Below are 66,285 nucleotides of genomic sequence, written 5' to 3'. Positions count from 1 at the left end.
GGGCAAGGCCTGCCCCCCCTCCCCCCAAGACAGGGTTTCTCTGTGTATCAGCCCAGACTGTCCTGGAACTCACTCTGTAGACCAGGCTGGCCTCAAACTCACAGAGATCTGCCTGCCTATACCTCCCGAGTGCTGGGATTAAAGGCCTGTGCTACTACTGCCTAAGGCCCACCTTCTAAAAGGGAACGTAGTCAATGTGCACAGAAGGTGCTCTTAGTGGCTGCAGCTGAGGACCTATCCTATCAGGACCTCAAGGGCAGCCAGTACAGATGCCTGAATACTAACAGAAATGATTACTTATATTGTTCTATTATTAAAGATAATTCAGGAGTCAGATATTGGAGTAAAAAACCTCCAATTTTGATAGATCAAAAGAGAAATGGAGGAACAATCACCTGACCCTGACTCTCCACCCACTTCCAGATGGAAAAGGCCCTGGAGTCTTTCTCAGCCCCTCCCTATTCCTTCCTGTGTCTCTCTATCCTAATCTGGGTTGGCCAAAAACTCTATGGTTAATTCTGGCCGGCTGAATGTTAAGGTTTAACTTTATTGTCAGTGTGTGACAAAATACCCCACAGCAGTCCGGCTTCTATTTGGCTGTTTTCATCTCCTGGTCTATTGACCGCCACTAGCACCTCGGGACTCCTGTCCAGAACAAAACAAAATTTGACTGTTTTTGTCTATGTTGTGTGTGCCCTCCCCCTCTATGTCAGGTGTCTTCCCAGACGGCTCTCTACCTTGTGCACTGAGGCAGGTGAGGCAGGGTCTCTCACTTGCTCTGTTCACTGCTTCAGTTAATCCAGTTACTGCTGGGATACACTGTCCCAGGGGTTATAAACTGACTGCCTTGCCAACTCAGCTCTTACGGGGTTACTGAGGATCTGAATGCTGGTCCTCACACCCCCCATGGCAAGCTCTTTACTCACTAGGCTGTCTCTCCAGCTGCTCTGTAGCTTAGGAAGACTCAGGCTGATAGATGTATCCTCCAATTCTGTTCTTCCTTTTCAAAGCCGTTTTTAGTTATTTTAGTTCCTTTATTCTAGGGTCACAAAAACCTCTGAAAAGCACCCAAACTCTACAAAAATTCCTTTTATATTTGAGCTTGGCCCATTTGGAAAGAAAGGAATATCTTTACAGTGTTAAGTTGCTGAAATCATGGGCGTAGTATGACTGTCTACCTAGGCCATCTTTAACTGCTTTTATTGACATTTTATAATTTACAATGTACAATCCTTATAAAATTTTTAATGTATATAATGCTGGGTATGGCGACACACGTCTTTAATCCCAGCACTCAGGAGGCAAAACATTTTTTTTATATGTGTGGGTATTTTCCTGGCATATACTTATGTGCACCATGTGTGTACCTGATCCCTCAGGAGTCCAGAAGAGAGTGTGAGCTGCCATGTGGGTGCTTGGAATCAAACCCGTGTCCTTTGGAAGAACAGCCAGCATTCATAACAACAGAACCATCTCTCCAGACCCTGCACATTAAAAACAAAACAAACCCAAAAAACCCAATGGATTATTCCTCAGCTGTTTTTGTGTCTGGTGATGGATGCTATTGAGAAGGGTATTTGGGTTTACACATTTAAACTTCAAATTCTTTGCTGCTAATGTGAAGAAATGGTTGTATTTTATCACTAAATTCACTTGCTTTTTGTGGTAGCTTTTGTAGATTGCATATGACCTTCTAAAAACACGGTAAGTCATTGACAAAGACGGACAGTTTTATCTCTTCCTTTTCAAGCTATGTGTCATTTATTCCCCTTTACTATCTTTTCGTATCTCTAGTGTAACGAGAGAAGCAAGAGAAAGGACAGTGCAGGGTGTTTCCCTTCTGATTTTAGAAGGAATCTATTTTTCACCAGTAAGTATGTTATTATCTGTAGTTTTTGCTGGTAGCATTTATAGGGCTGAGAAACTTCTATTGCTAGTTTTCTGTAAAGCTTTATCAGGAATAGAAGCTGGTTTGTGACAAATGATTTTTCTACCTCTTTAGAAATGAACTCTTTTTGGTGTTGGGCACTGGGGCAGGAACTGTGGCTGGGGAGGTCATTGGTCCTAGCGGGGATCCCACTGCTATTGTTTTGATAAATGGACATGTTGCCAAGCTGCCTTCTAAGTAGTCATGGTTATACCCATAGATTAATGCTGCTCTCAGCCTTCACCAGAGCAACTTCTTATTGCAGTGGGCAGTATTGATGCAAAGACTCATAACTTGCCATGCACTGAGAATAATTGATGCTGCCATGCTCAGGCTTAAGCACAACCTCTCCATCACCCTCCAAGGCTCAGGGAACACAGCAGAAGAGTGAGGGGAAAGGATGTTAAAACTCAGAGGATGGGGAGACATGCAACAAAAAGATGTGTGACAATGGGCATGATGTCACCATTGTGCTCGAGAACTCACTGCAGGCCTGGTTACCTGGACAAGATGAGGTCAGTCAATACTTTCTCATGGATAGCAGATAGGTCCACGAGGCTCCACTACTCTCTGAGGCACTATTGGCCATTAACAGAGAGTTAATGGTTTCTGGGGGAGGGTGTCTCATTTTCTTTAGTGGTACAGACACTGGTATGTTTCCCATAGTCCAGTAAATAACCTTCCACCCATTCTTTAATGAGATGTGGGGGTTGAACATGACAAAAAGACGTGGAAGCTGGAGGGGGCCTTTCTGGGAAGGGAGAGAAAGGGTAAGTGATGTGGGAGTGTCATATATCAATCTGTTGATTTCATTGGCTGAGTAATAAAGAAACTGCTGGCCCTGATAGGTTAAAAGATAGGTGGGCGGAATAAACAGGATAGGATGCTGGGCGGAAGAGGAAGTGAGGTCAGACTCTGCTCTGCTCCCGGAGAGACTCGACAGCTCTGCTATGGAGCAGAGACGCCATGCTCAGCTCTCCCAGGCAACTTCAACCCAGGATGGACATAGGCTAGAATCTTCCCGGTAAGCGCACCTTGGGGTGCTTACACACATCATTAGAAATGGGCTAGTCCAGGTGCGAGAATTAGCCTGTAAGGGCTAGAGTTCATGGGCCAAGCAATTCTTAAATGAATACAGTTTGTGTGTTGTTATTTTGGGCATGAGCTAGCCAAGCGGCCGGGGTGTTGGGGACGCAGCCCCGCCGCTCATATTTCAACAGGTAAGGGAGAGTCAGAATAACTGAGATTCATTGTATGTATGCATGTATGTATAAAATGGTCAAAGAATTTTAAAAAGTAGATGAAAGAATAGAAATGAACATATTTTATTTAATGTTTTTTAATGCTCAATTAATGTTACTGGAATAAACCTCATTTCTTTGAAATACAGTATTATCTCAAAATATTTGGGCTACTATAACAAAATATCTTACACTGGGTAGCATACAACCAAGTATATTTCTTACAGTTCTGGAGACCGGGGAAATCCAAGAGTATGGAAACTTCTAATCCTTTACCCAGAGAGGGATCACTTCCTGGTTTCTAGACAGTGTCTTCTCATTCTAACATCACAGGGCTGGAGAAGGGACACTCTTGACCTCACTACTTACTGTAGGGTAAAAGGACGAGCCAAAGAAACACACCCTGACCCTGGAAACAGAGCCAGCAAAAGAAACACACCTTGATCATGAAACCAGAGCCAAAGAAACACACCTTGGCCCTGAAACCAGAGCCAGGGAAAGAAACACACTTTGTTCCTGAAACCAGAACTAAAGAAACATACTCTGCCCCAACTGACCAACTCAGCACACACACACACACACACACACACACACACACACACACACACACACACACACACACACCACATCCAAAAACAAACAAAACCCAATCAATCCCTGAGCAGGAAAAACTCCTGAGCATGAAACCAACCAATCCCTGAGCTTGAAATCCAGCCAATCTCTGAGCTAGTCAAAGTTCAGGGATTGAAATCCGACCAATTCCCACCCTGAAAATCTTCACCCTAGAAAAACTTCGCCTCTAAGAAGCCCTATATAAGCCTGTGCCTGTTTATTTGGGAACTGCCTTTTCTCATCCTGGCAGAGGCAGTCACTCTCCTGGATTCCTCCCTCCTAATAAATCTCTTGAATGAGTTTGGGTGAAGACCTTCTTTCCCTGGAGTGGAACAGAGCAGAGAAACAACAGACATCGCTGCTGGGAAACTCCCTTAGTGGAGCTGAACAGAGAAGTAACAAGTTTTGCAGGAGCAGAAGCAAACTGTTGCATTCCTGCATGGGGGTGGGGTGAAGGGGTGGGGGAGTGTTTCCCCATAGCAGAGAGAAGCAGAGAAGTAACAACTTTCGCCAGAGCAGAGAAGCAATGGTCATCTCTGCTGGGAAACTCTTAGCAGAGTGGAGCAGAACTGAGCTGTGATGGTGTGACAGAGAGGAACAGGGTTGATACATTCCTGCAGGGAAACCATCCCCCACCAGAACACAACTATAGGTATGGCCTGGCTCCTGACAGGATACCTTCTCTTCATAGTTATAGGTATCTAGGATCCCTACCTTCCCCCCATAGCTACAGGTATAGCCTGGCTCCCGACAGTCAGGATACCTTTACCTTCAGAGCTGTTAACACTTGTACTTTAACCCTATCTCTTGATTTCAACAGATTAGTTTTAAAGGGATATTGTCATTCAAACTGTAGTTAGTACCTTTGCAATACATTGCTAGGTTCAGTTTCCTATAATCTCGTTCTTTGGTGACATTTTCTAAGGATGTTGGCTTGATTGTTCTTTTTTCTTCTAATGATTTTAGTTTCTGTTGTCACACCTCCATCACTGAATGAATTGGGAAGTATTCTGTTCTCTATTATATGTTCAAGGTTTGAAAACATTGAGCAATAAAGCCACCCATGTCTGGGATTTATTTTATGTCTGCAGGAATATTTTCAATAATTTTTAAATACACATTTGGGAGTACCAAGCTGGAATTATAGCTCAGTGGTCTGTGGCACTTCCCTTGAGAATCTGATGGTCTGGGTTCTATCCACAGCACCACCAAGAACAAAAGGTACTTTAATCTTTCTCTGTAGGATCCGTAGTGATACCTCTTTCATTTCCTGAAGTTGGCATCTGCATTATCTATTTTCCTCTCTGATTTACCAATGTTACTGATCTTGTTAATAAATATTGTAGTTTTAAAATATTTATATTTTGTGTGTGTGTGTGTTTGTGTGTGTGTGTGTGTGTGTGTACCATGTGTGTAGCTGGTGTCTGCAGAGGCCAGAAGAGAGTGTTAGATCCCCTGGAACTAGAGTTACAGATGGTTGTGAGCCGTCTGACATGGGTCCTGGGTCCTCTGGAAGAACAGTAAGTGTGCTTAACTTCTGAGCCATCTCCCAAACCCCAATATTGGAGTGTTTATTTCATTGAATTTTATTTTAGTTCAATTCAAAATAATTCCTTTTGGAGAAGTCGTACTAATATTTTTGTTTAGTTTATTACTTAATTGTGTATATTTATGGGATATAATATGATAACTTAATAAATCAAGATATATCAAAATACTTTCTAATTTCTTTTTATTGCTTCTTTGTGGGCTATTTAGAGATGTGTTAGTTTCCAAGTGTTTGGAGGCTTTTTCAGAGATATTTGTTATTGATTTCCATTTCATTTCATTGTGATCTCCAAACATACTTTGTATGGAATAATTAATTTCAGAGTTATTGATGGGCTGAGTAGTAAAACATGTCTATGATGCACATGATTTATGATTGAACACATGATGTTCAGTTCCCAGTAATCCTTACCCCAGACAAACATATCCTTCTTTAACTAAGCATGATGGTGCATGTCTGTAATCCAAATACTCGGGGGCCGAGGCAGGAAGATCATGTATTTGAGGCCAGCTTGGGATACACGATAAGACTGACTTCAAAATAATGCAGGAGGGGTTTGGAGACATGGCTTAGCGGTAAAGAGTTCTTCCTGATCTTCAAGAGTACCCATCTTCTGTTCCTAACACCTACTTCAAGCAGGTTTGTAACCACCTGCAACTCCAGCTCCAGGGCATCTGATGCCTTCTTTTGGCTTCTGCAGGTACTCCCACATGTGAGTGTATACACATGTGTATGTGTATACACACACATATAAATAAAATAATAAAAATATCTTTTTAAAAAGCAAGAAGATCAGGAACTCAAGGCCAGCCTGGACAAATGAAAAAAATAACAATAAAATTATTGAGCCTAGTCTCATGGCTGGAACATGGTCTTTCTTAGCAAATGTTCCATGTCCACCAGAGAACAGTGTATACGCTAGTGGTGTTGCATGGAATCTTCTAGAAACCCCAATGGAGTCTAGCTGGTTTCTAGTTCTATACAGATTTCTGTAGGTCTTTCTTCTTGTTCTACCAATTATTGAGATTGAGGTGTTGACATTTTTCTACTCTTCAATTCTCTTAGCTTTGATTCATGAACTTTGAATTTGTTGTTAAAGGCCAACATGCTTAAAAATTCTCTTCTCTCTCTCTCTCTCTCTCTCTCTCTCTCTCTCTCTCTCTCTCTCTCTCTGTTTGATTTTGAGATAGGGTTTCTCTGGCTGTCTGTCCTGGAACAAGCTAGGAATTTTGTTTCTTCATCAACATGAAATTATGTCATGAAATATTCTTTGCTCAAAAATCTAGTTTTTCTGTTCCTGGGCTTCTTTTGATGAGAGTTTGCCTGCGTAGTGATTTGAGTAGTGTCCACCTTTCCAAATGTAACCTTATTTGGAAACAGGGTCTTTGCAGATGTGAAAGCAATGATTGAAAAGTGAAGATAGGATTGGCCTAGAGTCCACTGAGAGTACCCATAAAAGACAGAAAATGACAGTAGAGACATGGAATGATGGGGGCACATACTGATGTCATGCTGTTACTAGCTAAAGGAGCTACAACAGACACTGGGAAAGCCAATGGCAAAGGCTTCCTCAGAGCCCTTAGTTGTACCTTGACTTCAGGCTTCTAGCTTCTAGAATTTTGAGAGAGAAAAAAAAAAACCCTCATGTTTTAAATTTTGAGGTAGTTTGTTATGGCAGCCCGGACATCTAATATAGCCTGGTGTACTTTTTACTATCTGTATTGCCATTCTGTGAGATAAAGCCAAAAGGATACATACAAACGTGTACTGCTTAACAATGAGGGCGTATTCTGGGGAAAGTATGCCTAGTAATTCTGTCGTTGTTTAAATATCATCAAACTTTCACGAACCTTGATGGTAGCTGTCACCAAAGTGGCCTCTTGGTTTCATCTAGAGACCCAGTAACCACTAGGTGTAGAAGGTTACTGCCAGTGCAACATGGCACGCTGCTTTACAGCAATCTGTGTGTGTGTGTGTGTGTGTAGGAGTATATTCTAAAACAACGGTGGGAAGCATAGCATGATAAACACATGAGCCAGGGCCATAATGGTTTATTATCATCATTAAATGTGATGTGTTGTACATAATTGTGAGTGCAAGGCTTTTATAAGAGCAAAGCAGGAGGTGTGATTACAACAGGATCACCTCAAACATGGGAGCAATGCACCGTGCCTGCAGAGAGGTAGAATGAAAACTCATTCCTTCTTTGCTTTTTTATTCTAACCAAGCCTAAACTGCTTGGAGGATTCCTGTCCACACCAGAGGTGGGCAGATTTTCCTTTACTCAGTGAACTGATTCAAATGCCAGGTTCTTCCAGCAATAGGATCACAGACACACCAGGCAACAGTGGCATCCTTATCTTTCACTTCATCCAATCAAGCTGATACCCGAGAGTAGCCACACACCACACTTTCCATACTGGTGTCTTCATGTTTAAAGTAGGTTTCTTGCTGGCAGAAACTTGTACTTGCAGGTTGATTTTCCCAGTATGACAGCTGCTGCTTTTTGTGAGAGAAGTCAGACCATATACACTTAATGTGACTTTTGTTATATGATTAGACTGAAATTGAGCACCTTCTTTTTTGTCTTCTATGCTTCTGTTTCCTGATTTCTTTTGCACTAATTGTATATTTTTGGGACATTTGTGATTGTCCTAGTTAGGGTTTCTGTTGCTGTGAAGAGACACCATGACCATGGCAACTCTTATAAAGGAAAGCATTTAATTGGGTGATTTGCAGTTCAGAGATTCAATCCATTACCATCCCGGTGGGACATGGTGGCATGCAGGCAGACAGTGCTAGAGAGTAGTGAGAGAGGTCGAGAGTTTTACATCTTGCAGAGGCAAGAGGAAGTGGTCTGAGACACTGGGTGTGGCTTGAGCATATGATACCTCAAAGTCTACATCCCCAGTGACACACTTCCTGCAACAAGGCCACACCCACTCCAACAAAGCCAGACCTCGAAATAGTGCCACTCCCTTTGGGGGCCATTTTCTTTCCAAACCACCACAGTGATTATTAGCTGTATTATCATCTAAGTGACTATAAAGAAGTATGCAGTACATATTTTATGACATTTTAGAGACTTTTTATTTATGTGTATGTGTGTATGTACATGTGTTCAGGAGCCAAAGAGACCAGCAGAAGAGGGTGTCAGATCTCCTGGGACTGGAGTTGCAGACAGCTGTGTATTGTCCAGTGTGGGTGTTGGGAACTGAACCCAGGTCCTCTGCAAGGCCAGCGTTCTCTTAGCCACTGAGCCACCTCTCCAGTCCCTATATTATACATTTTAACTGTCACCTTCTTCCTCTGACTGAGAGCATGCCATTTTCTGTGAAACAAGAATTGACAGGATTGGCCTGTAATCTAACTTCTCATAAAGCTGGCCTAGGAAATTATTAGTCCAAGGCCTGCATGGACTGGAGAGATGGTTGAAGACCAACTTGGGCAACTTAGTGAGTAACTGACTCAAAAAGTAGAAAACATCCTGGAGATAAAGTTCAGTGGCAGAATGTTTGCCTAGCATCTTTGAGGCCCTGGGTTTACTCTCCATTATGGAAAAAAGGGAAAAGAAAAGCCATATACAACTATGATTTCAATGTTCTGTAAGCCTTTTGAGTATATTTGCATCAGATATTGTTTTTCTTTTGTCCAAAACATTAAAAAATTTCTTGCTGCCTGATTGTGATACATTTGATTTTAAAAGTAATCATAATTTTACGTGTGTGTGTGTGTGTGTGTGTTCATTGCCCATGTGTGGAAGTCAGAGGACCACTTTCTGGTGTCAGTTCTTTCTTCCCATCATCTGTGTCCTGGGGAATACGCGGTCAAATTGGCAGCAAGCACCTTTACCGGCTGAGCCATCTTACTGACCACACACTTTTAAAAAATTCGTTTAGTTTCTATGTGTTGTTTAAAGTCGTTATTCCCCACCCCCTCACCCCATGTGTGTATCTGGTATGTGAGGACATGTGCATATACAGATAAAGACCAGAGGTCCGCATTAGGGATCTTCCTGTATTGTTTTCTACTTTCCTTTTTTGAGTTAGGACCACTCATTTAGCCCAGGGCCCACTGTCTGGATAGACTGGCTGGTCAGTGAGCTCCTAGAATTTGTCTGTTTTACACCCTTTCCAAGCATGGTAGTTACAGATACAAGATTATAACCTTGACTTTTATACATGGGTTCTCATGTTTGCACAGGAAACACTTTACCCACTGAATCATGTCCACAGCCCTCATCTCCATTAAAACAAACAAACAAAAAAATTTGCTGGGCATCAAAGTTTTAATTTAGCTGAATGTGGCACCAGGAAGCTTAGGCAGGAGGATGGAAAGTTCCAGACTAGTGTACTAGGAAGTTCAAGGTCAGTTTGCACCACAAAGCAGGACCACCCACCCTCCCCCCTTCTCTCCTCTCTCTTCTGAGGTTACTTACTGCTCACTGTGCACTGACAGCTATCTTCTGATGTGGGAGTGATTTCTTACTAATAAAGAAACTGCCTCGGCCCTCATAGGACAGAAAATTAGGTAGGCGGAGTAGACAGGAGAGGATGCTGGGAAAAAGAAGCTGAGTGAGTGAGTCGCCATGATGCTCCCACTCCAGACAGACGCAGGTTAAGATCCTCTCTGGTAAGCCAGCTCATGGGCTACACAGAATATTAGAAATGGGTTAGAACAATATGTAAGAGCTAGCCAATAAGAAACTGGACCTAGCCGGGCCAGACAGTGTTTGAAAGAATACAGTTTCCGTGTAATTATTTCTGGGTATAAACTAGCCATGCGGGCGGCCGGGTGCCGGGGACGCAGCCCTGCCGCTCCTATTTCAACAATCTTCATCTCTTTCCTACCTTCCATGTCTCTACGGAGCATGCTCTGTCCCTTTTGCTTAAATTGTTGTTAGTTTTTGAAAGTCCGGTATATTGCGTTTTGATAATATTCTCCACTCCACAACTCTTACCGCCAACTAGGGCATTTTGTGCTATCCAAATATTCTGAGACGAGGTTTTCCACTAGAATGTGGTCATTCATCAGGGCTGTCCTCTTAGAGAAAACTGCCTCTCCCACTCCCAACAGCGAACAGTTGATAGTGGTTGCATGACTGGGGGGCGGGAGCTCATGTCCCACTCCAGTCTCTGTGCTGGAATTTGGTCTGACTGGGCTTGCATAGATCTAGTGCATACGGTCACCACCACTTTGAGTTCATATCTGCAGCTGTCCTTCTGTATCCAAACATACTGTTTCCTTGTAGTCAGCCATCACCTCTGGCTTATTTATTTATTTATTTATTTATTTATTTATTTATTTATTTGTCAAGACAAGGTTTCTTTGTAGCTTTAGAACCTGTTTTGGAACTCGCTCTATAAACCAGGTTGGCCTCAAACTCACAAAGTCTCTGCCTCCCTAGTGCTGGGATTAAAGGCGTGTGCACTACCACCACCTGGCTGGCTTTTACATTCTTTCTGCCACCTCCCCCGCCCCCCATGCAATGGCGCTTGAGTCTTGGGAGCAGGATGCGCCATTTGGGCTGAGCATTCTATAGTCTCTTGTTCTCTGCACCTTGGTCAGATGTGGGTCTCTGTGTTCATAACCATCTACTGCATATAGAAACTTCTCTGAAGAGGGTTAAGAGACTGATCTATGGATATGACAAAATGTCATTAAGAGTTGATTTATGTCCGTTTGGCAGGATAATAGTGGTAGGCTCTCCCCTAGGGCCTATGACCTATCTAGATATAGGTTATTAGTCCTGTAATGGTGCCATTTATGGGTTTCATCTTGTGGAGCAGATTTAAATCCAACCAGAGAGTGGTTGGTTGCTCCCATGATGTTCATACCGTTCACTACTGGAGCAGAAGGCATGCCTTGCTAGACCAGTCATTACTGTAGCTCTAAGGGGTCCCAACTGGGTCTGACTGAGGATTACTTTTCTTCTCTGGTACTGTGCGTAGAAAGTTCCAGCACCATGAAAGCTAGCCAGTAGGGAGGAAGCGCTGGTCAGTACCGACTTCATTTCTCCGTGCTGTGTGATGTTGAGTATGTGATGTCAGCAACAGGGTCTCATTGTCAAGTTCTGGAGGGTAATAAGAGCACTGGCTGTAGTCTACAATGTTTGGGGTCTTTTAGTTTCTTGAACACACATTTGGAATGCAGATAATCTATTTGTTTTAATGTTCTTACTCACTAATTCAATTAACTCTATCATTTTTGAGTCAGTTTCAACTGATAGTTTTTATCTTTGTATAAGTGTTTTTAAATGTCAGAATTTTTTCTTATTTTCCAACTTTCTCTTAGTTATATTTTTTACTCTATAGGTGTCTAGAACCTTTTCATATACAAATTAGCCCAGCCAGGATGGAAATCAGTATTTAGGTTCCTGAAATAATCTAAAATAGATGTAACATGTGTCCCAGTTGTACAGTTCCTGATGATTTATGTGAAGTATGTTAATCTCAGAACACACAAATATTTGCATATTGCTATTTATTGTACTGCTATGCACAGTGGCTAAGTCATGGAGATGACCTAGACATCCATCAACAGAGAAATGGATAAAAAAACAGAAGACATATATACACAATGAAATTTAAAAAGAATTTCCTGTGTTTAGTGTTTGTGTGTGTGTGTGTGTGTGTGTGTGTGTGTGTGTGCCTGCTTGCATGTGCATGGACAAATGTGATGATGGAATTTTATTTAGCCATACAAAGAATAAAATGATATCTTTTCAGGACAATGAAGTCGGTCTCAGACAGATACAACATTTTCTCTCCTTCGTGGATCCTAAACTTTATGTAGATGCATGAAAACATGTTTGCATATATGACATGGACCTAGAAGTGAAACTCAGGGGACAAAGGTGGCTAATATGATGGGAAGGCTGGGTATATGTGGGACACAGTCGAAGAACCTTTTATGCTTATCCGAAAGTGTCCTTATGAAACCCAGGACTGTAGAACACACATGCACCAAAAAAAAATCTCAAGACTTGAGACTTATTCTGGGACGGTAACTTGGAAATAGTTTGATGTTTTCAGATCTCCCTTTTAAACTTTGTCAGATTTAATGAGAACAGACTTTATTCTGGGGCTAACTTTGCCCCAGAGATTCTGTAAAGCCATTCTGGGTGCTTTACCCAGTGGCTCATACATTTTGAGGTTTTCCCAGTCCGACTGTGGGGAACAAGAATCATCGACAGCCTCGCGTGAGCTCTGGGAGCTTTTCCTCTCGCCTCTGCTCCCTGGGCCTTTTTTTTTTTTTTTTTGTCTCTGACGCGCACACAGGTACTGACCAGAAATGTATGTCTGCTCTCCCTTGGCCTCTTCAGGCTGGAGAGCAGCTGGCAGCTCACCTTGGACCCTTCTGCGACAGCGTTCTATTGCTAGGATGGAAGCGACTCGCTTTTAAAAAACAGAATCCTATTTCAGCTCCCAGTTTTGGAGATGTTGGTCTACAGTCAATCAAATCCAATATTTTGGGGGCCTATAGTAAGGCAACACATGAAGGTGGGAGCATGAGACAGAGAGAAACCTTTACCCCGTTGCCAGAGTGCCAAAAGAGAGGAAGGGGAAGGGGCCAAAGCTTAGCAGTGCTCTTCCTGGGTCTGCTTCAGTGACTTGACCCCCTTCTACCACGCCTCACCTCTTAAGGTTCCTCTGTGTCCCACGAGAGCTTCTCTGGGCCTTTGGGAATATTGAAGATTTAAACAGTAGCACTCTCCACATTTGTCCGCTCTTCCTTCGTCCCCCACCCCTGGGTTTGCCAAGAAATGTCATCTACTTAGCCCCTTTGCTTAGTTCAAGCAGGAGGCCTGTGGACGGTTACGGGCAGTTATACTCTTAGAGTCTAACATCTCAGGATTCAGATCTGACTTCCAGGAAATCATTTCTTCAGTTTGTGCCTCAGTTTCCTTATGTGAGCAAGAGGGGGATGGCTTGCTTTAGGTAAGATTCACGGAGGAACGTGACTAGCACCAGGTAATGAGGTCTAGACTGTAACTCAATGGCTGCATGGCCAAATGAGTACTAGCGGGTCTATGGTTTAACATCGTCTCAGAAGCCTTTGTTGTTCTGCTCCCGCTCAGCTCCTGGGAGAGAACCCACGGTCACTTTTGAACTCTGTGGGAGGGAGGGAGGCCAGCTCTGCATTTCCCACACCAACCGAGGGGAGCAGTCACGTGGAGAATGTCCAACAGCACACACTAGCGACATCATGGACGTTTGGCTGCATGAAGAATTATAATGATCTTCTCTTCGCGGCAGATTGACTTTACTAATTAGGTTGGGTTGGAGCCAATGTTAAATACAGTTTGCACGCACAGACGCAAACCAATTGGCAGAAGCAGACATTTTAGGTATTGGAACAGGCCCTCTATGATGAAAGCTTTGCCTCAGATAATCCTTCCTCTCTCTTTGGTCTCCCTGCTCACAAGCTCCTAAAATATTGAGATATTAACCCTTCATCGGATTTGCTGCAGATATACCCCCCATTTGTTGTTCAGTTGCTGCAGGCGGAATTTTGCATTTTGTGGGTAAACTATGGATCGTTCCAATTATAATTTTCCCACTGCCTCGAGGCTGGGCAAAACCCTACCCAGTGACAGGATAAATGTTCACTTTCATTTTATTCATATTTTCATATTGAGTTTCTGATTTGATTTGGAATTTATTTAGATTTTGATATGTAGTATGAGGCGGAAGAGTGTGGAAACGTATGTGTGTGTTGTGTTTATGTGTGTGTGTGGTGTGTGTGCATGCATGTGTGTTGTGTGTGCATGTGTATCCATATATGTATGTGTTGTGTGTGTGCACACATGCACTCATCCCTGCACACTCCTGTGGAAGTCAGAGGACGACATTGTCCTCTTCTACTGCTGTCCAGCTTACTTTCCTGAGATAAGAACTCTCACTGAACCCAAGTTCACTGTTTCAGCTAGACTAGCTGTCCAGCAAGCCCCAGGGTTCTGCCCGGCTCCATTCCTCAGTACTGGGGTTACACATATAGTAAGTTACTAGAAGTTTCTGAATCTAGACCTCTTTATCTGTGTTCTGGAGTGTCCCACTTGCAGGGACAAGAAGCTATAGAGATCAAATGATTTAATGTTCCAAAAATTACCAACTATGGGACTGGAGGGACAGCTCAGCATTTAAGAATACAGGCTGTTCTACAAGAAGACACAGGTTCAATTCCCAGTCTAGGTTAAGACATTTCTAGTAATTTAAGGCCCTGAAGCTAATGAAGAGCCGATTTCAACCTGAGACAGTTGACTTCAAATCTCATGTCCCATCTACTTCATTGTATTTTTCCTACCACCTTTCCAAATCAGCAGGGAGACCTGGAATGTTTAAAGGCTTGTGAACAGAATTGAAAACTGTCTTGGAAATTTGTAGTAGTTGTATATGGGGGTGGGAGAGGATGGTTTCTCTGTTTTGTGTTTCTATGAGTGTGTAACGGGAGGTTTATTTGTCTCAGTAGACTGTGTGTGGCTAGAAGAGACAGTGTGTGGCATGCTGCCTTGGCAGGGCTCTCCTTGGTCATGTCTCATGTCATCGCTAGAGAAGCAGAAAGGGAAGTGGCAGCACCCAGAAAGGCCAGCTATGGCACTGGCCTTGTAACACTCTGCTCTCATGAGAACGGACTACTCTTACGAGGTGGAACCCAACCCACAAGGCTGCTGCAAACCTATTCCCAAGAGTGGAGTTGAAGATACTGCCCTATCGTCATGTCTACGATGAGCGATCTAGGTGGAAAACCAGGACCCGATTGCCAGAACCACCCAACTGAGGTTTCAGGCATTGGACAGCAGATTAATATTTGCCCTTTCTTTCGTCAGCTAAAGCAACAGTTACATGAGGAGGCCATCTTTCCGATGGCCTCCCTCTCACATCCTCCTCAGAACTGGCAAGGGAGCAAGGGAGAGAACTTGGGCAGGAGAGAAATGAAGTGAGGGCCTGAGCAGAGAGCAGCTGGCAGAAGATAAGAAGCAGAAAAAGGTTTTTATCTGTGTCAGAAGAAGTGGTCTACATTGGGAGGAGGCCTATTCTTCAGGATGGCCGAGAAGCTTCAGTGTGTGGCCGTTCTATACAGAAAAGTAGCCATCCTCTCGGCCTGCAGTGGCCATGACACTAGGTGGTCATTTCTTTTTGCCTAAAGACTTTTGAATTCTGGGGCCGAGGAGATAGCTCAGTCTATAAAGTGTCATGCAAATGCAAGGATCAGGGTTCGAATTCCTAGCCCCTCATAAAAGTAGGGTACTCTCACCCCAGTGCTGGGGGTGGGGTGCTTAGAGGCAGGAGGATCCCAGGAACTCACTAGCCAGCTAGTCTTGCTGAACAGGTGAGCTTCTGGGTCACTGAGACCCTGGCTCCAAAAATAAGGTTGAGAATGATAGAGGACACCCAGTGTCAATCACTACCCACACATGTACCCGCCCACACGCACACGCATGCTCACACACACACACTAGACATGCACACATACATGCGCATATATGCACATACATGCACACACACACTTCTTGAATTTCAAAGTGATTGATTCTGACATTATTATTATTATTATTATTATTATTGGTTTTTAGAGACAGGGTTTCTTTGTGTATCAGCCTGGCTGTCCTGGAACTTACTCGGTAGACCAGGCTGGCCTCCAACTCACAGAGATCCTCCTGCCTTTGCTTCCCAAGTTCTGGGGTTGAGGGCATGTGCCACCGCTGCCCAGTGATTCTGACATGTTCTAATCAGGAAGAAGAAATAATCTTCACTGATGGTGCACACGGCAGGAGGGACGCTCGAGAGAGTACAGAATGGGCATAACCTGACATAGTCCCCTTGGTGTCCTTCAGCATGAACCTAAGTCACTCACACGACTAAGGGGAGCCTCAGACAAAGGGAAAATACTTTCATCCTTGGGGTTTGGTGGATGCAGGACAATTTCCTCAGTGTTTAGGGCCTGAGAAACAAGTCTGCATTCTTCCCTGAGAGCTGGTCCCTCCATGATTACATCCATGTGTGCTTCAGAGCTTCCGTCTTCTGCTTCGTATTCATTTACACTTTACACTTCAAAAGACTGTTTTGTAAGAGCTGCTCAGTGCACAAGAAGTCTCATGAGTTTTTCTTTTAAATGAGCCAGCAACTTTCCAAGAATCAGGAAGCTGCAAGTTGCCAAGAATAAATAAATCAACTCCAGAAGGTTCAAGTTTGGTTTTAAAACTCTGTAAGATTTTAAGTAGGTTCTATATCTGGCTTAACTCCATGCCCTTATCTCAGACATCAAACACAGGATGGAATAGTACTCCTGCCATGCAACTTTCTTCGTAAGTGCTGGATTTAATAATAATAATTTTTATAATGATTAATTCGAAAGCCTGAGCAAAAAGCCCTTCCGCCAGGATGTCGGTAGAAGTAGAGGTACATTAGCATGCTTTGACCTGAAAGTTAGGTGGCTCATTCTGTTAGGGAACATACTAGACAGACCAATCTGTGTGGGCCTCAGTTTCTTTCTCTAGAAAATCAGGAAATAGCTCCAGAAGGACTCCAAAATTCTGTATCAAAATTTCCCAAAGACCGTGGAAGCATCAAGACTTAATTAGTTGGTGTGTTCATGTTCAACACTGAAGGAATTTTAAAAAGTGAATGTAGGTTAGTGACAGACTCCATCCAAAGAAAACATGGGTTGGGGATATGGCTTAATGGGTAAAGGTGCTGGCCACAAAGCTTGACAACCCGAGTGTGACCCTTGGGACTCACACAGTAGAAGGGGAGAATCAACTGTCTGCTGAACTCCACACACATGCTGTGGCATATGCCTTTACATACACATGTACATGCATGTACACACAGACACTCTAAACAAATGTAATACAAAAATAAAACAAAAATGTAGAAAAGAAAGTACATGTGGTTGAAAACAATCAAGAAAGATGCTGACAGAAGTCTGATCTTTCACCTGGATACCTTTTACCAGGTCCGAGCCCCGTGCCCTCACTGCTAAGGGAATCAGCTGCTGGCGCCCCACACCTGTCCTCTTCTGAGCTTGCACTGGGCTGATGGAAGCTGCAGGTGTGGGCATTGTAAGTTCCCACTGCCGGTCTCCGGAGGCATTGTGTCAATGACGACTGGGTGATGGCCCTCTGGTCCAGTCCTCTTGTGTCTCAGCAGCATGAGCTGTGGCTAGATTTCTCCTCACACCCTCCCTGAGCTCCCTAAGTGTTCTACTTCCTTCCAAAGAGCACTCCCCAGCATGTTACTTGCCCAAGAACCTCACCTGAGTCTCTTTCTGTTTCAGGTGGGCATGGGGAGAAACAAGTGGTATGAGTAAACCCTTTGGTACTGTGAGAAGCATCCCAGCTGGGCTTAGGTGTTCCACATATTCTGGGTGGCCCCACTATGAATTAACAGGGGTGCAGAAAACGGGGCCTCCGGGGACACAGAACTCTACTGCTTGGGTAGAAATTTCCTTCTTTCGCCGGCTCAGCAGCGATCCAGGGACCATTAATTACTGTGACAGCCCTGGGTCAGACTGCAGCCTTGCTCAGCCTGTTTGCTTCATTCAAGAGCCTAACAGAGCTGGACTTGGCAGGTGCTGAGGCTTCAGCAGCAAACTGAGAAAGGGTGGGGATGAGGCAGGGGATGAGCAGCTTCCCCAGGAGGCACGGGAATCCAGGATTTGAAGGGAAAAACAACCACGTTCACCCACCATCACAGAAGACATACTGAAAGGAGATAGCATGGATTCCAAACCCTGCTAGACTCGTCTGATTTTAAAATGGGGAGACACGGGGGGGGGGGGGGAAGCATCCAGATGGAAAAGAGCTGATTTAAATAACCGTGCTCTTTTTATGGTTACGGTAGTTGTTCTTTCCCCATGAAATGATACCAAAGTAAAATTCCAACCTGCGGCGGGAGTCACGGGTCTGAAGCTCCACGTTGGGAATTGAAACTAAGTCCCCTGGGACTTGGGGCCAGGGTCTGGTTTCCTCCTACTTGAAGCTGCAGGTCTCCTATGAGCTCACTCAAACACTTTTCTAGATGGACTTCCTTTTCTAGAGTCTCTTGTTGGTGGCATACATGACCAGAGGGGACTCCCTCAGGGGAAGGCAGCAGATCTGTCTCAAGGGAAATCCAGGGGAAGCTAAGTGCCCAGACGCCATTCTGAAAGCCCTGGAAAGATAAGGATCCAGTCTGAGCGAGGGCAGGGGAGAATGCAGGGGAGAATTCCACGAGCCTACAAGAAAGTCGGAATTCTCGGGGGAGACAGAAAGTGAAGACGAGACGGCAGCTGGTGGTAGGCACCAGCAGATGGCTGGCCTAGCTGCTGGAGACCAACAGTGATCCCAGACAAAGACGCCATCCTGGAGAGAAGAGCCGGCTGCCCTGGCTCTTCCGTAGGAGGCCTGGGCCAAGCTAGCAAGAGCTAACTCCTGCCTTCTGCCAGGAAGTGGGGTACCGGAAGGAGGGATGGTGAGTTTTAGCAGATTTCCTCCTTCTGGCATAGTATTTTATTTTTTAGTGTAGAGGGTTGAACCTGGAGCCTGAACATGGTTAGGCAAATACACAACCCGTGAGCTACATCCCCAGCCCAACCTCCATCCTTAAGATGGTCAGGAAGCAGAGACAGATGGGAGTGTAGAGTTGGAATCACGTTCTGTCGATTTCGGAAGAGTGCCCCCTGCATCGGGACCTCTCAGGTTGTCTCACAGGAGTAAAAAGGAATGAAGGGAGGGAAGGGAAAGTGGATCAAGGGAAGGAAGGATGGGAAGGGCATGGGACCCTCCAGGCAAGGGACCTGCGGGGGAGGGGTGTGAAGTCAAATGGACTGAACTGAAGAGTCTCAGGTCAACTTCCTTAGGGCCTGAGATGCTGCCCCGACTGAATGACATTACTGAATTTTTACACACTGTATCTTCTCATTGTGATTTCTCTTAGTGTCCTAACTATAGAAAATCACCACTTCAAAGGGTCTATTATTTAATATAAATTTGATTAATACCTCTTAAGTTGCTATCATTTGAAAAGACAACTCTCTAAAACCATTGAGATTAATTTAAGTGTGTGGAGAGAGGTGAGGACCTCATTTTAAAAATAACCTGCAGCTTTCTGGTTAGTTAAGAATAACGGAAAAACAACCGTTTTAAGCATTGTAGCCATAATTAGGACAATAGAGAAGGCTTGACAGAAGAGAAAACCAGCAGGTTTCCACACCAACCACAGCTGCTTTTTAAAGCACATCTCCTTTTATTCTTTTGTTGTCTATAATTTTTCATGATTGTGATCAAATGATACATGCAAAATTATATGGGCTGATTTTTAAAATTGCATCTATTTAGGTAATAAATGTAATATATTCTGATTAGAGAAAGTTTGGAAAATACCTGCTTTTTTTCTTTTTTAAGCAAAAAAACCCATTTCAGTTTTTTTTTTTTGTATCTCCTTGTAGGAATAACGCTATATAATTTTGTAACTGTATTTCTTGTAAAATAGTGAATGCTGAGCTTTAAGCCTTGTGAGCACATTGAGCAGATTCCAGGTGAAGGCAAATAGGAGTGGAATGGGGGCGGGGTCTGTGAGGTGGCTCAGTGGGTAAAGGGGCTTGCCACCACGCCTGAAAAACGAAGTTTTATTCCTGGGACCCACATGGTAGAAAGTGATAGTTGATTACCACAAGCTGTCCTCTGACCTTCACATGTTCACATGTGATGTGCATGTGCCTAAACATACACATATACACAATAAGTAGGTAAGTATGATCTAAAAATTTAAAGTGTGAATGGAAATACATCTGCATGCACACCAAACCTGTAACTGACCCATCTCTGTAGAACCTGCGGTCTGTTTATCATTCCCCAGTACCGTGTTCAGTAGGTAGCTTTCCCATTGTGATCTTTTTCAATGACACTGGTGATGTATTTTAAAGTGGATACACAATACTTCTTGGTCTTTAGCTTGTGTCATGGATTGAGCCCAGGGCCTCATGCATTCTAAGAAAGTGTTCCTCTGAGCCAAACTTCCAGCCGGCACTGATTTTAAAATTAAAATTGGGGGGCTCAGAGATGCAGCTCAGTAGTATAGTCCTTGCCTAGCAAGATGAGGCCCGAGTTTAGCTGCCAGTACCACAGGATAGGTAATGGGGGTGTCCGAGGACCAGGAGGCATTCAGGGATGAGTGTCCTGCACTGTTAATCAATGTCATGGTGACGTCCAGGCCAGAGCCGCTGCTGAGGGCCTTGTCTGAGTCCATTGTCCAGCTGAAGCTAGGATCTGTACTAATGTCTGTGACCCATGTCACCTCAGGAGGCCTTAGGAACCATGTGAGATGAAATCAGAGGGTCATGCTGAGCCAGCCCTGCCCTTCGCTGGCCCTGAGAAAGCTGGCCTTGCCTCTCGCTGGACACTATGGCAAGAGAGCTGGCCCCTGCACTTGGGAGAGATGGCCCCACCCCTCACCACAGGTGAGGGTGAACTGACCCTGAGGGCTTGCACTTAGGGGAGCTCACTCTGCTCCTTTGCCAGAAAAACCTGAAACCCTGTCTTGGAAAAAAAAAATGTGTGTGTGTCAAAATATGCTTGACTTCTCTTATTATTTATTTTGTTTTGTTTTGTTTGTTCTTGAGACAGAGTTTTTCTGGGCAGCCCTGGCTATCCTGGAACTCGTTCTGCAGGCCAGACCTCCAACTTAGAGATCTGCCTGCTTCTGCATCCTGAGTGCTGGGATTAAAGGTGTGCACCACCACTGCCTGCTTTGCTCAGCTTCTCTCACATTCTGTCTGTTAATAATTTTAAAGCTTTAGAAGTAAAAACAAAGTCAGAGACTCTGACGTGTCCAGATAGGTTTACTTACTACGTGTGTGTTGTCTTTACATTTCTCCTAGCTTTTTAGCCTCTCTGTGGGATCTGAGCACTGAATCAGGGCCTCTGGTATAGGGCCAGTGCTCTTAGCTACTCAGCCATCGCTGAGCTTGCATTGGTGCCTATTAAAGTGTGGCTGAGAACATACCTTTCGGCTCTACAATTTCTGTTACAAGATGCAGTTGTAAATGCTCTCTTTTGGGGGAACTTTCAATTCAGGGTTTCTCTGCGCAGCTCTGGTTGTTCTGGAACTTGCTCTGTGGAGCAAGCTAGCCTAAAACTCAGAAATCTTTGTGCTCTTCCTTCTGAGTGCTTGAATTAAAGGCATGTGTGTGTACATGTATGTACACCTACACATGTATGTGTGTTGGGGTGGATATGTGCTCATGAGTGCAGGTACCTGTGGAGTCCAGAAGAGGGTGTTAGATTCCCCTGGAGCTAGAGTTCTAGGTGGCTGTTAACCACCCAGCATGGTTACTGGGAACTTCAGTTGGTCCTCTGCAAGAACAATACTTGTGCTTAAGCATGGAGCCAACCCTCCAGTTCTCCACCTTGTTCTTTGAGACAGGGTCTCTCACTGAACCTGGAACTTGATGGTTCGACTAGACTGGCTGGCCAGTGAGGGCCTGGGATCTGCCTGTCTCCTCCTACCAGTAATGCTTTGGTTGTCGTGGTTTTTCAGTGGGTATGAGGAGCCACAGTCAAGTCCTCATGGTTTTACCCACCAAGTCAATCTCTCCAGTCCCAGACTGACTTGCTGTTAACATGTTAAACCTATTTTCTTTACTGTATTCTCTTTTTCTCTCTCACTTTCTCTCTCTGTCCTGGTGTCTATCTGTCTCTGTCTCTCTTCCATACACATACAGAAAGAAAAAGAGAGAGAGCTTTCCTTATTTGTGTGTGTGTGTGTGTGTGTGTGTGTGTATGGGTATATGTGTATAGAGTATCACAAGTGTGTGTGCAGATGCACACATCTGTGGGCATGTATACAGAGACCAAAGGAGGGCACGAGGTGTCCTCTTTCATCACTTTTTGATTTATTCCTTTAGGCAGGGTCTCTTCCTGACTCCAAACCAAATAGTCTCAGCAATCCTGTCTCCACTCCCCAAAGCACTGGGGTTATAGGTGTGTGTGGGATCATGTCCAGATTATTATGTGGGTGCTGGTATCTGAACTCTGGTCCTCATGGTTGTGCAGCAAGCACTCTTAGTCACTGAGCCATCTCTCTGATCCCTGAGTGTGACTTTTTTTTTCTGATCCATTTTATGGCAAGATATATAAATATACATATTTTTCCTATACCCTTAAATTATTTGAGCATTTCTTTACGTTTTTTTTCCTTTACTTGTTTATCTGAAGTGTAGATGTGTGCACAATACTGTACCTATGGAGTCAGGAGAAAACGTATAGGAATTTGTTCTCTCCTTCCACTGCTTCTGGGGATCAAACTCCGGTCATCATCAGGCTTGGCAGCAAGTGCTTTCACCACTGAGTCACCTTGCCTGCTCACACTTGGCTTCTTGACCTAGTTCCTGGGGAGCAACATGCTTTCAAGGAAGCACTTTATGGACTGAGCTCTCTCCTTAGCCCCCTAACCATGTCTTCAGCTCTTTTCAGATCCAAATCCCAGAGTATGTACTGTGCCAGACTTGGAGCCCTTAGAGCCCTGTACCCTGTAATTTAGAGTGTGTTCCTCGACTCTGGGGAACTGCGTCACTCTGCTCAGCTCCCCTGCTGTGAGGGGGATGATAGAGCACCTGTTCGGTGATGTTTCCTGCACAGGATATCAACAGCATAAAAGATGTGCTCTGGAGGGCAAGCGCCAGACAGGAAGAGAACCGTGACCACTCAGCAGACAGCTAGTGCAGCTACAGATGGCTCCTGGATGCTTGCAGTTCAACAGAATCAATAAATAAATCAAAGAAAGCGTCACTACAATTTAGCATAATTATTCTTAAAAAATAATCTCTTTCTGGGGGGAGTATTTTTAGCTACAGAAAACTCAAGCAGAAAGTAGAAATTACCCCCTCATATCCATTCTGTCTCCTTCTCACCCCATTTACTCTGTTATTAGCATCTTGCTCCGGTTGATGAGCCAATCGTGATACATTACTATTAATTAACACCCATGACTTACAGTAGTGCTTGCTCTCTGTATTGCACGTTTTATGGGTTTTGATAAATGTCTAAGATCACGCAGCCACCATACTAGTTCCACACAGGACAGTTTCATTGTCTTAACATGTTTCTGGGTACCACCAATTTATCCTGCTCTTTCTTCCCCAGTAAGCCTTGGTGAACTACTGTCTTCATGGTGTCGCCTTTTCCAGAATGTTCGATGGCTGAAAATCACACAGCATCTTGTCTTTTCATGCTGGTATCTCTGCCTTAGTAATATACATTCTCTCCTCTTTTTGTGGCTTGATGGTTCATTCATTCATTTTTAAATCATTAGTATTTCATTGCCTGGATATTTGACAACTTAGTTGACCATCCATGATCTACTTAATGAAACTTTGGTTGCTTCCAAGTTTGGAAAATTATAAATAAAGCCACTATAAACATTTGTTCATGTGTGTGTGTGTGTACATAAGTTTTCAACTCACTCAGGTAACAGCAACAGTGGTCACTAAATTTATGTTTAGTCTTGGAAAGATGACCAAATTGTCTTCCTTCATCTGTTGTTGGGGTCTTGTCTTGCTCTTGTCATCTGCAGGAGTGTAGTCTGTAGTCCGTGAACCATTTCTCAAAGAGAGGTGAGGATAGCCTGCTTTTCTAAGAATGCAAATATTTCTATAGACTTTACCATAGAAACTGCAATAGCCACATGGAATGATAGTGTGCATGTATGCACATGTGTGTGTGTGTGAGCACATGTATGTATAATGAACACGTGTGTGCAGAGGCCTGAGAGCACACTCAGGTATTGTTCCTCAGGAACTGTCCACCTTGTTGTAGAAACGGAGTTTCTCATTGGCCTAGAACTCACCAAGTAGGCTGGTCTTGCTTTCCAACCAGGCCCAGGCATCTGCCTGTCTCGGGTCTTCAAGCCCTTTTCTGACTATGGTGGCTTGAATGAGAATGACCCCATAAGCTTGCATATTTGAATCCTTGGTCCCCAGTTAAGAGGAACTGTTTTGGGAAGGATAAGAGGTGTGGTCTTGTTTGGAGAGGTGTGTAGCTACAGGTGGCTTTGAGGTTTCAAAAGCCCATACCAAACCCAGCCCCGCCTCTCTCTGTACCAACTGTGAATCAGATATAAGCTTCCAGATGCTGCTCCAATGCCTGCCTGCCTGCTACAGTGTTCCTTACCATGATGGCCATAGACTAGCCCTCTGACACTAGAAGCAAACTTCTAATGAAATGCTTTCTTTTATAAGTTGCCAGGGCTACAGTATCTCTTCACAGCAATAGGATAATAACTAAAACGCTGACCGACTTACCTCTTCAGGTCCAGAGGAAATGACCTTGAATCACAGATCTTTCCCCTCAAATGTCTGGAGACACCATTTTAGTGTTCTCTGGCGTTTAGAGTTACTGAGTCACAAATGAGTCAAACTTGCTTTTTGTCTTTATGGATATCCGAGTGTGTGCACCTCTGTCTTCAAAGGCTGGTGTCCACCCGTGTCAGGATCTTGCTTGGGATGTGCTGGGATGCGGATCTTCATTGCCTTTGGAGCATCATGAAACTTCTCAGAAATCACTCTCCAGACCTTTAACCACGTGGGAGTTTTCTTTCACGAGTCTTCAGTTCTCCTAGTCTCGAGCACTCTGGTCTCCCAGTTTTCAGCTGTCGCCCTCTGCTCATCCTCATCATCCTCTAAACCGCCTTCTCTTTTGGAAACTTTCTCAAAGTTGCCCTGACATCACTCTTTTCCCTTATGAGGGTTAGTTTTCTTTACTACTGCCAATGTGAATTTTAACACACATCTTTGCTTGTTTTTTTTTTAATATTTTAATTTTGTAATTGTGTTTATGTACAGAAAACTTAGCAATGTACGTCTAACCCAGTTTTGTGGCCATGTCTTTGGCCTTTGCCTTTTCTAGCTTGGCATCGTGTGCTACAAAATTAGGACTCAGGACGTTCCCTCACCGGTGGTAGCAAACTGCATCATATACAAGTAGCTTCTATCAGCTTAGCTGGAGCATCCTTGTCTTATGAGTTAACCTATGTGAATCAACAGTGGTGCAGTCTTCCTGTGGACCAGCAGCCCCAGTCTGTTTTCTCCCTTGATGATGCAGTAGGGAACCCCCATCTTTGACACACAGCAGGCAGGAAGACCACCAGCTCAGTGGGATCTATGCCATGGGCACTCACCACCAGCTGAGCCTTCTTGTTCTCCACTAATGTGGTGACTGTATTGACCCTACTTGAAGAACGGGTGGTCTCTCAGTTGGGACATCCCCTTTGCCACCTGCCTTCTTCCTAGCATGGGCCAGCAACCTTAGCTTCTTCTCTTGCTTTGTCTCTGGTCTGAACTTGTGGGCAAGAGTAAGCAGCTGGGTAGCCGTTTCTGGTCCAGGGCTTGGGTGAACTGGTGAATGGCAGGAGGTACTTTGAACGGCTTATAGGGGATGGCCCTTTGCCACGGCAGCCTGATATAACCAGGCCATTTGATGAAATGGGTGAGGTCTCTTTGTTACTGGATGTCCTGCTCAGTGCTAAGTTCTTAGGCATTTTTTTCAACGAAAGGATTCACTATGTTTTTGGCCTCCTGTTTCTTTACAATGGTAGGTGCTTGGGACACTTTCTTCCCCTTGGCCTTCTCTACTTTGGACATCTTGCTTGGCTGGAGGAGAGGTGCTTTTTGCTTATACCTTTCTACTCTAATTTTAGAGCTCGTGTTTCCCAACATTCAATTAAGGATGTCATGTGATGTGCTGATATTTTTCTGACTCCTCTAATATATAATACTTGACTTTATAATTACCATGTCTTAAGAGATCCTGCTCTACAGCCTATTTCATCTCAGATGACCACAGATAGACGTGCACAATTCACCCAGGTCCAGCGGGGTCCCATCCGCTGTAGCTCCTGGATCTTCTATAACGGAGGACATGAAATGCCAGTTCCCAGCCTGCATTGTTATCAGGCTGTGTCCTATGGGAGCCACAGGCTACATGGTGGAAGCTCCAAAGACAGCATTGCCCCGCCACCCCTTCCTGCTCCGGAAAGGCTGCTTGAGGTGAGGAAGTCAGCGCCTTAGCTAACTCAGTTTAGGAGAATGTGTCCCCTGCCTAAATGTGCCTCCTCCTTGGAGTGCATCAGGATGAAGGTCAGCCTACTTCACAGGAAGCCCCGGGCCCACCTGCTTCCACATTTGAGCATGGAGTGAAAGGCATTCGATTCTGCCTTTGGTTTCTTGGGAGGTGAAGAAAAATGGCCAAACGCTGGGAAAGACCCATGTTCACCTCTCAGTGCTCCTACTGACTTGAGAAATAGTCAGCCCTACCTTGTCAACTGGATTGTATCAACTCTGAGACGCAGGAAAAATCCTTTCCCCAAAGTTCTAGAGGACCAGTGCAAGGGAACAGAAGACAGCTGCAGCCCTGACTGCAGACCATTAAGGCTGATAAATACTGGGAGAGTCGGGACAGTTCATCCAACTAGCGTTTTCCTTGTGATGTGATGTGGTGTATGTGTGTGTGTGTGTGTGTGTGTGTGTGTGTGTGTGTGTGTGCAGGCGCATGTGGAGGCTGGAGGTTGATGACAGATGTCTTTTTCTTGTTGCCCTTCACCTTATCTTTTGAGACAAGATCTCTTTCTGAACCAGGACCTTACTGATTCATCTAGACTGGTTGGCTCCCTGTCTCTGCCTCCCCATTGCTGGGATTGCAAGTAATCACTACCAGCTTTATAGAGGTGCTGGGATTTGAACTCAGATCCTCATGCTTGTGGTATCCCTTCAACAAATGTTTGGGTGCCTCCTCTGTGCAGTACACATAGGCTGACGTCTTTGGATGCTGAGAAATGCCCTGCTCAGCACCGTTTAGGAGGAAGAACACATTAGAGAACAGCCTCCAAAGAAATGGCGTGACTTCTCTGAGTACCCAGAGACCTTTGACAATGAGGAGAGGCTGCTGGGAAAGAGAAGAGAGGAAACCTCAGAGACCAAGCAGCTACAAGGTTGTGGCTCCCCAGAATCAGGCAGAATTGTACAGGCTCCAGTGAATTTGGAGTGTAAATTGAGCAGATCGACTTGGCTGGTGTAGCACAATAAAGATCTGCAAACACTCGGCTCTGTATTGAACCTGAGGCAGGGTGATTAATTCATTATTCACTTCCTACGCTGGAACTGAAAGTGTGTACACCCAGGGGCCAGCTCGGATGAGAATGGTCATAAATCACGCTATTTAGAAGTCTAGCAATGAGAAAATCAGCTGGCTGCAGGGGGTGTTCTGTAGGCAGCAACAGTGGCTGCGGGGCCAAGGCAGGCCAGCTCGCTCTCTGGAAATGGCCCAGTTGGCCAGGCATTTGGCTTCCCAGTTAAGGCAGCCGGCCTCTCTGCCACCCGCCTTGGCGCTTCCTGGCCTGACCACAAGCAAACAAACTCCATTACGCCCAGCAGAAGTGTGCCTGTGACCTGAGATGGCCTCTCTCAAAAGTGGACAAAGTCCTAGGGACAGTATTAGAGCCCCCAAAGGGCTGCTGGAATAAACTAGTACCCATCCCTCTCCTGGGGCTGCTCTGGATTTCAGGTCTTTCTGGCCAGACTTGGGTGGCTCAGCATCCTTCAGTCAGGGCTCATGGCTATCACTAGCTGTCAATCTTGAGCCTCTCTCTTTACCCGCCAGTCTCCGTTGTCTTCACACAGGAGTCCTTTGGAGGACTTGAATTTCCTTTAGAGTAACAATAACAAAGAGTCTCTTTGAATATGTCATCTAATTTAACCCTCATAGTGGTGCCAGGAGTTTTTAGCTATAGTTTACAGTGGAGGAAACCAAGGCTTAACCCAATAAAATGGCCTACTAGGATGCAACCTTCGGCTGGTCTGTCTACAGGCACTGGGTTTTTAATGTTTGTTGACAGGCCATTCTGCTGATTCGGAACTTTGCAGTATTTGCTAAAATGCTCCAGGCATGTTTCAGGGCCCTTCAGACTTAGTGTGTCTTCCCTGGAGCCAGAGTGAGCCCTGAGAGACTGGCCAAGGCTTCACTTGCTACCAAATTTAGCGTGAAAGAATAAAAAATGAAGTAAAATAAATGACTAAAAGCGTTATCTGTACTCGTTCCCATTCTCTGCCAGAGCTGAATACTCTCCTTAATAAGAGAAGAGTCCTGACTCCTCCCAGTCCTTTCCCCCTGATGGAGCCCTTGGGCTGCAGGCAATCTGTCTGCACTTCCTTTGCCTCACTTGGCACACAAGAAACGTGGCTCTCTTAAACCTACTTATGGAGCAAAAGTGCAAATAGCAGAGTTCTTTAACAAAAGGTCAACCAAGGGATTAGTAGGGGAACCTCATTCTCCTCTGTGTTCCATAAAAGAACACCGTAACTCGGTTTACCTTTTTAAAGAACAGGTATGATCTTCTAATACTGCCCTTTCTGCTAAGCAGGGAAAGAACACGAACGGCCAGCCCTGGGTGTCTCAACTGCAGTGGGGATTCTACTGCATGCTTCCTTTAGTCTTGTGGGCTTCTGTTGATCAAGCCCCAAGTGAAGGCCCCTAGAACGGTCAGTTTAGTCTGGTTATTCTCACATATGGGTTGTAGTTGGCATTTATGGCTAAGAAGGAAGACAGGGGAATAGACTTGTTGTTTATACCAAGTGTCATCCTGGAGAAAGGTGGGTGACCTGAACGGGTTACCAGGTGGGCCCTGCAGAGCCTGCTTGCTATTCAAAGCAAGGCTGCTAGAGAGACAGACAGAGGGACAGTCACATTTGTTCTGTTCCCTTCCAGAAGTTGTTTACTCAGTGTCCGCAGTGGGGTGGGGTTGCTCCAAGGGAACGGGACCCAGGCTCCTAGCTGGTGCCTGCCAGTGTTGTCTGCCAAGGGTTGTGAGTGGAGGCTCTGAAGACTGGGGAAAACCGCGTTTGGCTCACACCCAGATGTAAGCGTCCACCACCATCTGAACTCAGGACTTGATGTCCTGAAACAGCAAGCTGTAATTTCGTTGCCCCATATGAATCTACCAACAGAAGTTATAAAATTTTACCCCATTACTTGATAAACTGAACTTTCTTTTTTTAAGTAATAGTAAGATCCAGGGTTAGTTTTTGTAGCCATGGCTGGCCTTTCTACTCTGGCAGGCTCAAACTTCTGGCCCTTGGAGCAGACATAGGGTTTGGTGGCTGTGTGGGGTTCCTGGGGCCTTGCCCAAATGCCAATACATCTCTCTGCCTTTCCAAGGACCAGACAGGAGCATGGTGTCACAGCCCTGTGGAGACTCCAGGTCAGCTGGTCAGGGATGGATATTACCCCAGCTTTGAGGATGAGACTTTGGGCCTGGCTGCTCACTCACAATCCACACACCTTCAGCTTGGGCACTTCCAGAGTCCGCAATCATCTGTGACTGTCCCCATAGCTGTTTTGTTTTCTTGGCCAGCAAGCTTCATCTTTCGCATCATCTGGGACAGGGACAGATGTGGCCAGTTAGTGAGACTCATAAATAACCTTTTTAGCACAACCTGATTGAAGGTGGAGTTGTTGTCTGTCCAGAAACCTATACGGCCTGACTAGCAGCTGCAGGTAGACCTCCTGACTCTTCAGCTCTTTGCACCGAACCTTTCCGTCTTGTGGCAAATGTCAACACCCATGATGGCACCTCCCGCTCAGACAGGTCTAAAACTGAACTGAACTTTCTAAACAGGCTCACCCAAATGCCTAACCAAGTACTCCTAAAACTACATTTTTCCAAATAAATATGTAGTCTGAACTGCAAACTGGGGTGAAAATATGCTCATTTGGTGTGTGTGTATGTCTGTGTGTCTGTGTGTCTGTGTGTGTGTTCAGACCCTCAAAAACCTAGGTAAGGGTTCTATGCCCGAGCCACACCCCCAGTCTGATATGTTTGTGAGTGGATGTTGGTATGAAATAGAGACTTTAAATGACAATTTTGTGTAGGGATAAGTCCCACCCCTTAGGGGGCATGTTCGCCTCAGGCTAAAGTTTTCCTATAAATTTGGCAAGCGTGCTCCCAGCGCTCGCTTCTGCTTTCCTGGTCTCCACGGGAACGGTGGTTCTGTAAGTCTATTCCTCCATTAAAGCTGTCTATATTTTGACAATCTGTCTGCATTCGCTTACGCCGTTACATTTTGGCGTCCAACGTCGGGCTATTTTGCCCCCGACTCAAGCGCGTAGCCTGCTAGCTAACACAGCACGCTCCCGGGTGTCATTTTCTTAGTTTATGACTCGGGCCCCAGGGCTGAGTCCCAGATACACTCTGCCTTCAGGCCCATAATATCCAGAGAGGCAGGCAGATCTCTGTGAGTTCAAGGCCGGCCAGGCGGTGGTGGCAGACGCCTTTAATCCCAGCACTCCGGAGGCAGAGGCAAGCGGATCTCTGTGAGTTCAAGGCCGGCCAGGCTGTGGTGGCACACGCCTTTAATCCCAGCACTCGGGAGGCAGAGACAAGCGGATCTCTGTGAGTTCGAGGCCAACCTGGTCTACAAGAGCTAGTTCCAAGACAGGCTCCAAAACCACAGAGACCACCACCGGCAGGAACCAGTCGTTGCAGGTAAGAGAAAAAATTTTCTTTTATAATTAAAATGTCTGAACACGTTACCATTCAAGAATTTAACAGTTTTTTTAATTGTACCATGTGGGAGATTTTACAAGAGGTGTCTATCACCCCACCTCTATGGATCTTTCTGGGATTCGTAGTTTTCCTTGGCACTATATGGTTTGATAATAGAAATATGATAAAGTCTTTACGAGCAGAGGTTGCACGCTTAAAAACAATTGAGAATGACAACAATCTTCTCAAGAATCAGTTTGAAGTTCTCCAGGAGGAGAACAGATCTTTGTTTAACATGACTCGATCAACTGAGGAAAATTTAAAAAAGGTACAGACTGATATTAAGGAGAAATTCATTACTATGGAAGAGGGAACAGCTGATTTGGATCGTAAGCTCCAGTCCCTTTCTGTAGGAACTGAAACATTACAGGCTGATATTAAGGAGAAATTCATTACTATGGAAGAGGGAACAGCTGATTTGGATCGTAAGCTCCAGTCCCTTTCTGTAGGAACTGAAACATTAGTGGCTGATATTAAGGAGAAACTCATTACTATGGAAGAGGGAACAGCTGATTTGGGTTGTAAGCTTCAGTCCCTTTCTGTAGGAACTGAAATAGTAACTGAGAGAATCAAAACTGCTGAATGTGACTATCGGATTTTGTCTAAAGCTTATGACAGATTGGCAGAAAGATTGTCAATACAAGAAGGCACGGTTTATGCCATAAAAATTATGTCCAAAGATGAGAACTTATCTCTAATGGACAAACTTCATACTTTAGAATCCTCAATGAAGGCTTTGGAACATAATTCTGGACAGGAGATACAGACATTGCAGAAGGCAATGGTGAATAGAATTGAAAAGATTGAGGAATTTCTAAATTCTGATGAAGAAGAACAAACGGTAGAAAGGCAAATTTTAACTACATCTGTGGGTAAATCCCTCCGGGACAATTTCCACAAATCTCTACCTACAGCTCTACCTGCCTTTCCAGTAATAACAACAGAGAAGGTGATTGGTTCCAGAAACCCTAGGGTCATTAAGGAAGATACATGGGAGCATGTCCGTATGAATGATCTCAAAGAAATTAAACAGGCTGTCATGACTTTCGGGATGCATTCCTCTTTTGTTAAAGAGATGCTAAAGTCTTGGGCATCCACAAGCAGAGCTACGCCATTGGACTGGCTCCAGCTGAGCTCTGCAGTCCTTGAGAGTGGGCCGCACTTAAAATGGAAATGCTTGTTCAGGCAAGAGGCTAGACTTTTAGAACAGCAAGAAAAGGCGAAGGGAAGTGACATCTCCCTAGATAAAATTCTAGGTGAAGGACGCTTTTCTGACCCTCAGGAACAAGCTAATTTGGACGAAAACACACTCTCCATATGCACTACAGCAGCCTTAAGGGCTTGGGACAGGGTACAAGACCCAGGACAGAGAATGGAATCATTTGTCACAATTAAACAAGGTCTGAGAGAACCTTTTAGTGATTTTTTACAAAGACTTACTAAGGCTGTGCAAATAGGGATACCTGACCCTGACGCAAGACGTATAATGATTGAGTCTTTGGCTTATGAAAATGCAAATGTGGAATGCAAAAAGATTTTGGGGCCTTTAAGGTTCAGATCAGCACCCTTGGAAGAATGGGTCTTGCATACACTGGATGTTGATACATTTGATTATGGCACTGAAGCATGGGTAGAAGAAGCAATTTCCAATGGTAAAAGGAGACACCAGAATACCAAATGTTTTAATTGTGGCAAAATGGGTCATATGAAAAGGAATTGTAAACAACGGATCTTCAGAAATAATAATAATGCATCTTCTAGAAATAACAGAAATAGGAGGACTCAGCCTTCAGGTTTATGTAGAAGATGTGGAAAAGGTAGACATTGGACGAATGAATGCAGGTCTACAAGAGATAGACAAGGCAACCTGATACAGACGGGAAACGTGAGAGGGGGGGCCTCACAGGCCCCCATGGCAAACATGGTTCAGTCATTTCCAGTTTCTGCAGAGAACGTGCCTCGTCAGGACAATTAGGAAACCTCATGCCTACTGTTACAAACGATAATGAGCAGAAAGATGAGTTACGTGTGTTTTGGCAAACTTCTATAAATGATCAAAGACCTAAGCTGAGAGTGTGTGTAAATGGCATTTTTATTACTGGCCTGCTGGACACAGGTGCTGATGTAAGTATCATTACCCCAGAATCTTGGCATCCGTATTGGCCTCTTCAGAATGTAAATGTTCAGCTCCTGGGAATTGGAACCCTATCTCGAGTAAGACAGAGCACAAGATGGGTTGAATGTATAGGGCCTGAGGGACAAATAGGAAAATTAAGGCCATATGTAGCCAATATTGCAATGAATTTATGGGGTCGTGACCTATTACAACAATGGAATACCCAAATTAACATTCCTGCTACTTCTAGAGCCTATATTTCTGAGAATAATATTAAAAGATATTACAAACGGAGAAAACCGGCCATTCGGGCCATACAAGAACAAGTAATTGAAGCCCCTTCAGAGATACCAACAGCCTTGCCTCTAAAATGGTTGACTGAGAAACCAATATGGACAAAGCAATGGCCTCTAGCTGAGGAAAAGTTACAGGCTTTAGAACAGCTGGTACAAGAGCAATTAGATGCTGGACATATAGAAGAATCTACCAGCCCTTGGAATTCTCCTGTATTTGTGGTTAAGAAAAAATCAGGTAAATGGAGAATGGTGACAGATCTCAGAGCTATCAACAAGGTTATTCAACCTATGGGTCCTCTGCAATCTGGAATCCCTTTGCCCTCTTTATTACCAAAAGGATGGCCTCTTATAGTTATTGATTTAAAGGATTGTTTTTTCACCATACCTTTACAAAAAGAAGATAGAGAAAAATTTGCCTTCACGGTGCCTACTTACAACAATTCTCAACCTTCCAAGAGGTACCACTGGGCCGTCCTCCCCCAGGGTATGTTAAATAGCCCCTCCTTGTGCCAATATTTTGTGAACCAACCATTGCAAATAATACGCAAGAAATTTCCCAAATCTATAATATACCACTACATGGACGACATCTTGTTATCCGATTCAAACATGGATACCTTGAACAGACTGTTTGAAGAAATAAAGATACTTTTACCTAAATGGGGATTGCAAATTGCTCCTGAGAAGATACAGAAGGGAGATTCTGTTAATTATTTAGGTTATAAAATAGGTTTGCAAAAAATTAAGACACAAAAGGCACAAATTAGGAGAGATCGCCTACAGACTCTTAATGACTTTCAAAGACTGTTAGGAGACATTTCCAGTCTACGACCAGCTGTTGGGATAACACCTGATCTAATAATTCATTTGAACAAAACCTTGGAAGGTGATAAAGACTTAAACAGTCCCAGAGAATTAACAGCTGAAGCAGAAAAGGAACTGACAATAATTGAGGAAAAATTACAACAGGCACATGTGGACAGGGTGAATCCAGAGCTCGATTGTATTCTCGTCATATTACCATCCAAAATTTCTCCTACAGGAATTTTAATGCAGAGAGATGATATTATCTTGGAATGGATCTTTTTACCACATAAACCAAGTAAAAAACTGAAAACTTATGTGGAAAAAGTCTCTGAGTTAATTATAAAAGGCAAGCTGAGACTTCGTCAACTAGCAGGCATAGACCCAGCAGAAATTATAGTGCCTTTCACTGCTGATGAACTAAAGAAATTATGGGAAGATAATGAAACATGGCAAAGAGCTTGTGCTAATTTTTTGGGAGACATTAATAACAACTATCCAAAAAGCAAGAGGCTTAACTTCATAAAGAGAACTTCTTGGATCCTTCCTCGAATCGTCCGTGATGCTCCAATAACTGGAGCCCGTACATTCTATACTGATGCCAATAAAACAGGGAAGGCAGGTTACAAATCGGAAGACTTGGGTAAGGTGGAACAAAGTCCTTATGATTCTGTCCAGAAGGCAGAATTATATGCCATTCTTATGGTGCTAAGGGATTTTAGAGAACCTATTAATATAGTTACTGATTCACAATACGCAGAAAGAGTTATTTTACATATTGAAACTGCTGAATTTATACCTGATGATACAGAACTAACCTCATTGTTTATCCAGGTTCAAGATTTGATCAGGAACAGGCTTTGCCCTATGTACATAACACACATCCGATCCCATACGGGTCTGCCAGGTCCTCTAGCACAAGGTAATGCAGAAATTGATCAATTATTGATTGGTAGTGTGCTACAAGCCTCTGAATTTCATAAAAAACATCATGTTAATAGCAAAGGTTTGAAGAAAGAGTTTTCTATCACATGGCAACAAGCTAAGGAGATTGTAAAGAAATGCCCTACTTGCTCTTTCTATAACCAAACGCCACTGCCTGCAGGGGCTAATCCAAAGGGCACCCAAAGGAATGAAATCTGGCAGATGGATGTGTTTCACTTTGCAGAATTTGGCAAATTGAAGTATGTTCACCACACCATTGACACTTATTCAGGCTTTCAGTGGGCAACTGCTTTAAGTTCAGAAAAAGCTGATTCAGTAATCACTCATTTATTAGAAGTCATGGCTATCATGGGTATACCTACACAAATAAAGACAGATAATGGTCCTGCTTATGCCTCTAGGAAAATGAAACGGTTTTTTGACTATTACAATATCAAGCATGTTACAGGTATACCATACAATCCTACAGGTCAAGCAGTCATAGAAAGATCAAATCGAACTATAAAGGATATGTTGAATAAACAGAAAGGGGTGGAAAACACCCCCAGAAATAGGTTACATAATGCTTTGTTAACCTTGAATTTTCTTAACGCTAATGAGAAGGGGACAACGGCTGCAGAAAGACATTGGATAATGGAAAAGTCTACTGAACTAAATCAACCAGTTTATTTCAAGGATGTGCTGACCTCACAATGGAAGCCAGGAGATGTGCTGCGTTGGGGAAGGGGTTTTGCTCTTATCTCCACAGGTGAGGAACAATTGTGGATACCGTCAAAATTAATAAAGGTTCGGTATGAAGAAGAAAAGCCATTTGGAAAAGATAAATAACAATTCATTCACAAGGATGGCGAGCATACTGATGGTAAGGAATTCAGGTAGGTTGGGGGCAGGGTTTTTTTTTTTTTTTATCTCCACAGGAAAATACTGATCTTCAAAGAATTTAAGGGACCCTGAATATTTAATAACTGATGGATGGAAAATAGTTACGACCCACTAAGACTCAACAGTAACATGAGTAAGTATTGATTATATATATATTTTCTTTTTTCTCTTTGAACGCTTCTTTATAAATATGTAGAGCTGGTTTTGGAGTTGGACTATGGCTCAGTCCCTCTTCAATTCCAAGCCTGTTGATAAGAGATATCTCAGAGTTTCTGTCTCAGATCAGGAGCCATGAAATGGGACAGAATGAGGATAATTATATACTTGATAAACTTTCTTTGCTTTTCCTCATATCTGTGTCTTTCTTTATATGTCAGAATATGTCCTTGTTGTTAATGTTTAAATTTCCCATAACAAGCAACAAATTTCCCTACAGTAATTTTTGAAGTTTCCAGGATGAAGATGGGGCCCCACAACATCAACTCAACCTGGTTTTTATGACGTCATGAATATTTTTTTTCTTTTTCTCTTTTTTACGCGCTAATATGAGACCTGTTTTTTGGTACCAACTGCACAAGACAATTTCGAATGGTGCACATTTTTGACAACACTCTGGCCGGACCTTCTCAAAGTGCTCAGGGACTAGTTATAATTTTCTTAGGTCAAAGGTTAATTTGGGAATTTTACCATCATTTGCTTTCACAGGAGCCCCTAAGGAGAACATCGCCCCCATGTCAGCTTGAAGCAATCTTAGAGGACGACGTCCCCTCTCCCAACAGAGTTTGCCCTCAGGGTTAGGGACATCTTTTAGTGGTTGGTTTGGGGTTGAGGGGATGGGGAGATGTTTTATGGAATTAGGGGTATGTTCGAAAAAAAAAAAAGGGGGGGGGATTAACTGGTTTGATGGGATGATTGGTATTTGTGAGTTACTGTTTTTAGAAAATTGTATTGGTACTGTTTTCTGTATATTGACATATTGAATATTGAATGTGAGTGTTCCTACCTCTATTTTTGTATAAGAATATGCTTATATTGTATTGATACATCTACCATATCACAATGTACATTTCTACCTCTGATACTATTTATGTAATAACATTGTTTACATTTGATATGTAATGACATTGTTTACAGATGAAGATCATTGTCTTCATATATTGCACAGTTGTTTATTGTTTTAGTCTTTAAGTTAGATAGATATTGAGAATTATATAGATTAATAGTCATCTAAGTTTGTCATTTGTAATTAGACTAATCAGGTTCTTTAGATATATAGAGATTATACTCAGTATAGATAGATAATCTTCAACCTCTTTGGAGAGCTGTAGAATATGGCCTTTAATATAACTCAGAGTTTCGTGATAGTGAGACACAATTGCTCCTGGCAACACCGCTCTATTCCCGAGAGAACGTTGAGCACCAAAGACACTCCACTGGGAGCTTGTCTTCTTGGCAGAACTGGCCTTTGGGTTAAGAAAAGCCCATACCTCAACCACTGACAAAGATACAGAGCGTGCATCAATGGATACAACAGGACTGTCATATCCTGCCAAGACAGGGTAAGATAGTTTTGAAAAGTTCCTTGCCTTTAATAATGGTATGTCAGTTATGTTAGGCCTTAGCCAAAGTTGGTTGACTCAACATTGCAAACGAGACTTTGGGTGATTGCCCAGGTAGTCAGTTGTCTTTGTCAATTGTTACACATTTTGGATATATCTCGTTTGTTAAGTAATATTTATTCCCTTCTCGGATCTTTGATGGAGTTGAAGATTATATAATTGTAGTTACTCTCTACATTATTTAGACTCCTTGAGATAGAATGTTTAGCAAAACTTTTGATTCTCAATATTGTTTGTTATATTTATTTGTTATTATTGTATATAGTTGTATTTGGTTTAGTTCTGTCTTATTTAGACAAAAGGGGGAGATGTAGGGATAAGTCCCACCCCTTAGGGGGCGTGTTCGCCTCAGGCTAAAGTTTTCCTATAAATTTGGCGAGCGTGCTCCCAGCACTCGCTTCTGCTTTCCTGGTCTCCGCGGGAACGGTGGTTCTGTAAGTCTATTCCTCCATTAAAGCTGTCTATATTTTGACAATCTGTCTGCTTTCGCTTACAATTTTGTTGCAATTTTGGAGCAGGAAGATTGCTTGGTCAGTAAAATGTTTGCCTTGCAAACTTGGAAACCTGAATTTTATCACTGGAACCCATCTTTCTTTGTTTCTTCCTCCCTTGCTTCTTTCTATCCTTCCTTCCTTCCTTCCTTCCTTCCTTCCTTCCTTCCTCCCTTCCTTCCTTCCTTCCTTTTCTTTTTTCTTCCTTTCTTTTTTTTAAAAGCCAGATTTGGGGTTCATACTTGTAATCCTAGCATTCGGGAGGTAGAGACAGGCAGAGCCCTGGGCTTGCGGGCCAGCAAGCCTGGCCTCATGAGTTTCAAGCTAGTGAAAGACCTTGTCTCCAAACAAAAAGAGAAGTATGTGGCACCTGAGATGGTCTTTTGGGTTACACACACACACATACACACTATACACTTGTAAAAGCTCATGTACCTGAGATGGTGCTCTGGCCTATACACACACATGCACTTGTATGTATATGAATGTGCACTCACACATGTACACGATAACAGTTATTCCAGAGGGTATTTATTTAATGTAGTAAAGATACACAGTTATTCAGAGGACAGCTCCAGGCTTTTGGTATGTGTACCCTCTTTTATATAATGGCCACATTCTAGATCATGAAGCAGAATCTGCTCAGCTGCATCCAGTTCCCTCCTAGTCAGTCCCTACCCCCTAGATGAGAACTGTATTAATTTGTTTAGGGAACTTTAATTTGCCACTGCCTTTGAACTTTACATAGCTGGAACCTGACCTATGCATTCTCTGGATTCTGATTAGTGTAATGTATTTGATATTAATTTACTTTGCTCATTGTATCAGCATCAATTCCATTACTGCTGAGTGGTCAACTCAGCGTGAAGACAGACAAATCTGTTGATTCTGTCACCTGTTGACAGACATTTCTTGTCTTTCTAATGTTTGCTTGTAAAGAATAAAACTTGGTATGGCCTTCTTGTTAAGAAGGCTTTATGTAAAAACTACATTGGTTCCTCTATGTTTAATAGGACTTTATTAGAAACTTCCAAGAAATATGCAGTAAGTTTAAAAATAATTTACAGAAATGTGAAATAAAGATAGAATGCCACTGAACCTTCTTAATAATTCATATATTAAAGATTAATTTATTTTTATTATGTGTATGAGTGTTTGGATGTATGTTTGTGTACCACATATGTGCCTGGTGCCTACAGAGACCAGAACAAAGCACTGTGTTCCTTGGAACTGGATTTACAGATGATTAGAGCCACTATGGGGGTACCAGGAACCGAAACCAAGTTTTCTACAAGAGAAATGAGTGCTCTTAACCATTCAGCCATCTCTCCAGCCCTGAATTCTTATATATACATAGTTTTATTTTTGATTATGTGTACATGTGTGCTCTAATGTGGGTATATGCACACAAGTGCAGATTTCCAATGGAAGCCAGAGTTTCCAGATCAGAGTGGCAGTCGCTGGTAAGTATGAGCTGCCTATGTGGGTGTGCGCTGCCCTAGGTGGGTGTGAGCTGTCTTATGTGGGTGTGTGCTGTCCTAGATGGGTGTGAGCTGCCTATGTGGGTGTGAACTGCCCTGTGTGGGTGTGAACTGCCCTGTGTGGGTGTGAACTGCCCTATGGGGGGTGAGCTGCCTATGTGGGTGTGAGCTGTCCTAGGTGGGTGTGAGCTGCCCTATGTGGGGTGAGCTGCCTATGTGGGGTGAGCTGCCTATGTGGGGTGAGCTGCCTATGTGGGTGTGAGCTGTCCTAGATGGGTGTGAGCTGCCCTATGTGGGGTGAGCTGCCTACGTGGATGTTGCAAATCAAATTTGGCTCCTCTGAAAGAGTAGTATATTCTTTTAAGCACTGAACCATCTCTCAGGTCCCCCCACTATATATATTTTTTAAATAGTTCAATTAGGAAGAATCGTCCAACATCCAAAATCCTTGCAAAAATAAAATAATTTCATCCTATATAAAATTTGCCAACATACTCTTAGGATCTATGTTTTCAGTATCTAGGAACTTGAAGCGAATTCATGTTAGGTAAATAGGTTAGACACAGGCTCTGTATAGTCTTGTTAGACATACCCAACCCCATCCAGCACTGATACAATTCAATCTGTAAACAATGCAGACTTGATGTTTCTTCCTAGGAGAGTCATACCAGTGGGAAGTACATGGATGCTTATACACAGAGATACATGGCAGTCGGGTGAAGGAACAAGTGGACCCTTGGTACAGAGTTCTAGGGAGACTGGAAATGAGCCAGGAGCTAGAGTGATGCCCAGGGCATTAAAAACCTAGTGGAACCATGGCAGGGGCCTCTGCAGTGGCAGAAACACAACAGGGCCTCTGCAGTAGTGTGGGTGAGGGAATAAGGGTCCCTGGGGAGCCCAGATGAGTCACAGGACATGGTCATCAAGGTTGGAAGCAATTTGTGGAGAGGAGTTGGTGTGTCGTTACAGAGAATGAGGACATGAGACAGAAAGCTGGCCCTGGGGATGGTGACCAGAGAGTCACCTTGTTAGTGGGCTCTTCAAATTAAAACAAATCAAAACAAACCCCTGCTTCAGTCAAGTCTGAGCCTCTGTCCTGGGTGCAGATATTTTCATTTTCAATGTCAAAATGTGTCCACATATATGATTGCAAGTTAGAAAAAAAAGAATTATAGTCATTCAAATGTATTTGCTATCTCTTCTGTCTTGCATACATTTGATAAAAACCAGCGCCCTGTCACCTTCCAAGTTATTCATATGAAAACCTTCCCAGTGAGGGGCCTCCAGATAATGACAGTGAACTGTGAGGTTCACAGAAGCTAGGAGGATTTTCGATGTTTTCATTGGAAAGGAATGATAAATACTTGAGATGTGCTTGCTCAGGTTTTATACAAGGTACTTCATAAATGTATGTATGCCATTTTTATGGGCTCTTTGGAAAAAATAGTTATTAACTTGGACAGAATCTGAACAAAGTCCATGGGAATGCCACCAGACGCCCTCCCAGGGTGACAAGACACTGTGAGAAGTCCTTTCGGGGGATTGTAAATCCACCCTTGTCCTTGGCACATGCCCACTCGAGCACAGAGCAAAGCAGGAAGAAAGGCCTCATGGAAATCAAGATGCAGAGATGATGGATGACCCCTTATCCACTAACCTGGGAAGACACAGAAAACTATACACAGAGAGACAGAGACAGACAGACAGACAAAGACACGGAGACAGAGAGACTGAGAGACAGAGAGAGAGACACAGAGACAGAGAGATATAGAGACAAGGAGACAGACAAAGACAGAGACACAGAGGCATGAGATATAAAGACAGAGAGAGACAGAAGAAATAAGCTAGACCGGTTCCTAGTGAGCCCAACTAGTTACTGGCAAACACTGTTTTCTTGTTAAAGAACTCTGCAGTCCATCTGTTCAGTAATCTTGTCTAGATTTTGGTTGGCACAGGTGGCACTTGTCAATCAAACTGTAAATTTTATTTTTTAACTCTGATTAAAAATCAGTCTTGTGTGTGTGTGATTATGCATGTAAGTAAATGTGGAGGTCAGAGGTCAGTCTTAGGTACTGTTCCTGAGAAGTCATCTACCTTGCTTTTTTAAGACAAGGTCCCAAGACAGCTAGGATAGATAGCTAGGCTGGCTCCTAGGGTGTCCCAGAAATCTACCTGCGTCTGTCTTCAAATCCCCAGCTACTGTAAGCCACCATAAACACAGCCACCACACGCGGCTTATCTGGGTGTGGGGATTGAACTCAGGTCCTTATGACTGCATGGTGAGTGTTTTACTGACCGAGCCATTTCTCCAGCCCCAGGCCAATGTTTTCCATTTATGTCCTTTTCCTGCCATTCCTCTGGCTTTCTATGCTATCTTAAGGGTTTCCTGGGGACCCTTGCTATCCTCTGGGCTGTCAGCTCTCAGACAGGGTGAGCTAAGCCATTCAAACACAGTGGGCAATGCACTTCATGAACTCATAGACCGGCTGGGGTCTGAGTAGAAAGCCACAGGTAACAATTCATCCGACTCATGACGTTTTTGGTCATAGCGCTCAGGGTAAGTAAAAAGTTCTACAGTCTCAGTTTAGATTGAGATTTCACTACCATATAACAAGGAATCTGGAAATCTGTTTAAAGTTAAATCTTTCTCATTGGCCTGGGCTTGCTGCCAGCAGGGAGCTTCCAGCAGTGACTACTATGTATCTGGCTTCTGTTCTTGTGAACCTGGAACTATGGTCCCTCCTAGGGTGAGCTATTCTAGAGGCTGGGAGCAAGAATCCTTTGACAGGTACTTCTCTAAGAGGACACTTCTCTCCGGGGCTTCACACAAGCCGTAAGCCTTGTTCTTTTTAGCTCCTCCAGACAAGAATGGAAGCCTATTTGCCACGTCCAAGCCTCTTCCTCTACATGGCTGCTCTCTTTAAATCTACACCCCGTCTCTCAAAGAAGGCTCGTATCCCCCACTCTCTTTTGAGGACTCTTTCCCCACCTCCCATCTCTGCTGCTCTGGCCCTTATGGCTTCATTGTGGTTTTAAGGACTTTAGCAGTATTTGAAACCAGTTCAAAGACACTTAGGAAATATTTGAACAGTGGCCATCTATGGAACGTAACTTCTCTTTTCACATGGTAGCCAAGAGGAAGGCAGAGTTCCATCTGTGTGTTCAGCTAAAGTAGCTTTCCACTGTCTGTTCTAATCTTGGCTTTCAACTTCCTCCGTTCAAGCTTGATGGTATTTCTTTAACATTGTGTGTGTGTGTGTGTGTGTGTGTGTGTGTGTGTGTGTGTGTGTGTGTGTGTGTGATGGCACACATGTAGAGGTCAGAGAGTTGCAGCTTGCTGAGGTTGGTTCTCTCCTTCCACCACGTGCATCCAGCGACTGACCTCAGGTTGTCAGGGTTGGTGGTAGGCTCCTTTACACACAGAGCCATTTCACTAGTCCTGGCTTAATGGCTTTTCTTCTAGATAGAAAGACACTCAAAAGCAGAGGTTAAAAATCTGTGCATTCTCACCCCACATTTTCCTCAAGGGCAGTGTTCCTTCTATTTGAAACACGCAGTATAAAGAGCAACAACAATTACGGAATCCATTTAAGTTATAATATAATGGTACATAGAGTTGAATGCTCACCTTATCATTTCTTTTCATGTGTATGGAATAGGTATGTGTATGTGCTGGTTCATGTGTGTGAGGGTACTTGTGTCTACATGTGTGCGTGGAAGCCTAAGGTCGACATCAGATGTCTTCATCAATTTTTCTCCATTTCAGTCCCTAAAGCAGTGCCTCTCACTTTAACCCCAGGCTTACTAATATGGCTAGTATCCTTAGCCAGCTTGGCTTGGGCATCCATTGTCTCCACATTCTGAGCACTAGAATTGCAGTCAGGCTGCCATGCTGACCTGGCACTTAAGTTGGTTCTAGGGGACCCAAGCTGCACACTTGTATGGCAACTACTCTAACCATTGAGCAATCTCCTCAGCCCCTTATTACTATTATTTCCTAACAGTAAAATTTAATAGGATTGGGAAAAGATTGGGATACATATAATGAAATATTCAGTCTTTTAAAAAGTAGAAAAATTTGCCATGCAAAACAACATGACAAAATAGCAATTGCTATACTTTAAAAATTGGAATTCATACCAAACAAAAATTGTCCATGACTAGTGAAGAGAACAAAGGGGAAAAGTCACTAGTCACAAATATCTAAAGAGCCAATGTGTTTCTTTTTAGTGTTTTACTTGGGGATCTGTGTAAGCGGAGGCAGAGCTTTTCTTTTGTCCCGACTGCCTGGTCCCAAATAATCACACAAAGCTTGTACTAATTACAAAATGTTCAGCCTATAGCTCAAGCTATTATTAATTAGCGCTTACAACTTAAATCGACGCATTTCTATTCATCTGCCTCTTGTCACACAGCCTTGTGGCTTTGCCTGTTCTCTAACACATCTCGTTCCCCTGGGGCTGCTCAAGTCTCCCCCTGACTCTACCCTTCTTGTCTCTGTATTTTCAGTTTGAGTTTCCTGCCCAGCCTTATTCTGCCTTGCATACACAGTTCTAAATCCTAATTCTTTCCTTTCTATCAGTAAGTTTGTAGGTACGTGTGTGTGTGTGTGTGTGTTGTGAGGGTGAGCCTGTGCATATATGTGTGTGTATGGACATGTGGAGCAAAAGTTTTTGAAGTATGGCCTGATGATCCTCTGGATTTCCTCTGTGTCTGTTGTTATGTCCCCCTTTTCATTTCTGATTTTCTTAATTTGGATATTCTCTCTCTGCCTTTTGGTTAGTTTGGATAAAGGTTTGTCTATTTTGTTAAAGAACCAACTCTTTGTCTCATTGATTCTTTGCATTGTTTTTTCTTTGTTTCTATTTTGTTGATTTCAGCTCTCAATTTGATTATTTCCTGTCATCTGCTTCTCCTGGGTGAGTTTGCTTCTTTTTGTTCTAGCACTTTCAGGTGCTCTGTTAACTCACTAGTGTGGGATTTTCCCAGCTTCTTTATGTAGGGATTTAGTGCTATGAACTTACCTCTTAACACTGCTTTCATTGTGTCCCATAAATTTGGGTATGTTGTGCGGTCATTTTAATTTCTTTCTTTATTTCTTTTTTGACCCATTGGTGACTCAGGTGATGATTGTTCAATTTCCATGTGTTTATGGGCTTTCTGAAACTAGTATTGTTGTCAAATTCTAGCTTTCAGTCATGATGATCCAATAAGATACATGAGATTATTCCAATTCTTTTGTATCTGTTGAGGTTTCCTTTATTATGAAAAATGTTTTAATGTCTCCACACTGGGCCAGTGTAGGGTGCACCATGATTTACTCGATCTCTTTCCTTTGTTATTGAACATTGAGGTTGCTTTCATTTTTTTGCCACTTTGTGGAATATCATAATGTCACCATTACCCATAAATCTGTGTTTGAATTTTGCATGTGGACTTTTGAAAGGCTGTTGACACAAATCGCCATATCACTTTCTAGAAAGGTCTATCACAGGTCAAACTCATTAGTCTAAAGTTGCATCCTCACACCTGTGCTGACCCAGACTCGGAGCTTTTATTCAGATTGCACGAGTCATTCTCTTCTCTGGGCCACGCCAGAGACCCAGGGAAAAGCTGGGCTTTGGCTACAGGGACCATAATCTTAAAGCTGAGTATCCATTTCAGGGAGGAGAAGAAGGAAGTAATGTGTATAATCATGTTTGCATAGTCAGGGTCCTCCCAGAAGGATGCTGCATTCTCTACTGATCCAGTGTGTGTATGTTTAGCTCATTGCCTGGCAAGGCAGTCCTGCTTTTGTCATCAAGGATATAGCAAGGCAGGGCAGCTTTGTTTACTCCCAGCACTGCCTAGTCTTCCTGCACACATGGAGGCAGAGCATCCTCCAGGCATCTTTAGCAGCACCTGATAGTCACATCCCTAGGTGGGTTATTAGCCATCTATTCAGCCTGAGTGGTCCTGCTTTGCAAATGCTGACTTTCATCCAGAGCGTGTCCCAAGTCCCCAGACAGGACCCCACCACATGCAGGACCTGCCTTATTATAATTTTACTATAGGAAACAAGGAAGATACTTAAAGGCACGTTTTAATGGGCATATTTTAATGCTTCAAAAGTGCTACATGTTTACAGGAGAAAACTTAGGAAAACTAGGAAAGTAGGAAAAGAAGGCTACGGGGCAGCCAGCGTGGATGGTGGTCTGTTTGGCAGATGGTGAGTTTGCCACATCTCAGAGGATGTTGGTGTGGGGTTGGCAGGGATTATGGTCATTCAGCCCAGCAGATGTCAGGAGATGGAGAATAAAGATGACGGTCCAGGGAGCGCTCTCCCCACACTATCTAAACCCAGAGACCTAGCTTCCATCCCAGGAAGGAGGGCAGGAAAAACTCTGAACCTACTCCAATGAAAACTGTCCCTTTTGTCCCAGAAAACTGTGTTTGCAAGAAAATAAGGAACACCAGTAAGGTTTGAGTGTCCAATGTCCCCCATAGGCAAATGTGTTTGAATCCCTGGTCTTTAGCTGGAGGTGGTTTTGGGGAGGTTTAAGGACTTTAAGAGGCAGGACTTTGCTGGAGGAAGTGGGTCTCTGGGGATGGTGGAGGAGGATGGGGGGTTGTTGAGATTTTATGGCCAGCTCCATTTCATCTTTGCTTGCAGACAGCGGTGCCTCTGACCAGCTGGCCTTCCACTCCTGTCACTGCGCACCCTCCATTCACCTTCCCACCATCCTGGAATGTGGCCCCCAGCGCTGTGGTCCAGGAGGAGTCCTTTTCTTTCTTAAATTGCCTCTTTCAGGTCTTCTGTCATAACAGTGAGAAAAGTAGCTAGTATAAACAGAGTCTAGTCTGTACTATTTTTCAGTTCCTGTGGCTTCTGATTACCACCTTCAAGTAGTGTGCCTCATTCACTACTAACCTCTTAGTCGGTGGACCAGCCAGCTTCTGTTATTGTGTGGCAGAGGACCCAATGGGCCAACTTCAAGCATCCAGAGAGAGTTCTAAGGAATACACTAGTAACTCTGGACTCCCTGTGGCATTTCCCCAAATAGTCACTGAGAGCAAGACACTGTGCGCTAGGCTGAGATTGTTCCCAGGGAAGGCTGGGAAGCCATTCTTGTCGTGACGTGACTCGACCAAGGGTCTTCAGTGGTGGGTATTTCCCCCCTCACTTCTCCTTGAAGGGGACTAGCAGCATAAATGTCTAATCACAAAAACAAACAAGCAACAAAACTCAAGAAGGCCACAATTCTTCACAGGAACGAACCAGAAGGAAAGGACTCTGGCCTCCCTAAACTGCAGGAGGACCTGGTTCTTCGTCTCCTCAGGACCCTGACAGACACTGGCACATCTTCACTGTCAAGACAAGGGAGCTGCAGATGGGTCACCGAGGCAGCCCTGCGAGCCTCAGAGATTTCAGAAGGCGGGTTCTGACTCCTGGGTTGCCATTGCAGCGATGCCTACAGTGACAGGGAAGCTGAGCCGTCTAGAATGTGGAGCCACAGGGCAGCACTTAAAACAGATGAAGGTCTGTTTATACTCAGGAACACCACACGGTAATTACAAATCACAAAAGATTACAGAAATTAGGGACATATGAGTCTGTCTCGATTTTAAGTTAAAAGGACTTAAGCAATGTGTTGGACACAATGTTATTTTTAAATACAGTGACATCCATTCAGATCTATTATGCAGAAAACCTCTAATGGGATAGCAGCAATCTTTATTTTTCTTTTTTATATTTTTTTCTGTGTGCTTAAAGTAATTATGGCATAGATGCCTTGCTTTAACATTTTAAAGTATAAGGCTTCTGAGTGAAAATGTTGTTCGACCCTGCTATGACATCCTTGAAGTACTGACACCCATAGCTCCTTCCAAGAAGAAATGTGACATTTTCTACAGGGAGTGGGGTGACGGTCAGCCTTCAGCTGTAATACCTGGGCAGTCAGGTCAGTCTCTAAGCTGACCCCATCTCTCTCTGGACAGTCAATCGCCAGTGCCAGCATGGAAGAGCTCTAGCCCCCACCTCCCTGACTCAGGTCGAAGTCTTCTTGGTGCGTCCATGGTCTCAGAGCTTCCCAGGGGGCTGGCAGAGGCTCTCTGGAAGCCTGGGACTCTATGCACCAACCCTTACTCCTCCGCTCTCCTGCCAGCACCGGACTGCATGGCCCTCCACAGGATCAGCCTAGCATGTCTCTTCCCAGCTTGGTTCTCCTAGAGGACCTACTGGATCCCCATTTTTCCAAATGTACTATGGGAAATCGGCCTTAGCTGTGACAAATTCTTTACATAGAAAACCCTGAATCTTGCCAAACAATTATTACACCAGAGAACACCCAGTTGGCAACAGAAAACTAAACAAAACCCATTCTCCACCAGGATTTTCCTCTTCTCGTTGTATTCTGGATTTCTTTTCCTTAAACCTGGCTCCCCCTCAACTCATGGTGCTTTATATTGATTCTAAAATGAGAGAAGCTTGTGAATAAAAATGAATGGTCAAGGGGCTGGAGAGATAGATGGCTCAACAGTTAAGAACTGCTCCTCCAGAGGACCTGGGTTCAATTCTCAGCGTCCACATGGCAGCTCATGACTGTCTGAAACTACTGTTCCAGGGGATCTGACATCTGACACCTTCACACCAATGCACAAAAATTAAAAAAAAATAAAAAAATGTAAAAACGACACTCAAAAAAGAGAATATCTTATAACTGTGTATCCCGGACGTCACCAAGGAAAACATGAATGGGGTGCTAGTTAGTTTTATATCAACTTGATATGAGTTAGGGTCATCTCGGAAGAGGGAACCTCGGTTGAGAAAATGACCCCACAAGACTGGCTTGAGGGCAGGATTGTGATGTATTTTCTTGAACGATGATTGACGTGGGAAAGCCCAACCCTCTGAGAGCAGTGCCACCCCTGAGTTGTTAGTCCAGGGTGCGGTAAGAAAGCAGGCTGAACAAACCGTAGGGAGCAAGCCAGTAAGCAGCCTCCTTCCATGGCTTCTGCTTCAGTTCCTGTGTCCAGGGTCCTGCCTTGATTTTCCCAAATGATGAAGATGAAAGATGAAATAAGCCCGTTTATCCCCAAGTTTATTTTGTTCATGGTGTTTTTTCACAGCAATAGGAGGAACTGCTAACTAATGCAAATGGAAAGACAGCCAATATCATAGGAGTGGAGACTTGGGGCTAGGGAAATTAGGAGTTTGGGTTCTTCTGTCAGGGTCATCAATTCTCAGGACAGGAGCTCTCTCTTAAATACATGTGCATGTGTATATGTGTATATGTGTCACCATGCATCTTTAAGTGGTTTCTGGGGATCAAATTTAGGTCCTCATGCTTGCATGGGACATACGATTATGTTTGTATCTAAGTTAAAAGGCCTAACAGTATGCAGGACCCTGTCTTATTTTAAATAAGATGACGTCCATTTAGAAACAGTGCACAGAAAGTTTCTACTGGGATGATGGCAAACACCATTTTTTTTTTTCATGTTTGCATATTGAACCTTCTCCTAGGTCCCTCAGGGCAGCATCTGTTAAGCAGATCTTTCCCCGCACCAAAGGCTCAGGGCCCCTCTGGGACTCATGAAGATACTACCAGTTTTTTTTTTTTTATGGTAATATGAAACTAATGCGCCACATCCCAGGAGACACAGAGTTGGAAGAAGGAGGTTCTCACAGTCACCTTCATGACTCTTCCCTTCAGCACCCTGAGGTCAGCACAGCATGAGAAACCAGGAAAGGTGCGAACACAGCTGGAGGAGGGCTGTCCCTGCTGTTTTGAGCAAAGCCAAGAAGGCTTCAGAGTTGGGGTGACATCAAAGTCACAAGAGGGATAGAGAGATGAAAAGCAGGGTGAGTGTGTGTATGTGGCGGGGGGGGGGGACTGCCTGCTGGAGGTGAATCCCCTTTGCCTCCCTGTCAGGGCCACAGAGCCCACTGCAAAAACTATTCATACAGCTTACTTTAAGCTTTAAGGCATTGCTAGGGATGGTGGTCCTAGCGCAACAGCCTTAAGCTGGTTCTCAGCTCACATAGAGGTCTTCTAATTATTTGGTATTTTTGGGGGGGAGGTGGGCAGGGATGGGGGTGGGATGGACAGAGTCTTTCTATGTAGCTCTGGCAGGACTTGAACTCTTAATCTTCCTGAGCTGGACTGGGGTCCCAAGTACAGTCTGTCAACTTGTTTAGCTTTCTCCCTCCCTCCCTCCCTCCCTCCCTCCCTCCCTCCCTCCCTCCCTTCTTTCTTTCTTTCTTTCTTTTTTTTTTTCTTTTTCTTGGCAAGGTGTTGCTAGGCAGCCCATGATGACTTTGGATTCACCATGTAACCCAGACTGACCTCAACCTTGTCATCCTCCTGCCTCCACCTCACATGTGCTAGAATTCTACAGGCATGCAATAGCACGTCCATCTTCAGCATCTTTCCAAGACACCCCTTTTCTGTATCAAACAATCAAAATTGTTTTCCACTGCTTATTCTCTCAGAGCCCTGGTTGATTAGCATGTATAATATAAACATTTGGAAAGAACTATTTTGCATGTGTTAAATAGGCACAGAGAAAACAATATTAGCAATTAAGTTTGACAATGAGGTTGCTTGGGAGAGAGGTGAGGTGAAATGCAGAAAGGAAGAAGGGGGTACAGGAAAATAGGGGTGGATTTCAGGCGGTGAAAGGGAGAGTAGCCAGGATGTCTCGTGGTGTAGTCTCTTTCCAGCTTTGCGTGTTCAGTATGTTCACAAACTAGCACAGGCTCATGTCTGCTGAGAAGGACGTTTCCTGGGGCTTTGGACAAGGCTGTGTGTTTTTCAGAACGTCCCTGTAGACACTGTTGAGGAGCCAGGAATGATAAGTGGTCTTTTACCAACGGACTCCCTGACCACCTGCATTAGAATCAGCTACAAGTTTGTTTAAAAATTCATGTTCCTGGATTCCACTGCAGACTGCAGACTTGACGAATCAGATCGCTGCCCAGAGTGAGAAGCCCACTGTGCCATAGCCACAGGACTGGTACCGAATACCTGGAGCCCAGAGTAAGCGCAGAACTGCTTGGCATCTGTCCCAGGCTGGTGCTGTGGGTCCCATCTTTTCAAAGCCTGCTTTTAAAGCCTTTCTTGGCTCTTTTTGCCCAACAGTTCCCCTTCCTGGAACTTATCCTGAGGACATAACCACATGATGTAAAAGGATGCGTGAAAGAAAAGCCTTCATCACGGCTCTTGCTTCTAGTAATGAAACATTTGGAAAGAGCTCAGATATCAATCAGCAGCAGAGTAGTTAGGATAAATCTGACATGCCCACGTGATAGACAGCTACATAGACTTCTTAATTGCGAGGCGGATGTCCGTGCACAAAATTAAAAATGTATCTACAATATATTGTGTATTATGGGAGGGGAGGATCAAGTGGCAAAAGAGTAGGGACATGTCCTACACTACAGATGGCACCCACAAGCAAGCAAGACTGTGTGGCACGTATCGTCTTGGGGACACTATTTCTTACCCAAGAATACAGATCTATATGCTGTCATGGACAACCTTGAATCCATTCTCTCCTTTACACACACACACACACACACACACACACACACACACACACGAAATTATGCTGGTGGGAAGCACGTACAGACACTCCTGCAGTTATTCTCTGAACAGTATGTCATACATCATGACAAGCTATTTATATTGAATTAGGTGCTGTCTTAGTGAGGGTTACTATTTCTGTGATAAAACACAAAACCATTTGGGGAGGTAAGGGCTTATTCAGATTACACTCTCAAATTGTAGTCCATTACTGAGGGAAGTCAGAAAGGAATTCAAACAGGGCAGGAACCTGGAGACAGGAGCTGATGCAGAGGCCAGGGAAGAGTGCTGCTGACTGGCTTGCTTCTCATGGCTTGCTCAGCCGGCTTTCTTACAGAACCGAGGACCAACAGCCTAGAGATAGCATTGCATCACCCACGATGGCCTGGGTCCTCCCCAGACAATGACTAACTAAGAAAAATGCCCTCCAGACTTGCCTACAGCTGGATCTTACAGAGGCATTTTCTCAGCTCAGGCTCCCTCCTCATTTATGACTCTTGCTTGTGCCAAATAGACACAAAACTAGACAGCACAGGTGTCATAAATAATCTAGAGATAGTTGAAAGCATGCAGGAGGCTGCATACAGGTTATACAAATATTATACCATTTTATTTAAAGACTAAAAGCATCCATAGGTTTTGCTATTTTGGGGTACCTCGGCACCAGCTTCCTCAGGGGACATACAAAGCTCTCAGTGTACCTGCCATTAGCTCTGTAATTATCAAGGCCTGGGCTGGGTGTGTAGCTCAGTTGATAGCCCAGGCCCTGGTTCAGTGCCCACCAAGCACCACATGAACTAGGTATAGTGATGCATGCCTAGAATCCCAGCAATCAGGAAATGAAGGCAGGGAGATCGAAAGTTCCAGGTCACCCTTAGTTACACCAATAGTTCAAGACCAGCCTGGACTATCTGAGGTTTTCTTTCTAAATGAATGAATGAGAGAAAAATCTCAAGGCCAATTTTATTCCATCATAACTTTAACTTTGCATTTTTTTCAGTCTGGAGTTTTTGGGAGCACATTCTTTTCTAATTTTTTATTTTGTAGTTTGAATATTGATTCAAATAAAGGATGATAGAAGTCTCTTTAATAGTCCCTAAGTCTCTTTAGTCTGCAAATTTCCTCATATATTTCTTTCCCTCTTGTTATTTCTATAAAGCCTCCCTGTCTGGTACATAGCCATGTTTGACAATGACACAAATTCTGGGGGAAAAAAATCAGGAGAACAAGCCCATATACAACAGCCTCAAGACTAAATCAAAACAGAGGACTGGGGGGCTAGTTCAGTCAGCAAAGTGCTTATGGGTTAGCATGAGGACATGAATTAAATCCCTAGAACCCACATAAAAATAGGGACATGGTTCAAGGAAGTCTCTTCCTCTAACACTAGCACTGCGGAGGTACAGAGGTGATGGATCTAGATGGATCCCGCAGCTTTCTGGGCAACCAGCCTAGCCTAATTGGAGGAGCCTTGGGTCCTAATGAGAAACTGAGTCGCCTAAAACAAGGTGTATGATGGCTGAGGAATGACACTAAAGTTTAACCATAGCCCTCTGCACGCACACACACACATTCACACCCGTGCACACACACATGCACACACGCACACACACACACAAATGCACACATCCATGCATGCACACCTACCCGTATTCACAAATAAGTATAGAAATCTATCAAAAGCCAACATCTAGGACAATTATGCTTTTGAAGAGTGGCGAGTGTGACTAAAGAGCTAAATTTTAAATAAAATTTGAGTACAGTTAATATGAATTTGAATATAAAAGGGACCGTTTGGATCTGCTTTTGGGAAACTTGGAAATCTGGAACACTTTGGTGTGTAAATTTTATGGAAACAGATGCAGATTTACTGCTTCTGACGAAAATGTTGGATTAATTTGGGATCTGTTTCAAAAGCAAACTAATAAAAATAAATAGATTTTTAAAAAATGGAGCTGGAGCGATGGCTCGGTGGTTAAGAGCACTGACTGTTCTTCCAGAGGACCTAGGTTTGATTTCCAGCAACCACATGGCCGCTTACAACCTGCTTTAACTCTGCTCCCAGAGGATCTAATGTCCTCTTACAACCCCTCGGGCACCAGGCAAAATATCTATACAGATATAATACAATAATAGATGAAAATACATAAATCTTCAAATGTGAACCACACCCTTAAAGACCCAATATAGAGAGAGTATCTGCTGTGGTGATTTGAATGAGAATGGCTCCCACAGGCTCACATGTTTGGAGACTCGGTCCCTGGTCAGTGGAACTCTTTGGGAAGGATTAGGAAGTTTGGTCTTATTGGAGGACTGTCACTGAGGGTGAAAGGCCCAGGCGCGTGCTCTCTCTCTCTCTCTCTCTCTCTCTCTCTCTCTCTCTCTCTCTCTCTCTCTCTTTCTCTCTCTCTTTCTGCCTGCTGCCGTTCACCCCACCATGGCGATAATGGATTCACCTCTGAAATTATAGGCAAGCCTTCAATTAAATGTTTTCTTTTATAAGAGTTGCCTTGGTTGGTCATGGGGTCTGTTCACAGCGATAGAACTGTGACTAAGACATATATGATCCAATTACAGGTTTTATATTGGTTACACATTACATTGATACCATTTTAAGTTCATTATGTCAAATAAAACATTAAAAATAATTTCAGTGCAAACCTGGCAGTATACATCAATATTACCAGCAAAGGAGATGTCGAGGAGGAGACACTCATATTTGAGGCAGGCCTGAACTCTGTAGTGAGACTGAGCTCCACCCAGACAAAGGCTGGTTATGTAGCCAAATGCAGAATACTTACCAAGCACACACAAGGCCTGGATCCTCGGAAACATGATTTTTCTTTTTCTTTTAAAGACAAGATTATTAAGTCTTCTCTGCCATGAAGGACTCTTTCCCCGAAACTGTGAATGACCAAATCACCCTTTCTCCTTTAGGTCAGCATATTTATTATTGCAGCAGAAGAGAATCCAATCCATGGGCAGTGCTTAGCCTGGGAACACCTCCAGACGTTGGGTCTAAAGTCTTTCAAGTGTGTTTCCCTCACAGAGATTCTGGATATTTCTTACTAAGTTTATGCTTAGATTTTTTATTTTCTTGTTGTTACTAAAAGGCTACTCCCCTCTACTATATCTCCCCCCTGGCCTGTATGCCCTACTTAGCCCTGTTTAGCGTTGTTTTGGAGACAGGACCTAATGTAGCCCAGGCTGCCCATGGACTAGCTATGTAGCCGAGGCCAGCCTTCAACTCCTACTGCTGCATGCTTTCCAAGCATGGAGGTTACAGGCATGCGTCACCGTTCCTGACTGGTCTATATCCATGAGTGTTATAGACTTTTCTATGCTGATTTCTAATTTGTTACTTTGCAGAACTTCCTTCTCTTGGAGCAGCAGCCTTCCCATTGATTCCTCGGGTTTGTTTCATATGTGATCGTGTCTTTCACAAATACAAATAACTTTGCATTTTTGCATTGATGTTTTCTATGTTTTCAGTTTGACCCTTGTTAAGTTCGGGTTACTGTTATACCTACTAACAAATTTAATTTGGAATTTTTCTTTTTTTGTATTATATTCTAAACCAGGTAACACTGGACTACCTAATTTTTAAACATTTAGTAGAATTTCTAAATTGTTTGGATTTATGGGTTCTGTTCAGTGGTGATCTAAAGTTTGGCCACAAAGAACCATCAGAAGACATTTTAGGAGAGGCAATAGTTTGTCAATGTGACTGTTTCACAGTTGCAGGATTGTATGTAATCACCAGACTCTAAACTATACAGTTACAATGGGTGAGTCTGATTGGCTAGACTGACTGTCCAGTAAGCTGCAGTTTCCACTCCACACTGCCATTTATCTTCTCAGGCTTTTTTCCCTCTTTTTTCTAAAATGACTTTGTTTTTTTGTTTTTGTTTTTGTTTGTTTTTGTTCTTCATGACAGGGTTTCTCTGTAACAGCCCTGGCTATGCTGGAACTCACTTTGTAGACCAGGTTCTCGGGTCGAATGGCTTCCTTCTTAAGCTTTTTCTAATCTTACTGTGTTTTTTTTTTTTCCACATGTTTGTCATTTTCTTAATTTCTTTGAGTTCATTTAATATATCTAGTTGTGTTCTCTTTTCTTGAGAAGATCTTCTGAGTGTCTCATCATCCAGAAGAACACTCTGCCTTACTTTCTTTTGTCTTAAGTGGATTTGTGTAGGTTGGCTAACAGTTGCTTTCTCTTGCTCACTTTTAACAATGGGAGTTTTTGTTCTTTGAGAAAAGAAAGGTAGGCTAGGAAAAATTTCCTGTGCTCACTATTTTGGAAATCTTTCTTCTTCTCTTTGTGAAAAATGAGGTTAAAACCTGTGTCTGGACGCTTTCTGCCTCGAGCTCCACCACTCTTCCTTAATCCACATTGTTTTCTCTTCCCTGCTCCTCTTCCTGTGGTCTCTGGATGCTCAGCTGAAATTTGTTCCTACAAGGTATTTTGTCAGTTCAAGATCCTTATCCCCAAACAAAAATAGTACTGACTTTAAAAAATTAGAGAGTCCAGAATCTTCCGTCTTCTAGGGATCCCCTTGCACACATATGCAAGCTGAACTCTGAAACTTCTTTTGCCTGATGCTCTCTGGCTGAGCTAACAAGATTCTGAAAGCAATTTTTCGGTTGTTTATTCTCAGGACTACCAGACTTCAGTTCTTCCTCTTCCCAGGCAATTGTCAAAAATCACAGGTTCTCACTATCAGCAATAGCTTGTGCCCACTTGTGTATATTTTGGAGTCTGTGACCATGTCTTTATCACCCTGTTTAATTGGGGTTCATTGCTATTCAAACCATAGAATTGCCAGGACCAGAAGCTTCAGGAGGGCTGGTTTGTTGAAATAGGAAGCGGCGGCGGGGCTGCGTCCCCAACACCCCGGCCGCTTGGCTAGCTCATGCCCGAAATAACAACACACAAACTGTATTCATTTAAGAACTGCTTGGCCCAGGAACTCTAGCCCTTACAGGCTAATTCTCGCACCTGGATTAGCCCATTTCTAATAATGCGTGTAAGCACCCCAAGGTGCGCTTACCGGGAAGATTCTAGCCTCCGTCCATCCTGGGAGAGTAGAGTTGTCTGGTCTGTCCGGGAGCAGAGCAGAGTCTGACCTCACTTCCTCTTCCTCCCAGAATTCTATTCTGTTTTCTCCTCCCATCTATGTTCTAAGCTATGAGGCCAAGCAGTGTGTTTATTACTTAACCAATGAAATCAACAGATTGATATATGACACTCCCACATCACTGGTTGACTCTCAGATGCCAGATCCCACACCTGGAATGTCTGAACCAGAGGTCAGGTGAGAAACCAGGTAATGAGGATGCTTCAGAGTTGAAGATCCTCCCTGTAGAACAGCAGCTGCAGGAACCTGTGAGTTTGGTTTTTTGTTGTTGGTTTTGAGTTTTTTTTTTTTTTTTTTTGGTTTGTTTTGTTTTGTTTGTTTTTGCTTTGCTAACATCACCATTTTGTCTGTTTTTTTTTTTTTCTGGTGGGAACTGACAATTTAAAAAATTACAGTGCTGCCATTTTGGTCAAGAGCCTTCAGTTCCTTGAGATGCTAAACACAGTTCTTATAGGAGCAGGAAGTTCTGTTTCTAGGTGGGCAAAGATAAATGAACAGGATTGGAGAGGTGGCCCAGTAGCTGAGAGCACTGTCTGCTATTCTAGAAGATCCAGGTTCAATGGCCAGCACCCACATGGCAGCTCATAACTATCTGCCACTCCCAATCTGGGGGATCTGATGCCCTTATCAGGTTTCTGCGGGTACCAGATATGTACTTGGTATAATATACATGCAGGTAGAACATTTATACACATAAAATAAAAGTTGAAAAAGGAAATGAAAATATGTTTTCACAAAAAGTTGCATCCAAATGCTTATATAAACATTACTCATGATAGTCAAAATATAGAAGTAACTCAAATGCCCATTAATATATGGGCGAATGGATAAAGAAAACATAATATCATTATGTAAAGAGATGTTATGCAGATCTCAAAAGGAGTGAAATTCTACCACACACACCAACATGGCTGACCCCTAAGGGTGTTATGCTGAGTGTAATAAGCCAGGCACAAAGGAGCAAATATTACATGATCCATTGCATGAAAATTCCAGAATGGGCAATTTTATAGACAAAAATAGATTAATAGTTATATATATATGTATATGTATATGTGGGGGTGGGTGGAGGATGACATCTGACAGGTATGTGTTTCCCTTTGGGGGTGATAAAAATGTTCTAACTGGATTGTGGTGATGGTTGCAGAAATATGTGAATTCACTAATAAAGAAACCACACTGAATCGGTGCTGGAAAGACGTCTTTATTTGTGAAGTGCTTGCCCCTTAGGCTTGAGTTTAGTCTCTAGCACCATGCGTTAAAGCTAGGCATGGCATATGCCTGGGACCCCAGTGCTGCTGAGGCGAGGACAGCAGAGTCTCTAGGGCTTGCTGGCCAGCCAGTCTAGCTGAGGTTTAGCGAGAGGTTTAGTGAGAGACCCTATCTCAGAAATGAGATGGAGAATGATTGAGGAAGGCACTGGATCGCTGACTCACATAACATACACACACACGTATGTGCACCAGCACACACATGAACACCTACACACAAAAGATCTGCTGAGTTAGACATCATATGAATTAAATCCCAACGAAGCTGCTTATTCTTAAAAAAAAAAAAAAAAAAAGCAACTGTCTTGTCACAAGCTGCCATCTACCCAGAATCCTACTTAGCAAGATGCTAAATACACAAATGTCTGTCCTTCTATTCATTGTAACAAGTTTCAAGAACAAGGCCTTGCAGACAGTTACAGTGTGACATTCTGTGGCGGGGGGCTGAGTGCTTCCCCGAGCAAGGCTTCCTGGCTTCAGTCTTTTACTCTCTGGATAAGCCTCAGTTATGCAGAACACGCAGAATGGAGTGGTCTTGATAAAGGCCCCCTTTGGCCTTTGAATTAATCTCCTCAGCCTGGGGGGGCAGTCACAGCCCCTCACTGGCCCTCAGTGCAACCCACAGCCGGCTGCCACATCCATGAAAGGAAGCAGCTATCTTCCTTGTTGGCCATTCTTTCCCCACGGGCAGACCCCTTCCCAGCCCTTTGCTGGGTTCCAAGGGCTGTCAGGGTCACTTCCATCTTCCCCAAGCCTCCCACCCCCTGCCCCGTCAAGACACATTCTGCTTTCCATCTTGCCAGACAACAAAGACACTAGAGGAATTTATTTATACCTCCAGACAGCTAATGAGACAATTCAATGAAAAGCAGCCCCAGCTTGCTGGAGCCTCCCTGGGCCTTTGATGGCCTTTTCTGTGTTCCAATTCCCAAGCATTTATTCTACATATAAATTTTCCACGGTGAATAGACACCATTCTTCTGAGAAACCCATTTGTTCCCTTGGCCATTTTATTTCAATCTCTTGTTTTGCTTTTTATTATTATTGTTAAACTGTAATTAATTCTTCTTCCATCAGCTCCTCTTTAGCGCGCTCTGCCTAATGGAGCATGAAGTGTCTTTGCTCACCCCCAACTGCACACCTATTCTTGAGAAGAATGAAGCCTCTGACAACCCCAAAACCCACAAGCTGCTAAAGCTTTCCCTTCCTGGGATGGGGTTGGGGAGGGAGGTCTGGGCAGACAGAGTTGAACAATTTCACAGTCAAACGACCATGGGTTTCAGTCTCGGTAAAATGGAGTCCATTCAGCAGACAAACTCTGAAGACGCTTTAAAAACTATTTAAGAAGACTTTAGAGAGATGGCTCAGTGGTGAAGAATACTACTTGCTCTTCCAGAGGACCTGGGTTCAGTTCCCAGTACCCACACGGACGCTCATAATGCTTTGTAGCTACAGGTCCTAGGGATCTGATGTTCTCAGGAGGCAAAGGCTTAACGCATAAGTGCGAGGATCTGAGTTTGGATCCCCATTCCCGCTTGATAAAGCTGAGTGTGGTAGCAAGTATTGGTCTGTGTGTGTGAGTCCAGCCTGGGGGACAGAGACAGCTGATCCCTGGCGCTCAGAGGCCAGCCAGACTAGACAAACTGGTGAGTTGCTGGTTCAGTGAGAGACTGTTTTGAGAAAGGCCGTGGGCAGTGCGTGAGGGAGATATTCCATGTTGACCTCTAGCTTCCACAATTAGGTCAGACATACAGAAAACTGGTGTAAATATAGAGACAGATACTGGATGTGTCTTCAAGAGACACTCAGCATTGCTGGGCAGTACCAGAGGCTCCAAAAATGCTAAACGGATTCCCTCCTGGCTCCATTTAAGGGCAATGAGGTCCTGCTGACAGTTTGACTTCAAACTTATCAAATGCAAAACCAAAAACACTGTTAGGTTGAGCAGTTAAGTTTGTAGTCTTTTGTTATAGCAGCCACTGGCAACTAATACTGTTTCCATAGTTTGTCAATTCATTAAGAGCAGAGAAAAACTGAATGATAGACACAAAACCTTTGCCTTCAGAGTATAGCTGACAAAATTGTCAGCCATGCCTAGAGCATGCTTTGGATGCAGGGAATGAATTATTGCTGGACTGGTTGTCCATGGCTTCACTTGTCATGAATCTTTTTTCTTATACACCGAAGCGTGATGTATGGTTGACTAGCCGTGACTTTGTTTCTACCTGACATTTTTCCATCCAAATGATTTTTTTTTTTTTTTTTTGAGACAAGGCCTTACTGTGTAGCACTGGCTGGCCTGAAACTGAGAGAGATCTGCTTGCTCTGCCTCCCAAATGCTGGCATTAACAGTGTGTGAGAACACACTCATCTCCACCCAAGTGATTTCTAAGTTCAGGGTTCTGGATTTCTGCCCCTCCCCAGATTTTCTCTCTATGGTTTTAAACACCTGGCAAGAATTCATGTCTGAGTAGTTAGAGAAGTCTCTTGTTGGCATGGATCTATCTGCCTGGGACCCTTCTGAGAAATCATATCATTTATTTGTATCAAGGAGTGGCGTATTCTAGCAAGCAAAGATGTTATGTGGATATCTCACCGCATCATCCAGGGTTCTGACTCTTCATTCATTCAACAAATGCTATAATAATGATGATAAATTATATTAAATATAAATTAACATAATTTATATTAAAAACACAATATATTATTATTATTGTTCTTATTTTATTTTGGGAAGAGTCTCACTTAACTCAGGCTGGTCTCAAGGTTACTATTAGCTGAGGATGACCTTGAACTTCTGATTCTCTGCCTCAATTGCAACTGTGTACCATGGTACCCCGTTTTATGTAGAGCTGGGGGTCAAATCCAGGGTTTCTTGCATACGGAAAAGGCACTCCACCAATTGAGCCACATCCCAGCCCTGTTCTAATTTTTTCCCCATCAATCGATGACATTTTTTATAAGGACCGAGTTTTCGTTGTCATTCCGTGGATATGGGAAACTTCTAGCCATTCTTCCTGTAAATGCAGCCCAAGTCTTTTCCTCCTCCGACCTCTTACGTACTATCTGATGCAGTTCCCTGCATGGCCCTTGGGGTTTCCAGCTTCTTTGGGTCCACATTATTCTTTTACTGCTCTGTAGAAATAGTGCCTAGCTGTGCAAATAGTAGGTCCCATAAGTGACCCATGGAATAAAAGACTAAGTTTCTAGATGTTCTAACATACTTTGATATTATCCTGTGGGGAAATGTTTAAGGATATGGAAATTGCTGCTTTCTTATTGTTTCAAATAGTATTTTCTTATAGCTTATAAAGTGACTTTTTGCCCTAAATGGCATCTTGCTGTTTGATGTGTTGTGATCGTATATGTGTTTACGTCTCTGTGTGTATGTGTGTGTGTGTGGGGTGTGCACACAAAAATCCCTCTGGCAATAAAAGTTTGTTTTTTTCTCTTCCCATAACTCAAAAATCCACTGAATGCATTTAATTAAAATTACTTCTCCCAATCAAAATTAATAAATAAAACACCAAAAAGATAAATTATGGCCTAAATGTTACTTCTTATTTTTAAAAATTGAAAAAGTATGATTGAATTTGTGAGTCTGTTGTTCAAATCACATGTCTAATTCTTGGCAACCCACCCTCAAACAACATCCCAGTTCAGCTCTGTGGCCCAAGCCTGCTGGCAGGAGCCCCAGCCGCTGTGCTGATAAAGGCTTTTCATTTCTGTCAGAGCCTGCAGTGACCCCAGCCCCACACCAGCAAAACAAGAAGCCATGTAGAATTTACAAAGCTCAGAGGGGCAATCGCTGCTAATTTGCTGGGCTTAACATCCTCCTCTGGCTTGAGTACAGGACTCGAATGAGAAACAGACCCTTCATTCTTACAGAGAAGCCCCCAAGGATGGGGGTCCCCAGGAAAGCAAGACCTGGGAACCCCGCAGAGAAATAATGTAATTCCCTTTCGTTAGCAGAATTGTCAGTATTCCTGGGGGGGGGGGAACAGCATTTCTGGTGTTTTCTTATTATACCTTATATTCTAGCTATAGAGAGCTGTGACCCCAAGAAAGCGGTGATCTGGGGTGCCTGTGGAGGATGCTGACTGTATGTCTTTGGGCTTCTGCTGCTTGTTTCTGGTGACTGTTTAAAAACCAGTCCCAGGAGTCTAAGGGAAATGTCCAAGGTTTCCCCACCCCTTTTTATGAATTCAGGGACTCATCAGTTGAGCCATGCTTACTTGAGGTTCTACTCCCAGATGGTGCTGACCTCTCTGGTTCCAGCACCACTCATGGGCACAACAGATCCTGTGAGTGCCAAGATTCCAAGTGTCTCGTGTTTGTGGTGAGATATGAAAAAAAACAGTACAAACTCTGGTTGGAGACCTCCGCTCATCTTCTCCCCTCAGCCTGCCCACATAGGATTAGCTGAGCACTTGTATCTCTGGCTAAGAGACAGACGCCTCTGTAAGGTGGTCCTGCAGGATCTTCCCAGGACCCACCAGTGAAAGTTGATCGCTGTGCTATTGGGGTGGGTATGAGTTTGTTGCTATCATTCTTTGACATTTAACCCTCACACATTTTTCACCCACAGTGCATAGTTACAAGAGGAAATAGAACAGAACAGTGCCTGCTCCCCCAGAGAGATGTTTTGGAGTTAGGGAGCCACACCGAGGACCTCAGTCAGTCACTGTGGGTAGCTTTAGGCAACACGGAGCGATGGTTAACAATGACAGTCAACTTGACAGGATGTAAAATTGCCTAGGAGACAAACTTCTGGCTATGTCTGTGAAGGACTTTCTAGGTTAGGTTGAAGTAGAAAGATTCACCCTAAATGTGGGCAGCACCATTCCCTGGGCTGGGGTCCTGGAGTGAATAAGAAAGTGATCCGAGCACCAGCGTTCATCTCTCTGTGCTTCCTGACTGTGGACGCTGCATGACCAGCTGCCACCGGTGCCTGCCCTGCTGTGGTGATAGATGGTACCCTCAAACTCTGAGCCGGAAGAGACCCTCCCTTCTTCAAGTCTCTCCTGTCAGGCATTTGTCACGATGACCAAAAATGTAACTAAAATACATGGAACATGTAAACAGACTCCAATAATAGGGAGTCACTAAGGATGGACCAATTGCTAGGTAGTTGACACTCTGGGGCCTCTTTGATGGGACTGGCATAAACTTAAGCTAACGCACAGCCAAGGCTTGAGAGGCCATAGGTCAGGCTTAAAGTCAGATTGTAGTCAGATGGCTTGAGTTTGTTGATGGCCACTGTGATAGGCCGTACACGGTGGTGTACCATCCAGGCCTGGACCATCCGAGGATCCGAGCGTCCTGAAATTCTACTGTACTGCCTTCTTGCTTCATATTGTCCTATTGGCCTCAGTAATTCCCAAACCTTTAAGGAAAAAACCCGAAAACTGACATGTGGAAAATCCTATGCTATTTGAGCCTTACAAAATAAAGAATGGGAGATGTTTACTCTAAGGACAGAGGACAATAGAAAACTGATGAATTCTGAGGAGTCAGACATTTGAAGCGAGCCAGTCAGGCAAACTATGAAGGCCCTTGGGATCCCTCAGGAATCCTGAGTAGGACAGTAAATTTCCCATGGCACACCGTGGAAGCTGGAGCAAGGTTAATTGGCCACTGGAGGAGAGGGATTCCAAAAGACCAAAGATCCTAGGGGCTATGTCGGGTTAATATAACTAAAAACATGCTCATTGATTTTTAAAAAATCAGAGACCTATAAAGAAATAAAAACTGCTGGCGTAGCATCCCCATCCATTTGGAGTGATACAGTCACACATTAAAAAGTAAACCCACACGCTGTCCTCTCCAACTTCCCTCTCTGCAATTCCACTCGACGGCCCAGCTCTTAGAGTAATGCAGTCCACAGCATCAGCAGCATGGAGACCCATAAACCATTCCGACATCTAATAGAGCTTTAAAAGGGGCCCTGAACACTGGAGGGTAAGTGGCCAGTAATGGCTGATCTGGGTACAGAGGGGGAGGAGAGAGGGCCCAGGACTCGAGGAGAAAATGGAATAGCCCCTGTAAGGAGAACTTTTACAGCAGCTATAAAAGCAAGCCTCGTGTGCTCTCATAGCTCTAGATTCTGTGTTGGCCAAATACACCCGGGACTCCCACGGTTTGTGCTGCCAGCCCTGGCTTCGGTTCTGGCAGCTTCTACCTTAGAGACCCAGAAACACTTCAGCAAAGAAAGAGGCACCACCACGGTGGTATTGTGGAGCCAGGACAAGGATGGCTCCCAGAAGGGTCTCCCTGTTACCGGGAGCTACAGGCCGCAGGCGGTCCTGCCTATCTATGGGCTCCTGGCAAGTGATAATCACTATTCAGCTCCAGCTTTTGGCTCCTGGGAACCAGACAGTGATGTAGGCCTGGGGGTGAGGGCCATGCCTTGCAGACGTGGAAAGGAATGCCTGTACTTGCAAAATGCTGTGGTTTAGGGATGTGGGCTCGGCAACCCCTTCCAGTAGGGATTCAGAGCGGAAGAGCTCACATATCTATACTCCCTAAATTCTCAGAGAAGTCAGCACACATCAGCCTTCCCGTGACTCCCAGTTTAGAGAGACCAGGAAAGGCAGGCTGGTCACAGGCAGGCCAACAGATGTGACACAAAACCTGATTTGTGACATTTGCTGATTTCCACTGGAGTCGTTGTTCTTACCAAGTCACAGGGCCAGGAAGATGGGTTCACCATCCCATAGTAGATAGACGCTCAAGGACCGAGACCACAGTCAAACACAGCAAAAAATAAAAAGAAGTGATGTGCTTTGTGAATTTAGCAACTGCCATTTGGAATCTTCTCTTGGAGACAGGGACTTACTCTAGAACCCAGGCTAGCCTCACATATGTATGGTAATCTTCTTGTCCCAGCTTCCTAAATGCTGAGATCATTGGAGCGGGCCACCGTGTCCAGCCTTCCAAAGCCTTCTTGCTTTAGGTTAGCTCTCATTTCTTCCTATAAATTTCCTCTAGGCCTTTATCTTTTTTTCTTCTCTTCTGTTTTTTCCCCTTCTCTGGGCTCTGCTCTCCACATCCTTGCTCTTCCCTGCTGAGTATGTCATGTGGAATAGAAGAGTTTCTGTGGGGAGACTAACAGTGCCCCCCCCATTTACACTCTTCCTTGGGCACGGCGGGGGGTAGGGAGTGTGCTTTTTCTGTCTTCCAGCAGTTAGGCAGAGCTATAGGACCAGCTCTGGTCACTGGGCTGTGATGAATGTGACATGCTTCGCTTGTGGACTGCAACATTAAATGACGAAGCGAGGCCTTTTAATGCCCTTTTTTCCTGTGGCGGCAATCTTGGAAATGGCCTTGTGTTAATGGCAGGGCCAAGAGCTGCCAGGAGCTCAGGGCGCTGGGTCGGTGCACAGGGGATGGCTGCCCAGTCACCTGAATCCACGGTTGATTTTGCATAGGAAGCAAGCATCTCCACAGTGAACCACAGAGATTCTGGTGTTACCTGTTAAAACAGCAGAGCTTAGTCTGCCCAAATAGCCAGAGACCAACCGCATGCTTTTTATTACCAAGAACGCCTGTGCTTCTCTCTGCAGCCTGTCTTCCTCTACCAAAATCTTTAAGTGTCTAGAAATCTCCATGTACTATAAGTATTAATGGTTTGTTTTCCTGAGGGATTGGACTTTTCAGTCAGGTCTTCCCAAGCTAGGGCTGATCTATGGCTTGCAGGATAGAATGGTTGCCTGAAGTACAGGTGATCCTGGCTTCTGGTTTCTCCAGTACAGTGGTTTTCAATTCCTCACCAATCGAGATCCTTACACTTAGTGATCCTCATTTTCTCAAGTGTGCTCCAGTTAATGCCATCTCAAGTGAGATGTTAATGCCATAGATGTGAGGAGAAAGACCATTGACCCAAATCATGGCCAAATTTATTAAAGCAAGCTTTTTTATTCATGTACACGGGCTGTCTCTCCCTAAATTGAGGCTCAAGAGATCAGCATTGGAAATGGGGAAGGTAAGGGTTTTTAGAGTTTAAAATCTGGCAGGCAAGTAGGTGGGTTAAAGAAGCAGAACATAAGCATAACAAGTTGTCATAACAACCTCCTGAAACAAAGAAATGGTTGCAAGGTGGTCATAATAAAAGTAGTCATAACAACATTGTGGTCATAACAAGGTGGTCATAACAACCTTTTGAAACAAAGGCATGGTTGCTTTTCCCTGGAATAGGCAGTACAGAGCCATTTGTAGTTAAGGTTACAAACAGGGCATAGCTCAGTCTTTGAGGAACAGATTTAATTATAAACAAGAATGAACTTACTTTGTCTTTACTATAAGATGGCTTTCAAACCCAATATGGAGGCAGGCTGGTTTATCAGAGACTCCCCACCAGGGAAAGGCACAGATGGAAGGCAAGAAGTCCCATCAGGCTGTCTGCAGGATGATGACGGAGAGTACTGGGGAGTGTGGGGTCTGGATCCTGACCAAAGTGTGGAATCTCTATTCAGGTTTGCCATCTATAAGTCAGGGATAAAAAGAGTGCCAATCTCAGAGTGATGGGATCACTAAAGGAGTACACTCCCTTAATAACCATAGGTGGGGCTGGGCAGATGGTTCAGTCAGTAAAGTACTTGCCACACAATCATACAGATGTGTGTTCCTCAGCAACCATGTAAAAGCCTGGTGTGGTGGTCTATCTGTAGTATCTGTGTCCATAGCACTGGATAGGGGTAGAGACAGAAGGTAAATTCTTGAAGCTTGTTGGCCAGTCAGATCTACCAGTCAGCAAGCTCTGGGGTCAGTGGG

General features: G+C 43.9%; 1 pseudogene; it reads right to left on the bottom strand.

Annotated features, from left to right (window-relative positions):
• Nucleotides 1-29,376: 29,376 nt before the first annotated feature.
• Nucleotides 29,377-29,923, bottom strand: LOC126507510 (ribosomal protein L18-like; annotated as a pseudogene).
• Nucleotides 29,924-66,285: the final 36,362 nt, after the last annotated feature.

Source organism: Alexandromys fortis, unplaced genomic scaffold (assembly GCF_014885135.2).
Source record: "Alexandromys fortis isolate MF-2015 unplaced genomic scaffold, M_Fortis_MF-2015_v1.1 scaffold_70, whole genome shotgun sequence".
In the NCBI taxonomy this organism is placed as follows: Eukaryota; Metazoa; Chordata; class Mammalia; order Rodentia; family Cricetidae; genus Alexandromys; species Alexandromys fortis.
The sequence above is the reverse complement of the archived record's forward strand: the minus strand, read 5'-3'. Positions and strand labels throughout refer to the sequence as shown.